This window comes from Peromyscus eremicus, chromosome 17 (genome assembly GCF_949786415.1).
Source record: "Peromyscus eremicus chromosome 17, PerEre_H2_v1, whole genome shotgun sequence".
Classification (NCBI taxonomy): domain Eukaryota; kingdom Metazoa; phylum Chordata; class Mammalia; order Rodentia; family Cricetidae; genus Peromyscus; species Peromyscus eremicus.
Genome location: NC_081433.1, coordinates 57,586,391 through 57,658,479, shown reverse-complemented (window position 1 = coordinate 57,658,479; position 72,089 = coordinate 57,586,391). Strand labels below are relative to the sequence as shown.

General features: G+C 40.6%; 2 protein-coding genes and 1 long non-coding RNA gene across 3 annotated transcripts in view; 1 reads left to right on the top strand and 2 right to left on the bottom strand.

The window, feature by feature from the left end:
* Positions 1–9,381, bottom strand: part of LOC131894414 (zinc finger protein 14-like) — a 9,649-nt gene extending 268 nt beyond the window's left edge. Inside the window, exons 1-4 of the mRNA XM_059244666.1 lie at positions 8,892–9,381; positions 3,362–3,488; positions 3,080–3,140; positions 1–2,154 (exon numbers count right to left, since the gene is read on the bottom strand). The exon at positions 1–2,154 is cut by the window's left edge and continues 268 nt beyond it. Of these exons, the coding sequence (XP_059100649.1) occupies positions 156–2,154; positions 3,080–3,140; positions 3,362–3,488; positions 8,892–8,894 (2,190 nt within the window). The 5' untranslated portion in view covers positions 8,895–9,381 and the 3' untranslated portion in view covers positions 1–155. The remainder of the gene's footprint in view (positions 2,155–3,079; positions 3,141–3,361; positions 3,489–8,891) is intronic.
* A 17,154-nt stretch (positions 9,382–26,535) lies between these two features.
* Positions 26,536–45,516, top strand: LOC131894252 (heterogeneous nuclear ribonucleoprotein A3-like). The gene is given in 5 exon segments (XM_059244477.1): positions 26,536–27,163; positions 27,165–27,229; positions 27,231–27,686; positions 45,048–45,178; positions 45,434–45,516. Coding segments are annotated over 5 exon segments (1,329 nt in total). The 5' UTR covers positions 26,536–26,569.
* A 183-nt stretch (positions 45,517–45,699) lies between these two features.
* LOC131894282 (uncharacterized) lies at positions 45,700–52,658 on the bottom strand. Its single transcript, XR_009374872.1, has 2 exons — positions 52,550–52,658; positions 45,700–45,969 (listed from the first exon to the last, which is right to left on the bottom strand). It is a non-coding gene; the product is annotated as an uncharacterized LOC131894282 (long non-coding RNA).
* Between the last annotated feature and the right edge of the window lie 19,431 nt (positions 52,659–72,089).

Genomic DNA, 72,089 nt, shown 5'->3' with positions numbered 1-72,089 from the left:
ATATCTGCACATCCATTTAGGATTTCTCACTATGGTATGTACTATCATGTCTGTGAATACAACCAAGATGACTAAAGGCATTCCTACAGACAACATGACACTGGTTCTCTGCTCTATGCATTGGCATGCTAAGAATACTTTTCCATGTTCTATACTTAGGAATTCCTTCTAGTGTGAGTCTTCTCATGCATTTTAAGGGAACTGGAACGATTAAAGGCTTTCCCACATTGCTTGCAAATGTAAGGTTTCTCACCAGTGTGAATTTGTTCATGTCTTTGACAATCACTTAAATTATAAAAGGATTTCCCACAATGTTTACATACAAAAGGTTTCTCTCCACTGTGAATCCTTTCATGCCGTCGAAGGGAACTGTGGCCAGTAAAGGCTTTCTCACATTGTTTACACTTATATGGTTTCTCTCCAGTGTGAGTTCGTTCATGTATTCTAAACTTACTAAAAGAAAGGAAACCCTTCCCACACTGCTCACATACATAGGGCTTTTCACCACTATGAATCCTTTCATGATTTCGAAGGGTACTGGGATTAGTGAAGGCTTTCCCACAATTCTTACAAACATAGGGTTTCTCACCGGTGTGAATTTGTTCATGTCTCTGACAACCACTCAAAGAAGAGAAACCTTTTCCACACTGCTTACATACATAGGGTTTTTCTCCACTGTGACTTCTTTCATGACGTCGAAGCGAACTATGATGAGTGAAGGCTTTCCCACATAGTTTACATACACAGAGTTTCTCTCCAGAATGAGTAAATTGATGTTTTCGAAAGTTACTGGAAGAAAAAAAACCTTTCCCACATTGCTTACATACATAGGGTTTCTCCCCACAGTGAATCCTTTCATGGCACCGAAGGGAGTTATGACGAGTGAAGGCTTTTCCACACTGCTTACATACATAGGGTTTCTCCCCACTGTGAATCCTTTCATGGCACCGAAGGGAACTGTCAACACTAAAGACTTTACCACATTGCTTACATTTATAGGGTTTCTCTCCAGTGTGAATCCTTTCATGTATTCGAAGGGTACTGGAAGAATTGAAACCTTTTCCACATTGCAAACATACATGGGGCTTCTCACCACTGTGAATTCTCTCATGATATCGAAGAGAACTGAGAGTAGTAAAGGCTTTATCACACAGCTTACATACATAGGGCTTTTCTCCAGTGTGACATCGTTTATGTGTTTGAATGGAATTGTAATAACTGAAGGCTTTCCCACACTGCTTACAGACATAGGGTTTCTCTCCAGTGTGACATCGTTTATGTGTTTGAAAGGAATAGTAGTAAGAGAAAGCCTTCCCACATTGTGTGCACACATAAGGTTTTTCTCCAGTGTGAGTTCTTTCATGGTCTTGAAAGTTAGTCAAATAACTGAAAGCCTTACCACATATATTACATCTGTATGGTTTCTCTCTAGTATGAGTACGTTCATGTCTTCGAATGTTACTCAGAAAAGAAAAGGATTTCCCACATTGTGTACATAAATAGGGTTTCTCTCCAGTGTGAGTTCTTTCATGTTCTTGAAAGTTAGTCAAACAAGTAAAGGTTTTATCACATATATTACATCTGTATGGTTTCTCTCCAGTATGAGTTCGTTCATGTCTTCTAATGTTACTCAAAAAAGAAAAGGTTTTCCCACATTGTTTACATACATAGGGTTTCTTTCCAGTGTGGATCTTTTCAACATACTGAAGAAAATCAGAATAAGTAAAAGCATTATAATGCTGCTCATCCATACATATTTCTTCTCTAGTTTCATTATTCACACATATTTGAATGTAACCATTACTTCTGAAGATTTTCTCATACTGGTTAAATTCATAGGATCTCTGTTCAGTGTCAGTGTCTTCATGCTTTAGAAAGCATTCTGGATAAATGAAGGCTTCCTCACATTCCCCAATCTTATAGAGTCTCTCTCCACACAGCTCATATTGATGAGGTTTATGTGTAGTTTGAAGAGGCATAGACACATTAAGAGATGAATGACCAATAAACATGTTGTCTTCATACACATGGCTTTCACAAATCATTGTTCTATGAGAAATTTTCCTGTTCACAATGGTGTTTGGAATCTGTCTCAAGATTTCTTCACATTCATTATCTTTGTTATGTTCCAACAGTCTTTTTACAACTTCATTTCTGTTAAAAAAAAAAAAAAAAAAAGGAAAGTACACCAATAAAGTTATAAATTTCCTACCAGCAAAATTCCTGAGAATTTCGGAATATGACTGAAGGTTCTACAGGATGTGGAGACAGGTAATATCAAGACACTGTATTCATATAGGGTTTCTTTTTGTGCTAACATTTATTTGTTTACTATTTGTGTGTGCACATGTTATGGTGTACCTATGCAAGTCAGAGAACAGCTTGTAGGCGTTGATTCTCTTCTACTATATGGGTCTCAGAGATTGAATTCAGGTCATCAAGCTTGGTCGTGAATACCTTTACCTGATGAATCATTTTCCTAACCCAATATGAGACTTTTAATACCTCTCATAGGTTAATTATTTTGGAAATGATGAATGTTTAAGTCTTATTTAGTTTTGAGGTCAATCTCTTGCTATGATGCATGGGCTACCTTCAAATTCAACATTCCTCCAGACTCCTAGTAGCTGGGAATGAGGACATGAGTGGTCACATTTGCCTTTATATCACAGATAAATGTACTTGATTATTCTTTATGCAAAATGCTTAAGCAAAAACTATTTTTCTAAGATTTATATATATATATATCTCTTGAAGATTGTTTCCAGAGTAAACATAAAATTTCTTTATATTTTCTATATACTGCATACTCATACTCAAAGCCTGAAGGAAGGCATACATTATTTTTTTATTAACTTAGTGCATGGACAAAAGTTTGTATATACAAAACCATTAGAACATATCACTTGCAACATCATGGCAATACTGTAAGTGTTTCCAATGCTATACCACTTTTGGAGATAAATGCTTTAGATTATATCACCTTGAAGCTGGGCTTATTTGGATAGGTATCTTGATTTTAAAAACTACTGGCCATTTTCACATTATGAGACACATTATCATGAGTTGGCAAAGTTACCTTTGATTTCTTCTAGAATATCTGTGGTCATTGTCTATGTGCTGGTCTTTTTGTGGTTTTCCTAGAATATAGATCCAGAAAAATCCGATTTACTAAGTTATAACAGAAAAACAAACAAACAAACAAAAAAACAGATTCTACATTGATTCATAATCTAACATGACCATGCCTGATATAATCACCAAATTTACCCTTTCCATATTCCAAATCATGGAGCAACATTTTCGAGCAAGACAGACTTATAATCTGATTGATTAAGTAGAAGTATGATCTCACTTATACCTATAGCAGCCAGGTTCCTGAAGGTTTCCTCCATCACATCTCTGTGCAGCTTCTTTTGGGAAGGATCTAGTAAAGCCCATTCCTCGACAGTGAAGTTTATAGCTACATCTTCAAAGGTCACAGAGTCCTAAAGTAGCCAAGATGTTTCCAGAAAAAAAGATGAAACACATAACACTGAACATCTGTGAGTGTTCTCTAAATGTTTAATATATATCCTGATCATTACATTCTTATTTTATATCCATAACTGTACTCTCTAACACAAGAATTTCCACATTAGCTTTGAACTCTTGGTAAAGCACAGCACAACAATAACAAACACCAAGTATGCTGATGGAACTTACAATTTCTACTGGTATACAAGTCTTTATCATTTCCCCTACAATACTACTACTAGTGCAGACGTGTTAATAACCAGCTGCCTTACAATCACATATTTTAAGAATAGATTATGAGGGTGAGTTTCCTCATCCAATACTAGTTCCCATGGCCATAATGTTCTGCCTCATTGTAGACCCCAAGCAATGGAACTAAGTGACAAGATTGCATCATCTGAACCTTGACATAAAATAAACCTTTCAACCTGTATAAGTTACTTTTCTTATCACTGTGACTAAAAGCAATTCGTGAAAGGAAAGATTTATTTGGAATTATGTCTTGAGAGGGTAAAGTCTATCATGGCGGGGGCAGACATGGCAGAATTCATGGGGATAGGATCATGCAGTAGAGAATCCACATCAGTGAAGATCAGGAAACAGAGCAGGGAATGCTGGTTTCTACTTGAATTCTTCCTTTTTCCTCTTTTATTCAGCTTGGCATCTCAGACTATGGTTATGTGTAATGGTTAGTAATGAATAACCTGGCAGATGGGCATCTGGGTACACCCATAGGGATTTATCTTGATTATGCTAACTGATTTGAGATAATCCATTTTAATTGTGGGTGAGACCATCCCCTAGACATGGGATTCTGGACTGTATAAAATGGAGAAAGTGAGATGAACACTAGCATGCATTCATTACTTTTTTCTTTTGCCTTTAGATGTAATATGACCAGCTGCTTCAAGTTCCTGCTCCCTTGACTTCCCCATCAGCATGAACTATATCTTGAACTATGAATTAAACCCTTTCTTTCTTAAACTGCATTCACTAGGGCACTTTATCATAACAACACAAAAAGAAAATAAGATAGGTACCACACAGATTCACAGTGGGTATTACCTCCTCAGTTACCTTTCTGCAAATACTCTCACAGACATATTCAGGGGTGTGTCGCCTAGGTGACTCCAAATTACCAACTTAATAAGAAGACTAATCATCAAAAAAACCTTCAGTTGCTTTTCCCAGGTATATTGTATAGAGATGCAAAGCTAATTAACATACCCCACTATTCAAGATAACATTAACAGACTGATTAAGAATAGATCATTGGTGCCTAGCCCAATCATCATCAGGCCTTCTCCAGCAGCTGATGGGAACAGATGCAGAGACCAACAGCCAAACATTAGGCGGAAATTGGGTAACCCCATGGAAGAGGAGGAGGAAAGACTCTAGGAGCCAGAGGGGTCAAGATCATGACCCACAGAATCAACTAAGCAGATCTCATAGGGGCTCACAGAGACTTAAAAGGCAATCACAGAGCATGCATGGGTTGTGCTAGGTCCTCCATATACATCTTAAAGTTGTTAGCTTGGTGTTTTTGTGGGACTCCTAACAGTGGGAGCAGGTGTATCTCTGACTCTTTTGCCTGCTCTTAGGATTCCTTTTCTCCTACTGGTTGCCTCACCCAGCCTTGATATGAAGGTTTGTGCCTCATCTACTTGCATCTTGTTATGCTGTGTTATACTGATACCCCAGGGAGGCCTACTCTTTTTTGAAGAGAAATGGAGGAGGAATGGATCTGAGGGAGAGGGGAGGTGGAAGGCCTGGGAGGAGTGGAGTGAGGGGAAACTGTGATAGGGATATAGTGTATGAAAGAAGAATTAAAAAAAAAACAAAGAATAGATAGTGGAGGGTCTAGATGATGGCTCAATATATAAAGCACTTGCCATGCAAGCCTGAGTTTGAACTCCCTAGAACTCAAGTAAAGCCAGACATGGTAAGGCATACTTACAATTTCAACTGTGGAATCCTGTAAAAATAAAAAATACGTTAAATATTTTCTTCCTGGAAACAGGAAGAATCAAGGCACAATTAAAATAAAATCAAAGCAAAAAACAAAAAACAAACAAACAAAAAAAAAAAACCCCAACATCCAGCAGTATAGATCAAATCTTGTAGTTCAGTATCAAAGGTCTAGGAACTCCTATGGCAAGATGGTATGTAGAGACAAGGGAATCCCTGGAAGCTGGTGGGCCAACTAGCCTGGCATATGCAGTATTGAACAACAGAGATTGTCATTTGACTTCTAAACACAATTGTATTTGCAAGCGTGCACCTGTGTGAGAGAAATGGATCACGTAAAAAGATAACAGTATTTAACTGGCCCAAATGAAAACAAAAAGTTGGTTTATCACATAGCAGGCATTTTACAACAATGTCATAAATCACAAATCTCTTTAATATAGAATAAAAGAAAAAACTGACTTTTTTTTTTTTTTAAGATTTATTTATTTATTTTGTATACAGCATGTATGACCAGAAGAGGGCACCAGATCGAACTATAGGTGGTTGTGAGCCACCATGTGGTTGCTGGGAATTGAACTCAGGACCTCTGGAAGAGCAGTCAGTGCTCTTAACCTCTGAGCCATCTCTCCAGCCCGAAAAAACTGACTTTTGGAAACATGCATTGTAGTTCCCCTCTCTACTACTAGCAGATATAAAGCTATCCATTGAAATAGGAAAAAACAACTTCAATATTTTCAGATCACAGTCAAATTTTGAACTTAAATCTGTAAGAAATGGATGGAGACATTAAAGCCTATGAATATTGGGTTAGGCTTTAAGATAGGAAGATAGGGATAGTCAGCCCTAGTTTGATTCTGTACAGGATGAAAACAAGGCAACAGATGAAAGTGAGTGGCTGTGGGTGATAGACCAGAAAAGCAAACTTGGTGGACTTAGGAGATTAGGGAGAAAAACAAAGCAGGAGAAGCAGAATTTCCCAACCTTTGACTTGTGGGAGGAGATGATCCTCTTTGTAGGGGTTAGGTGAAAGAGAAAACTACAGTCTGGTGAAGAAAGATGCAGGCTTGTGAAGAGCACAAATAGTGATTAACAGGGAACAATGAACCAAAATGACATTACAATCCTAAACATATGCAAAGGTTCTGATGCAACTCATTTTATAAAAAGCATACCAAAGGCTGGTTCTCAGAACCCACATGGTGGCTCATAATCATCCATAACTTCAGTTGCAAGGTACCTACAGTTTCAGGGAATGCCCTCTTCTGACCTCCACAGGCATCAGACATGCATGTGGTGCATACATAAACATGTAGGCAAGACATCCATACATATATAATAAATATATCCAAAAAAATCATACTATTGGAATTAAAGACAGATTAACACTAATCCAATACTATGGGGTGATTTAAATACCCCAGTGTCTCCAACAGACAGGTTATTTGGACAAGAAATAGAAAAATATCAGAATTAAGTGTTAGAGTCATACATCAAAGGAATGTAACATATCTATATATTCTATAGAATATTCCGCCCAAATATCAAAGAATATATATTCTACTCAGCAGCCCATGGAAGCTTCTCAAAAATAAACCATATCCTGGGTCACAAAAAAAAAACACTTAACAAATTGTGAAAGACTGAAATAACTCCATGTATCCTATCTGACCACAATGCAATAAAACTTAAAATCAACAGTGAACAAATTTTTAGTAAGTACACAAACTCAGAGACTGAACAACTCATTATTGAATGATGAATGGTCTAAAGAGGAAATCAAAAAAGAAATCAAAATTCTGGAACTAAATAATAATGAAAACACAAAACCTTTGGGACATATAAAAAACAAAACAACAAAACAAAATAGTCTGCAAAGGAAGTTTATAGCTTCAAGTGCTATAAACTTGCTGCTTAAAAAATCAGGAAGCGGAGCCAGGCGGTGGTGGCGCACGCCTTTAATCCCAGCACTCGGGAGGCAGAGGCAGGCGGATCTCTGTGAGTTTAAGGCCAGCCTGGGCTACCAAGTGAGTTCCAGGAAAGGCGCAAAGCTACACAGAGAAACCCTGTCTCGAAAAACCAAAAAAAAAAAAAAAAAATCAGGAAGCGGGGCTGGAGAGATGGCTCAGCAGTTAAAAGCACTGGCTGTTCTTCCAGAGCTCCTGAGTTCAATTCCCAGGAACCATTCATAATGAGATCTGGTGCCCTCTGCTGGCCTGCAAGCATGCATGTAGGCAGAACACTGTATACATAATAAAAAAAATAAATCTTAAAAAAAAAAAAAATCAGGAAGCACTTACAGTTCACAAAGGAACCCAAATTCAGGTTAAACCTGTCCCTGAGCGTTGAGACCATCTCACCACACAGGCACAGCTCATGATACATATGACTCCAGGAACTGAGTAGAGGAACTCGGAGTGGCCAAGAAATTTCATTTAGCCATCTCCACATACATTATTTTCTTTCCTTCAACTTCCCTTTTGGTAAACAGCACCGACTACAGGCCTTCCATCTCACAATGCCTTCTCTCTTCTTGAGGAGCCTTTCCTCTCTGTTCTTAGATGATGACATTTAAAATATCTATCCATTTTTTAAGCTATTACTCAGCGGGATACAAACTAGCCAGAGACCCATTTTTGCCTCAAAACAACGACTTCATCATTAATAAAAAAAAAAATACTTACGTGAAGTCTCCTTAAGTTTTTCTCCAATCTTGTCACTTTTCTTTTTTATTCACCCCCCCATCCTGGGCCAGAACAGGAAGGACCCTTTAACTTATCATCAACTTATCTGACCTGAGAGGAAACTTTCAGAGCTGAAGCTGCTACAGTCCCATCTTCCCAAAAATTGCCGTCCGTAGCTAAAAACCAAACGCCTTTTCTGCCCAGCCCTGGAGATGCTTGCACATACTGTAGCTGAGGCTCCCCCCCTCCCCCATTGCCAATACTCGCTTGAAATAAAAGTCATGCCCCACCTCCTCGCCTTTCATTCTGCTTTAAAATCAATGTCCACAAGCAGTTCTAAGACAAAAACATTCATGACTTCATGGAGGGCCTCAAATGCCTCTTCCACTCCGGCCGCAACTACCCCCTTTTAACGAGTTGGCCAAACAGTAAATACCAAGCAATGCAGGGACGTTCAGGACTAAGAAGCATCTGGATGGGGGACAAACTCACGGAGTTTTAGATGTTGCTTCTAGAGACCTTCAGAGACTCCCAGGACCCTGGGCATCCGCGGATCCCCTCCCCCGGAGCCTGGGGCCCCTCGGCTCTTCGCCGCTGCGCAGTCGGGAGGCCGCCGGGGTCCCGCCGGGGTCCCGTCACCCCGGAAGCAGAGGGACCGAGCCGCCCTCCTTCCCCCCGCCATCCTGCCCGCTCTCCCGCCCGCCTCGCTCGCTCGGAGCTCACCATGTCTGCGCTCGGGGCCTCGCCGGTCACACGTCCACCGAGGCTCAGTCACCCCGGGCTCCCACGGATGACGTGACAGCACGGCGACCGTGACGGTGCAGGCAGAGAGATGGCGGGAGAGGGACTTCCGCTCCGCTCGCGGGCGCTCCAGCCTGGGCCGGCGAATGCACTCACCGGACACTATGTCTGCACCCGCGCTTCCCTGGGACCCTCAAAACTGTCCCTGCCACTAGGTGTCACAGGGCTACGGAGGCCGAACCATCCCGACCCCCTCTTCTGTCAGTACACATCTGCGACTGTGGAGGCACCGGAAAGAAGGCTGGCGGGCGAGGGACTTCCGCCCCGCCCGCCGGTGCGCCTGTCCCGACAGCCCGCGGTCCGCCCCACGGCCTTCACCGTCGCTCCTGAGGTGGTCCGGCCCGCAGCGACACAGGCTGAGGAACGCCCGCTGCCTCAGCGGCCGGGATCACGCAAGCCTGCGACTACCCCGGCGCAGGGAAAAGGGATGGTGGCTGAGGAACTTCCGCCCCGCCCCCCGGCTGTCCTGATTGGACACCTCATATTGCTTTCAGCTTCTAATCTTTTTTTTTTTTTTTGTTTTGTTTTTTTGGTTTTTCGAGACAGGGTTTCTCTGTGTAGCTTTGCGCCTTTCCTGGAACTCACTTGGTAGCCCAGGCTGGCCTCGAACTCACAGAGATCCACCTGGCTCTGCCTCCCGAGTGCTGGGATTAAAGGCGTGCGCCACCACCACCCGGCCTCAGCTTCTAATCTTAAAGTAAAGCTGGTTTATCACCTTACCCAAATTAACTAAGAGACATTGAGGGAAGGTTCAAATGAATAAAATTAAAAATGAAAAAGGAGTCATGACAACAGACGACAGTGGATATTCTTTAAAAATCTGTATTTCAGAAAACTGGAAAAGCTAAAAAAGTATGCATTTTTGATACATGTATAATTTACCAATGTTAAATCTAGATGAGATTTAAATATTTAAATAGGCTCCAAGCCCCTAGTGAAATAGAAGCAGTAATGAAACATTTAACCAAAAAAAAGCCTAGGGCCAGATGGATTTAGGCCAGAATTACATCACACCTTAAAAGAACACCATTAATCTTCAAATTACCTCACAAAGTAGAAACAGAGTAACATTTCTTAACTTTTTTATGAAGTCACTATTACTCTGATTCCAAATCCACAAAAGACCCAACCAGAAGAAAAGAATAGATCATTATCTCCTATGAACATAGATAAAAAACTTTCAATGGAATATTTGCAAACCAAATCCAATAACACATCAAAAACATTATCCACCATATTCAAGGTGGCTTGATGCATTCCAGAGATGTAGGGATGGTTCAGCAAACTTAATCTACCACATAAACAGACTGAAAGACAAAAACCACACAGTCATTTCATTAGATGCAGAAAAAGCCTTTGACAAAATCTACACCCCCTCATGATAAAAGTCCTGGGGAGACTAGGGATATAAGGGACTTAATAAAGGTGATTTACGCCGGGCGGTGGTGGCGCACGCCTTTAATCCCAGCACTCGGGAGGCAGAGCCAGGCGGATCTCTGTGAGTTCGAGGCCAGCCTGGGCTACCAAGTGAGTTCCAGGAAAGGCGCAAAGCTACACAGAGAAACCCTGTCTCGAAAAACAAAAAAACAAAACAAACAAAAAAAAAAAAACAAAAAAAAAAAAGGTGATTTACCACAAGCCCACAACTGTCATCATCCTAACTGAAAGAAACTCAAAACATTTTCACTAAAATCATGAACCAGACAAGATTGTCTATTCCCTCCTACCTGTTCAACATAGTGCTTAAGGTCTTAGCTATAGCAGATGAGACAACTGAAGGACATCAAGGTGGTACAATAGGAAAAGAAAAATTCAAAGTATCATTATTTACAGATGGTATGATTTTATACATAAAGGACCCTAAAAACTTCAACAGGAAACTTCTACAGCTGACAAACACGTTCAACAAGTAGCAGGATTCAAAATTACATAAAAACCAACAGCCTTCTTATAAACAAACGACAAACAGGCTGAGAAAGAAATCAGGGAGAAACAATGTTTTTCACAACAGCTTCAGAAAGTATCTTGGGATCACATTCTCATGGATAAGCAGGATTAATATTGTGAAAATGGCCATTCTACCAAATTCTACAGATACAACACAATCCTAATCAAAATTCCAATTCTTAATATCAAGAAAACAAATAACCTTATTAAAAAATTGGCACAGAACTTCACAGAAATTAAAAAAAAAATTCAACTTCATATGGAAACACAAATCCCAGGATAGCTAACAATGGTTCTGAACAATAAAATAACTGCTGGAGTTATCACCCCAGATTTCAAGTTATATTACAGAGCTACAGTAATAAAAATAGTATGGAGGTGGAATAAAGGCATACATGTTAATCAGTGGAATCAAACTGAAGAACCAGACATAAACCCACACATCCACAGACACCTCATTTTTGATAAAGAAACCAGAAATGCACATGGGAAAAAGAAAACATCTTCAATAAATGGTGCTAGTTAAACTGGATGGCTAAATGTAGAAGAATGCAAATAGATCCATACTACTACCCTGCACAAAACTCAATTCCAAATGAATCAAGGGCTTCAACATAAGACTAGATACCCTGAATGTGACAGAAGAGAAAGTGATGAATAGGCTTGAAGTCATTGGCACAGGAAAGAATTTTCTGAACAGAACACCAATAGTACACACATTAACACCAACAATTAATACATGGAATCCATGAAGCTAAGAAGCTTCTGCATAACAAAGGATACCATCAATTTGAACAAAGCAACAGCCTATAGGATGGGAAAATATCTTTACCTGCCACGGACTGGCCCATCAGGGGTACCACGACCGTAGGAGAACCAGGGCTTGGGTAGTCAGGAAAGCAAGGATTCAGCGAATGACAGACAGACAACACACTCAGAAGTGGTTTGAATCTGCTGCAATTTTACTTCTGCAAATCAGTAGTTTATATACAGAAAAGAAAACTATCGAGTCATTCAAGGAACAACAAGAGCTTGGCAATAATTCAATTACATCATCTTTGAAAAACAGCAAGCACACGATTATTAATCAGCGCTAGACATATCCCTTCACCCACAAGAACTTTATGACCCAAAGAGCAGTTTGTGGTTTCTAAACTTAGTACAGTCCCTAGACTTGTGTAGACTTCTTGTGGTTGCAGCTGTGTCCCTTATCTTATCTCAGCAGCTTTCTAGTTTATTATACATTTTTACTTTTCTGGTTCCCATGACCCATTTAGCCAATTTGGATGCTGCAGATCCTCTCTAAGTCTTTTCTTAGTTCTTTCACCACATATCTCTTTTAATATAAACCTTTTTACCTGCTGGAATATGGACTCTTGTACTTTTACTCCTGTAAGGGGAAGGGATTCTGTTGTAGTCCTTAAGTTTCCCATGCTGAACTTCCTCAACAGAGGGGCCCATCATCTGCCTCCTATGAGATAACATTTTCTACCATAAATCACTTTAGTTGGGATTCTTTTTTTTTTTTTTTTTTTTTTTTTTTTTAAGGTTTATTTATTTATTATGTATACAGTGTTCTGCCTGCATGTGTCCTTGCAGGCCAGAAGAGGGCACCAGATCTAACTGCAAGTGGTTGTGAGCCACCATGTGGTTGCTGGGAATTGAACTCAGGACCTCTGGAAGAGCAGCCAGTGCTCTTAACCACTGAGCCATCTCTCCAGCCCTAGTTGGGATTCTTAAAGGATTCCTAATGGGTGAGTGTTCATTCCCTAGAAGTTCCTGAACCTTTATACTTTCTTTATCTAGCGGATTGGGGTCTTTAAGAAATAGCTCGTTCTGCTTTATCTGATTAAGATTCATGTCCAGCTTCCCCTTTCCTCCATACTTCACAACCTAAGCATTCATTAATTTTGGCTGTGCTTCATAGATTAATTAGAACATTGTCAGGAAAGCAGGTATACAGAACCCATAGCCCAGGGAGCTCATGATCTGTGAAGTACATCTTCTTTGAGAAGGAAGCATAACTCGGGCACTCTGCCAGGGACCTCCAGGGAGCTTAGTCCCGTGGGACACATATCTCCCATCTGCTATTATTGGACATAATTGTTCATGTCACACGGACGACACTGGAGTTGGTGTGGCATTTACCAATTATCTATCTGATAGAGGATTAGTATCTAGAATATATAAAGAACAAAAAACCCCTTATTATCAAGAAAACTAATAACCTTATTAAAAAGTGGAGTACCGAACTAAACAGTTCTCAAAAGATGAAACAAATATGGCTGAGAAACACTTAAATGTTCAACATCCTTAGCCATTAAGGATATGCAAGTGAAAACTACTTTGAGATTTTCCTGGGGAAGATCACCTCTCTCACTCCCAGCTTTACTCAGTTACCTGTAGTTCTTTGAGGCCTTGTAGGCTTTCCCCCATCCAGTTTGGCATGTCCATTGGTGTAACACTGTTCAGAATGGCCAAAATCAATTAAACAAATCACAGCAGACACTGGTGAAGTTGTGGGGAAAGGGGAACATGTATTCACTGGAAGATGCTGGTGAGTATGTGAGGAGAGGGGAACATGTATTCATTGGCAAACACTGGTGAGTATGTGAGGAAAGGGGAACATGTATTCATTAGAAGATGCTGGTGAGTGTGTGAGGAAAGGGGAACATGTATTCATTGGCAAACACTGGTGAGTATGTGAGGAGAGGGGAACATGTATTCATTGGCAAACACTGGTGAGTATGTGAGGAGAGGGGAACATGTATTCATTGCTTGTGGGAGTGCAAGCTGGAAGGCCCACTATGGAGGTTCCTCACGAATTTGAGAATTGATCTACCTCAAGATCCAGCTATACTACTCTTTGGCATACACCACAAGGGCTCTCATCTTACTACAGAGATACTTGCTCCTCTGTGTTCACTGGTGCTCTATTCATAATATCCAGAAATTGGAAACAGCCTAGATACCCATTGACTGATGAAAGGATAATGAAAATGTGGTACATTTGCACAGTGGAATATTATTTAGCTGTCAGAGAAATGAAATTATAGAATCTGAAGTTTGGAACTAGAAACATCATTTTAAGTGAAATAACTTAGCCTTTCAAAGACTAATATCTCATGTTTTCTCTTATATGTGGATGTCAGCTTTTAAGCTTTTGCTATTAGTGTTATAGTTCTTATAATCACAGAGGTTAGATAGTAAGGGGACAGGGAAGGAAGATATCTCCCAAGAAAGTAGAATATAGTGTTATGGAGAGATAAATGGGACACTAGGAGGATTAAACTGAGAAGCGATTGGGAGAGAGGGTAAAGGAGGGAATATGGGGAGCGGTAACCAACACTTAAGGCCTTATGAAAATCCATGTGGAAACCTACTACATAGAAGTTTCCTAAAGTATGTGCATTTGTGAAGGGAATTTAAATGGAGTCACTATATAATGGGGGAGATAATGCCACAACTATGTGTTATGCTGCCAAATAAAATTTCCAGTGCCAGGAATGGGTTACATCTTGTAACCCATTAGCCAAAGGAGTCACTTATCTTATCTCTGAGAGAAACTGAACATTTTGTTCATCATTTAATGTGACCATCCCCACCCAGGCCTGGCTGAAATGGAGCTTCAAGGAGACCATGGCAAAAGCAAGGTATGTATCTTTGGGAGCCACATGATGCAGATAAGGATATAGGTCATGGTTACTCAGGATAGAATGAAATAGTCTATAGATAAATTGAGGGATGCAGAACATAGGACGATACATAAGGAAGATGATAACCATGAATCTAAGTGCTGAATTGAGGTTAAGTACCAGCTTGAAGCAGTAGGAAGGACAATTTTCACCCCATCAATAAAGTCATATGTCATTTTCCCTCATTTAAAAAAAATCACTGATCAATCTGAAACCCATAAGATCTTAAGGAATCTTTCTTTTTTTTTTTTTTTTTTTAAAGATTTATTTATTATGTATACAGTGTTCTGTCTGCAGGCCAGAAGAGGGCACCAGATCTCATTACAGATGGTTGTGAGCCACCATGTGGTTGCTGGGAATTGAACTCAGGACCTCAGGAAGAGCAGGCAGTGCTCTTAACCGCTGAGCCAACTCTCCAGCCCCCAGGAATCTTTCTTATCTGGATAAAAACATATCCAAAAATGTTAGTGGAATTGAACAGCATCAATTGGAGGAAAATTTACCTTCTAGAAAATGAATTTTTTTTCTGGTTCATTATCAGTTGGTTGTTTACCAAATTGCTGAAGAAGCATCTCATGGAGGGAGTGGGCCAGGGCATATACAGATTGAGTATGTTGTAATGTGCATTATTTATGGTGAGGTTGAAACTGTGCTTTGTAGCCATTCCAATGAGGCAGTGGATAAACAATTAGTGTACAAGAAGGAGAATTTTAGATTTAACAAGTAAAATACAACTATCCTAATTTTCTAGAGTAATTATATTTTAAAAAGTAAATGCTGATATCTCAAATTATTTTCCATTTCAGAAATCCAGTATTCTCCTTTTCCTTTTCTCTAAACACTCAAGAATGATACTAATGAAGGCATGTTTTCAATTCTCCCATCCCATACAACTTCACCTGTGAATATTGGAAGACCTGGAGGAATGTTGAAATCTGGCATTTGTTGACCACATTGCACCAGTAAGTGCTATTTCAAATCTTCTGTTTCCACATATGTAATTAGGAACATTTTATTACATTTTGCATCCTAAATTATTCCATAGTAATTTGGGGTTTTTCCTGAGCTGGGGCTTGAACCCTGGGCCTTGTGCATGCTAGACAAGTGCTCTGATATTGAGCTACATCCCAAGCCCTTATTCCATAATAAAATACAACCATATCACAGGAGTTTATATCAAAGTCAATTTCCAGAAATGCATTGGGCAAAAGTTTGGATTCCTGCTGAACTCAATGGCAAAAACTAATGCCAGAACCAATTGATATTTTTGGCTAGAAATCTAAAAAGAGGGATGAGAGGATGTTAAAGATGTGCTGTAGTGGGTAGCCATTCCAGTTTTGATCTGGAAGTTCTAACCCCCATTGAGGCTTCAGTAACTGTCACGCCTACAAGGCGGGGCCGAGAGAGGACGCTGAAGACCTGAGATCTGGATGCGCTGGCTCTCTTGGTTCCTGGACCCTGGACGCTGGAGGTTGACTGAGCAGAGTTCTCCAGAGAACACTGCCGGACTGCGCTACACCTTTCCCAGACCCTGTAACCTATCCCTTCACTTGTAAGTTACCCCACAAAATAAACCTCCCTTTTAACTACGTGGGGTGGCCTTAATAATTTCACCAATAATGTGCCTCTAGAGGCTGAAGAGAAGATTTGCTATTCTTGCAGAGGACCTGAATTTAGTTTCTAGCAGCTTAAGGACAATCCCAAGGGATCTATCCCCTCTTCTGGTCTCTGACACCAAGCAACCACACAGTGCACATGCAGGGAAAAAGCCATATACATAAAACACAAACAATAAATCTCAAACAAAAAAATGTAGGTTTGTGCCTGATAACTTTCAAATCAGATACACTGAATAATATATACTAAATTATATTTCCTCAAAAATACCTATGGTAAAGTAATTCCCCCTAATTTGCTGATTGGAGACCATGAGACTTTTTTTTTGAACATTATAGTAGTTTAACAGTTAATGGATGTGGATCTTTTTGTGAATGAGAGTTTTAACATTGTGAAAATCTGCAGTGATTCTCCTTAATTTATGCCATAGGTGTAGCTAAAAGTTTGTGGACCATAAAGCAGATACTTACCAGAAAATGAATACGCTCATTCCTTTATCTTGAAATTCTCATTCTCAAGAAATGAAAAAAATGGTCAAGTCATCTACATAGTTTATGTTACTTTCTTAAATATCAGATTGCATTCACTGAGGGCATGACCTAATTTATGCTGAATGTGTAACCAAGCCATTTGTTGATGACCTTTAAATCCATAGGTAACTTTCATTCATAAATCACTTTATTGTTCCGTGTTTTACTTCCCTTTATGTACTTATTTTCAGTCTTTAATATCTAATTCAATATCTAATTTTTCAATTTGAGACTATCTAATGTTGAATGACATAAGATTTAAGTTAATAATTACTCTTTCTGTGTGATAAATTGAAAGATATGCCATGACAAATGTATGCTTTGACCGTTACCATGCCATTAGATTTTGTGCAGATAATTTTTTTTGAGACAGGATTTCTCTGTGTATCCCTGGCTGTCCTGTAACTTGCTCCATAGACCAGGCTATCCTTGAACTCAGAGATCTACCTGCCTTTGCCTATTGAGTTCTGGGATTAAAGATGTGTGCCACCACCACTCAGCTTTGTGTAGATAATTTTATGTCATTTTTACAATCCTGTATTTAAGTGGGTTGGTTTATAATACTGACTTTGAATTTTCCGTACATTTATCCACGTATTTCTTTTTCTTTTTCTTTTTTGAGACAGGGTTTCTCTGTGCAGCTTTGCACCTTTCCTGGAACTCACTCTGTAGCCCAGGCTGGCCTCAAACTCACAGAGATCCACCTGGGTCTGCCTCCCGAGTGCTGATTACTCAGGTTGTCAGGCTTGGCAGCAAGCACCTTGCACACTGAGCCATCTCACTAACCCCTATTTACTGAGCTTTGCTTTATGTGACCTCATTCTGAGCTCATTCGTGGAGGGAAGCTCTCTGTAGGATGTTTGTTTTTAGAGAAGAAGCACTGCATGTGAAAATAAGTAAGCTGGGTTGACAAGAGGCTGAAAAATGTATGAAGAATATTTTTAGGAGTGAATTATAAGTGAGGTTTTTGAAAACCTCAAACACATTCCTCCAAATGTAGGACACAAAATGAGTACAAGCCAATAAAAATGAAGAGAGGATCTGAACAGATGCTTCATTGCAGAAGATTGACAGGTGACAAATATGCACATCTGCAAAATATTCAACATTTTCACCCATTAGGGAAATGTCATTGAAAACCACAGTGAGACCCTGCTGCAAACCACCACCAGCACTGAGAATATGGAGAACTAATGGCAGCTTATTATGAATTAAATAAAATTTACTAATTAATAAAAATTAACCTCACAACTTAGTAATAACCTTCCTAGTGAAACTAGAGAAATAAAACCTATGTTTACACAAAAACTCATACATCTCATAACAGCATCATTCTTTAATTGTTAAATGCTAGAAACAACTCAGTGTTTTTTCAAGGGGTGAATAAATAAACTATCATACATCTAACTAATAGAAAACTTACCAGCAGTAAGATTGAACACACTGATATATAAAAACATAGATGAATCTCAAATGTATCATGCCCAGTGAAATAAACCAATATCAAATGCTATGAACTGTACGGCATGGTGATATTTTAATTGTACTGAAATGTGATTTTATTTGTATGTTAATAAATAAAGTTGCCTGGGGGTCAGAGCTAATAGTAAGCCATAGCAGAGCTGGGTGTTCATGGCGCATGCCTTTAATCCCAGCACTTGGTAGGCAGAGCTAGGTAGATCTCTGTGTGGTCAAGGATACAGCCAGCACTGGAGACACACGCCTTTAATCTCAATACCACAGAAGTTCTGGAGGGCTGTACAACAGACAGTGACGAGGCAGTCATGTGATTGGTTTTACAACTAATAAGAAGGCAGAACAGAAAGTCTATATAAGGACAAACAGACAGGAAGTAGCTCTCTTTTGGAGAGGTCTCTTGGCTTAAGAGGCTAGCTGCAGCAGGCGGGTAAGGCTCTTAGCTCTGATCTCTTGGCTTTCTTCTTTGCATTGGTTCTGTGTTTCTTATTTAATAAGACGGTTGGTTACATCTACAGTATGGTTCTGTTTATATAGTATATTGGTAAAGGTAAGCTAATGGAACAGGGAAGAGATAATCACTTGGCAGGGTTAAACATTAGGGAATTTGATGACAAAGAACAACACTAGAGAACTTTGGAGGGGGCCATAACTGTTGTACATCCAAATTCTGTTGTTGCTTATATCACACCATACTGTATTTCAAGTTCTAGAAACAGGCTGACTTGGTGGCATACATCTATATTTAATCTAAGCACTCGAGAAATGAGGCAGGAGGACTGCCATAGGTTTGAGGCTGTGCTGGCTTACAAAGTGATTAACAGGCCAGCCAGAGCTACTCAGCAAGACCCAAACACAAAAGAAAGTTCTATAAATGTGTAACACTATAAGTGCATTGGTTTATGTATCTTGTGATGGTAATTACACAGCTACACATGTGAAAACACTTACAGTGGGTGAATTTTAGTCTTTGTTAATTACATTACAAAAATATTTATGTAAACAGAGGCTTTTCTCTGTCTCACCCCATCCTGCAGCTGCCTTCAAATAATCACTCAGAGGCTTATATTAATTATAGAAGCTCAGCCATTAGCTCAGGCATATTACTAACTAGCACTTACACTTAAATTAACCTGTAATTTTTACCTATGTTTAGCCATGGGCTTGGTACATTTTCTCAGTATGGCGTTCTCATCTTGTTTCTTCTGCCTATGGTTGGCAACTCTCTGACTCCACTTTTCCTCTTCCCAGCATTCTTAGTTTGTTCACCCTGTCTATACTTCCTGCCTGGCTACTGGCCAATCAGCATTTTATTAAACCAATTCAAGTGACAAATCTTTACAGTGTACAAGAGGATTATTCCACAGCATTTCCCCCTTTTGCCTAATCCAAAAGGAAGGCTTTAACTTTAACATAGTAAAATTACATATAACAAAACAGTTATCAAACAAGAATTATAGCTACAATATCCAGTCTATTTGTATTTGACAAAATTAGAGAAAACACCTAATTATTCATCTTATCTTGGTGAGTCTAAAATTTTGTATCTAATATCTTTTATTGTTTTTTTTTTTTTTTTTTTTGGTTTTTTGAGACAGGGTTTCTCTGTGTAGCTTTGCGCCTTTTCCTGGAACTCACTTGGTAGCCCAGGCTGGCCTCGAACTCACAGAGATCCGCCTGGCTCTGCCTCCCGAGTGCTGGGATTAAAGGCGTGCGCCACCACCGCCCGGCTTAATATCTTTTATTGTAACTAAAGGAAACTATAACTGTCTAGTCTTCCATTCCATCAAAGACCTCAGAAGGGTGAAATGTTACCTAATGACAGGGACATCAGGCTGCCTGGACAGTCACCCAAAGTTTCTCTGTAATGTTGGAGCATCTATCTTTGGCCTACAGGCCTAGCATATCTGACACACCTATCTGTGGAGCAGGAATTTTGAAGGACTGTCCCACCTTATCTTTGCAAAGTTCTGCAGTCACTTTCTTTTGTGTCCTGCTGTTCCAGTTTGGACAGTAAATGTCAGTAGTTGAATCAAGGACGGTTTCTTGCCTAGTGGCTAACTTTTGCCACAAAGAAAGTAAACTCCATATGGAGTTTCTTTGATGCCCATTATCTTCTCTGAAATAGATTGGTGCTGCCAGGAGCAGACATGTCTCACTGTCATGAAAAGTCTAAGTTATTAAAACATTTTAAATACCATATTCTGTAGGTCTTTGAAGTGTTTGAAGATTACCTATCTGAAATATATCTTTGCATACCTAGATAACATAGCTAACATGACTATAAGTTTGACTATTAAAGATGACTATTAATCTGTATTTCTAAATTATGCATTATAATTTTAAAAGAGTTGCATAAACATAGCATCTTAAACAAGAGTAGAAATATACATATAACAAAATTAACTTTAAATTTGTATGAACAAACTAAAATTCATACCCATGTAAAATATTTTGAGATTAACAGTTGTTTTTTTGGATTAAAATAGATTCAATAATCTACCTTTTTTTTAGTATAATAATCTACCCTTTTTGCCATTACTTCTATATCATATTCTCCTTTCTTCTTTAGAAAGAGATTGACTATGACCATTAACAGTTTATAACCAACTCTCCCTAAATGAAAACAAACATTTATAAACAATATTTTGGGAATTTGGATATAGTTCTCTAGACTACTTCCTGTTGCTTGTGGGCACTGGTAATCTTATGGAGACCATGAGAAAATTTAGAATTATGGTCAAGTCATGGCTGGGGTATTTTGTGAGGCTGGATCATCTCAGTCTGCATCCTGTTCTGGATGCAGAACTCAGAGGAACTGCAACAGAGGTGCTTTGAAATTTTGGATCATCTGGGCCATCTGTTCCCATTGGAGATTTTTTGGGGGGGGGGTGTCTTCCTTGATCAAGCCTTATTTTTCTTAACCCAGAATGAATCTAGAGCCTCTCATTTCCTGTGCAAACAAAAGCAGAACCTTTTCTCAAAGTAACATATGTTGGCAGTAAGCAGGGGTATAGCTCCTTTAAGATGTGGCTTCCTGGTTCTTGTTAGCAGCATGGACAGCTTTTTTGGGAGGTACTGCTACTGAATACTTAAATAGGGTTTATGAGAAGCAAGCAGCTGTTCTACTTGGTGACAGTGTGGGCCCAAAAACTCCCCAGAATTGGGGCAGTAAACATGGCTCCCACCAGTACCTTTATTACATTTTGAAGTCAAGATATTTTTAGCCGGGCGGTGGTGGCACACGCCTTTAATCCCAGCACTCGGGAGGCAGAGCCAGGCGGATCTCTGTGAGTTCGAGGCCAGCCTGGACTACCAAGTGAGTTCCAGGAAAGGCGCAAAGCTACACAGAGAAACCCTGTCTCGAAAAACCAAAAAAAAAAAAAAAAAAAAAAAGATATTTTTAAAATATATAGGTTGCTTTAATCTAGCAGCTTTTATAATCAAATATTTCTCAGCAGTTGTCATTTGTCCATTAGACATAAAAATGTAGACAATACAACAACATACAGTATCCAGATTCTCTGTGTATTTTCCATCTTTACGTGGCTTATTATATTTTTTATTACTCTATTTCTTTTTTTTTTTTTTTTGGTTTTTTGAGACAGGGTTTCTCTGTGTAGCTTTATGCCTTTCCTGGAACTCACTTTGGAGACCAGGCTGGCCTCGAACTCACAGAAATCCGCCTGCCTCTGCCTCCCGAGTGCTGGGATTAAAGGCGTGCGCCACCACCGCCCGGCTCCTTTATTTCTTTTTTAAGGACTTTACCCCTTTTCTTTTCTCTCCCAAGTCTACATATATTTTTAAGCACAATGTAACTTGTTTAGAGTTTTTTTTTTTTTTCTGAATCTGTCTTTACTGCATATCTCTTTTTCTGACCACATGAGCATTTCAACTACTAAGCGGGTGTGGCTAGGACTAAAGCAGCGGCTTTGGCAGATGGCCCTGCCCAGCACCTTTCTGCATGACAGCTTAGCTTCATAGTAGAGGTACTGGTGGGAGCCATGTTTACTGCCTCAATTCTGCAGAGTTTTTGGACCCACACTGTCACCAAGTAGAACAGCCACTTTCTGCTCATAAACTCTATTTAAGTATTTAGTAGCAGTACCTCCCAAAAGAGCTGTCCATGCTGCTAACAAGAACCAGGAAGCCACATCTTAAAGGAGCTACACCCCTGCTTACTGCCAGCAAACAGAGCCCACCAAAGAAAATGATACTACCAAGAAGCCATGCTTGATTCTGTTCTTTTGTGTGTTTAGAATATTTTTTTAAAAGCTTTCTCAGGTTTTATGTGGAAATTTTGGCCACACATTAGAACACCCTATGTAAACAGAGGTAGAGCTTTCTGTCCCATATGCCCCATTATACCTAGAGGTTGCTTCCCAAATTACCACACAGAGGTTTATATTAATTATAAATGCTTGGCCAGTGGCTCAAACTTTTTACTAGTTAGCTCTTACATTTAAATTAATCCTTTTTTTTGTTTTTTGTTTTTGTTTTTTGAGACAGGGTTTCTCTGTGTAGCTTTGCGCCTCTCCTGGAACTTACTCTGTAGACCAGGCTGGCCTCGAACTCACAGAGATCCGCCTGGCTCTGCCTCCCGAGTTCATATTTCTTATCTATGCTTTGCTGCATGGTTTGTGGCTTATTACCTCATTTTCTACGTGTCTTGCTTCTTTGGCAGCTGGCTGGCATCTCCCCAATCTGCCATTCCTTCTCCCCGTATCTCCATTTGGCTTTACCACCCTCCTTATTCTACCTGGCTTTGGCCAAATCAGCTTTTATTATCAACCAATGAGAACAATACACATTCACAGCACATAGAAGGATCCTTCCACAGCATATTTATTTAGAAAATCCTTCAAATACCAGCACATCCTCACCAGGGCAAACTGTCAACTTGAGGCTTTGTAGAGGTTTGTAGAATGCAGGGCTAGAGAATTTGGTTTGGGGAAATATGGCTTACAAATAGCTTGCTGTCCTAAAGAACTGAAGAACCTTCAGTTGGGGATGAAAAAGTGATTTTGTTTCTTCTTGCTGATGACTTTAGGTAATGAACAGTGAAAAATACAGCTCTTTCATGAACCTCCCAAAAATATAAACTAAAAATTTCCTTAACCCCATCTCTACCTCTTCAAAACAGCTATGATTTATGCATTAGTATACACCTGCCTAGAATATGTAATCATGTCATTTTTTTTCCTGTTGAATATATGAGATCTTTGTACTCACTATACATTGCTTTTTTACACTCAAGGTCTTCAACAGATGCACACATTCACATATATTCCATTCATAAATGGCAATTGGGTCAACAATACCTTCTGTCCCAAAAGAGACCCTGGTGGGAGATGGGGGAGGCACAACTTGAGAAGCTTCACAGTGTTTGTGATTTACATTTTAAAGTTATATTCTATGAAACTCTGTTGTTGTGACAGCATTTATTTAAAGAGCATCCTACTATTGAATATTTGCGTTGTTCATAGTTGTTTTCTGTTGTTAGGTATAGTTCATTGAGGATCCCTGTGTGTGATCTTTCCACAATTCCTTCCCTCCACCCCTCCCTTCATTCTCCCCCACTCTTGTTTTATTTTTCTGTTCTAGGACTTGGACCGAGAGTCTCACACTCACTAAACACTCCAACACTGAGCCACATCCCTATCATTTTTTCTTATATTTGAGATAGAATCTTACTCTCAGGCAGATCTCAAATTCATGATCCTTCTGTCTCAGCTTCCTGAGTAGCTAGGTTTAGAGGCATGCAACACCATAACAATAAAATGTGTTTCTCAGACTGGATTGTCAGATTTAAGTATTTGCATTTATAAGGTATATGTAGTTGGAGTTTATATAGCTACTTCCAAGTTGGCCTCTCTAGAAGCAACTCCAGGCTTAAAATGAGACATACGTGTGTTTTCCAGTTTCTTCCCCCTCAAACCTTGCGCTTGTATCTTTCATAGGGTCATGTTGATATTGAGTGGAAATTTGGAAGAACAAAACTCTGGATGGGATACTTTGATGAAGGATGCACATGCCTCCACCTTTCAGCATTATCCAAGCCCCAGATCATTTCTCTATCTTGGCAACTAGTTCAACAACATCTTCTGTCCCAAAAGAGATCCTGATAGAAGACAGAGGAGGCACAGCTTGAGAAGCCTCCATGGTAAGACCAAAATAAAATCTGTTTTCCTGGACACAAACTCTTTTCCTCCTTTCCCTTCTGCATGACAGCTCCCACCTTAAAGATCGTAAACTCACTGTAACTTATGCTTTTGTTATTTCTCAGCCAGGAGCCGCTGTGTCATTCTACACTCCTAAGGTTTACCAAGTCACTGGGGCAGGGGAATGGTGAGGGTGCAGGCCAGCTGAAAGCCCCTGTCCATGCTGAGTCACAGGAACGCCAAGCTGATAGCCTGATACAAAATCAACATTACTAGGTGCCGAATCCACACTGGGACTAAACATAGTAGTTCTTGGCCAGTTTTGGGGAGTAGGAGCAAATTTTACTCTAGCTCTGTGTGGACTTGACTTGGGTAGGCTCCCTGTCACACAGAAGCCAGTATGTGGTATTTAGAAAGGGACTTAACTGCTTATCGGTTTTCTTTTCTTTGCAATAAAGCAGCATAATCTGGTGGCCTCCTAGGCATGACCAAACTGTTTTTCTGCTCTAGGTAAGGTGAGGCTGTCACGGTGAGGTGAGGTGAGATGTCATAGGACTAGTAAACTGAGGTGAGAGGACTGTGGAATGGCTGGTGTGCAGTGTTGGCAACAAGACCTTTCCCTGTCACTCATGTGCAGACCTGCGCCCGAGTGCCCTACTAGTCCTGTATAAACCCAGAGATCAGCGAAGTGCTGTCCCCCAGTTCTCTAGATTCTCCTCAATGTTTGTGCCCCTTGAGCCACTCCCGATCATTCCGACCAAAGCCACTTCCCATCTTAAAGTGCTAGCACCTCAAATAGAGCCTCAACCAACACATTCAATCATAAATGGGATAAGTGGCCTAAGCTCACCCCTGAGGCACTCTGGCCCAATGAGCAACCAGGGAGACTGTTAACCTACCCCACCACCCTGTGCCTCTTGCCTGGACCATTGAGCTGGCACAGGTTAGAGGAGGTTAAGGAACTGCTGAGGAGCTGCTGAGGTGATGGAGGAGGTCTGTGGAGTTCAACATGGTGAGAGCAGCCCCAGGCCAGGGTGACTGGGTTCAGGGCCTCTGAAGAGGGAGTACCATGGATGGGAGACGACCATCTCTTCAGAGTCTCATGAGAGAGCAGCAAAGCTGAACTGGCCCAGGAGGCCACAGTCTCCTTTTAGCTCAGGTCCAGTGAGGGCTAAGGGCTGCATGTTTTCTCAGAGCCTGGTGACTCTTTACAGCCCAAGTTCTCAAGAGGGCAAGATGTCCATTGTGAAGACCCGGGATGGCCAGGCCAGATGCAGTTCCTGCAGAGGCTGACAAATAGGTGCAAGAGTTCAAAGCCAGCCCACCCTCTTAGGACCCCAGTCTCAAAACAAAACAAAACAAACAAAAACAGCAAAAGAGGGTGGCAGATAGGTTTCTGAAGTGAGAGCTTTGGTTTTCTATTTTTCAGTACCAGTGGAATGGCTTTTGTTCCAGAAGATTCTACAAGCTACCAAGCTTTCTGGCCTAGTGTTCACCATAGTAAAGTGAAAGTAATTGAGTCTGAAGAGCCTTTGTTTGGAATTTTAAGATAGTCTCTCATAGCCCATGTTGGTCTCCACTTCACTGTGTAGGAGAAGAAGCCCTGGAACACCTGGTAGTCTCCCCCCCCCCCTCCTTGTAGGGATTACAGGCATTTCCCACAAGCTCCAACAGCTTCCCAAAGAACCTTTCTGTGGTTGTGACTGCTGCTGTTTCTCTTGTTATATCGTTCATAAGTGGGATTAATTGTTCACATTAGAAAGTAAATCTGAGATGTATGTTGTTGTGGGTCATAATCCTAAACACTAGGGAGGTAGAGGCAGGAAAATGGGATGCTCAAGACTAGTTGGAGTTATTGAATTTGAGTCCAACATAGTTCAGAAGGCCTTCTCTTAAGAGGAAAAGGTAAAATTGAGAATGTTTTTTAAAGCTTTTTTAAAATTTTGTTTTCTCCATTTATTTTAAATCATGTATATGTGCTGCAGAGAATTGTGTTCATGAGTGCAGTTCCCCACAGGGGCCAGAAGAGGGCACTAAAAACCCAAGTGCTGGGTTTATAGGCAGTTGTGAGCCTGGAAACCAAACTCCCTTAACCACGAAACCATCTCTCCAGCCCTAAGCAAAGAATCTTTGGATATTGAACTTGAGTTGGAAGAGGCGAGTACGGTCGTAAAATGGAGGTAAAACTGCCGCCCGGTCGCCCCCAGCCTGACTCCGGCCGTCGCCGCCGCCGCCGGGGGGAGGAGGGCCATGATTCAAAGACACCAGAACAGTTGAGGAAGCTGTTTATTGGTGGTCTGAGCTTTGAAACCACAGATGATAGCTTAAGAGAACATTCTGAGAAATGGGGCACACTTACAGACTGTGTGGTAATGAGAGATCCCCAAACAAAACATTCCAGGGGCTTTAGTTTTGTGACCTACTCTTGTGTTGAAGAGGTGGATGCTGTAATCTGTGCTCGTCCACACAAGGTTGATGGGCGTGTGGTGGAACCGAAGAGAGCTGTTTCTAGAGAGGATTCTGTAAAGCCTGGTGCCCATTTAACTGTGAAGAAAATTTTTGTTGGTGGTATTAAAGAAGATACAGAAGAATATAATCTGAGAGACTACTTTGAAAAGTATGGCAAAATCGAAACCATAGAAGTTATGGAAGACAGGCAGAGTGGAAAAAAGAGAGGATTTGCTTTTGTAACTTTTGATGATCATGACACAGTTGATAAAATTGTTGTTCAGAAATACCACACTATTAACTGGCGTCACTGTGAAGTGGAAAAAGGCCCTTTCTAAACAAGAGATGCAGTCTGCTGGATCACAGAGAGGTCGTGGAGGTGGGTCATGGAGGAGACTTTGGAGGTGGTGGAGGTAAGTTTAGTCGTGGTGGAAACTTTGGTGGAAGAGGAGGCTATGGTGGTGGAGGTGGTGGCAGCAGAGGTAGGTATGGAGGTGGTGATGGTGGATATAATGGATTTGGAGGTGATGGTGGCAACTATGGTGGTGGTCCTGGTTACAGTAGTAGAGGAGGCTATGGTGGTGGTGGACCAGGATATGGAAACCAAGGTGGTGGATATGGTGGTGGTGGAGGAGGATACGATGGTTACAACGAAGGAGGAAATTTTGGTGGAGGTAACTATGGTGGTGGTGGGGATTATAATGACTTTGGAAATTATAGTGGACAACAGCAATCAAATTATGGGCCCATGAAAGGGGGCAGTTTTGGTGGAAGAAGCTCAGGTGGTCCCTATGGTGGTGGCTATGGATCTGATGGTGGAAGTGGTGGATATGGTAGCAGAAAGTTTTTTTTTTTTTTTTTTTTTTTTTTTTTTTTTTAAAAGCAGGAAAGGGCTACAGTTCTTAGCAGGAGAGAGAGGGAGTAGTTGTCAGGGAAGCTGCAGGTTACCTTGAGACAGTTGTCCTAAATGCATCAGAGGAACTGTAAAAATCTGCCACAGAAGGAGCGACGATCCATAGTCAGAAAAGTTCCTGCAGCTTAAACAGGAACCCCTTCTTGTTCAGGACTGTCACAGCCACAGTTTGTAAACAGTGCAGCTATTGAGTCATGCAATGTCGTGTCAATTAGATGGACATTCCTGAGGTCTTAGGAAAGCAAGCATACTTTCTTTTTTTCATTACATTTACTTATTTGCCTGAATGTGCATGTGTCTGCCAGTGGAGAGCAGAAGACAGCTTGCAGGAGATGCTTCTTCCCCTGCAGAGGTCCTCACTTTGGCACTAAGTGCCTTTAGTCCCTGAGCCATCTTGCCAGCACTATAGTTACTTGTATTAAGAAAATAGGTGGCCGGGCATAGTGGTGTACGCCTTTAATCCCAGCGCTCAGGACGCAGAGGCAAACCTAACTTGTGAGTTCAAATCAGCCCAAGTTTTATAGCAAGATCCTGTCTCAAAACAAAGGAAGAAAGAAAGAAAAAGAAAACAGGAAAATAGAAAGCAAAGTTTGGGCCTTCCCAACTTCCTGTGCAGTACAAACCAGCCAATTGTAAAGCTCAGTGGTGATCCATGAGGCCTATCTAAGCTATAAAAATACGCTTGATCAAATAAAATAACTTCCTGTCTTCTAAATACCAATTAACATCTAGTGTTTGTAATGGTAGGATAAAAACAATTACTAGGTTTTATTTTTGAAGCTGACCACAAGCATATGTAACTGCTCATGCTACCAATTCAACAGTCTGCTCTTGAAAGACAGCATGCTAGAAGGTACATGTCACCAGTTTTGAAACTGAAGCCAAACATGAGGACAAACGGCAACAACATACATACACTTCGCTTAACATTGTATCACATTGTATTCATTCACAACATTATGTTCAAGAACCCATGGCTTACAAAAATAAAGATTATTTTTTTCAGTAAGTTTATAGTCATATCCATACGTACCCTGGGTCATGTTTGGCCCACAAGTAGGGCACCCCTGATCTAGAGTATGTAATGGGACATTCTGCAAATTTCATTTGATCTCTATGTATTTGTGGGGCCAATGTGTTTCAAATTGAACAAGTAGTTACTGAGTGTAGTTAGGTCTTGGCAATGAAATAGGTCCTCCATTTAAAATTTATGACTTGAGTAGAATCAAAAAAGTACAATTTATAAACATAGGATTAAAGAAACCAAAAGCCTATAATCCTAGCACTCTGTATGTTGAGGCAGAAAGATTACGGTTTTCAGGCCAGCCTGGGCTACCCTAGTATAGCGTCTCAGTACTTAACAATGTTTGGGAATGTTACATTCCTAGACCTGAAAGGTAGGAGAGTGATTACTCTAAGCAGGATGGCTTATGAAGAATATGAACTCAAAAGTATTAGGTCATAGTGATGGCAGCTCTGTTGTGTATGTGAGTCAGCTTCCTGGTACACAGAATGGGGTGGAGAGCAGCAAAGGGTTCATCTAGATGGGCAGACGGAAGACACAGTGACAGCCTGCAGAGCCGGGTGACCTGGGACCTATTCTGTCTTTCCTTACTCCATTAAGACTTACCTTTTTGTCAGGCCACAGTTAAAACCTGATAGACTTTTCAGAGAGTTACTGTGACTGTCCCTAATGAGCTGATTGTTGACACGGTGTGATTTCCAAGTCTCAAACATATTTTTATTATATTGTGCCAGAACATTTTCTGTTATAAACATAAGAATTAGTTCAATGATCCCATAAACAGAGATTCTGAATCTAACATTGCCTCTTTGTGAATAGAACCATTAGAAGCATATTTAATGACTTTACTGTGTACAAATATACAAAATTAAATAGAAAATTGATTTCATAACATTATTTACAACAAAATGTGCTATCTATTAGCAATTATTCCAATAGAGAAGTTAGCCATCCTCAACACTGATAAAAACATATACATAGTCCAGAGCCCAGAAATCATGTAACATTATCTCTATATGTGAACCAAACCTAAGACTAATATTTTAAATTGAAATTTGTTCAGCAAAAAAGTTTATAATTTTTCTGATAATTCAACAAAATCATATTTTAGTAATTAAGTAAATAATTTATTTTCTAAATCCTCTAACAAGATATTTTATTGATATTTTTCATACTATATATTTTGATGTTTTTTCCCATCCCAATTTCTTCCTGTTTCTCCCCACCTCCCTACCCACTCAACATTGTTTTGTTTTTTCTCTCTTTCAAAAAAGGTACAAAAAAACTCAGAGACAAACAAACAAACAAGCAAACCCAAGAAACAGAAAAAAACTTTCAAAAGCACAGAATTGAAAGTCAAAACTAACAAAGTGAAAGATCAGTAAGACAAAAAATGTCAATACAAAGTAAAATGAAGCAAAAACTTGATAAAAATACCATTAAGTTTGTTTTGTATTGGTCACTACTCTTGGGCATGGGACCTGACCTACAGCATGGTTAATAAATCCAGTGAGACTCCATTGGAGAAATTAGTTTTCCCTTTGCTAAAGGGTATCAACTGCAGACAGTTTTTTGGCTAAGGGTGGGACCCTGTGTCCACTTCGCCTCTGAGTACTGGGACTCCATCTGGCTCGACTGATAGAGGTCTCTTATGTGTGCTGCCACAGTTTCTGTGAGTTCATATGTTATGAACAGTCCTGCTATGTCTGGAATACACTGATGCCTTGGAGTCATCCATCATCTCTAGCTCTTACAATCTTTCTGCCTCCTCTTATGTACAGATTCCCGAACCTTGAGGAGTTTGATGGAGACATCTTATTTAGGGGTGAGTGGTCCAATGTCTCCCACTCTCTGCACATTATCTAGTTGTGGGTCTCTATGTTTCTTGTCATCCACTGGAAGAAGAAGCCTCCCTGATGTGGATCGAGCAAGCACTGATCTATGGGTATTGCAGTATGTCATTTTATTCCTGTGTTCCTTTAGAAGAATAATAGTAGTAGATTTTCCCCTAGGCTGGTGACTTACCTTGTCTCAGGTTCTTGGCCATGTTAGCAGTGTCAGGTATGGGTTACATCTCATGGAGTGGAGCATAAATCCAATTTAAAAAGAGTAGAGGCAGGCAGGGTGGCACATGCCTTTAATCCCAACATTCTGAAGGCAGAGACAGTTGGATCTCTGAGTTCAAAGATAACCTGGTCTATAGAGTGAGTTCCAGGACAGCCAGGGCTACACATTGAAACCTGTCTCAACAAGCAAGCAAGCAAGCAAGCAAGCAAGCAAGCAAGCAAGCAAACAAACAAACAAACAAGCAAAGTTGTTTACTCCCAGAACAAATGTGCCACCATCGCACCAGTATATCTTGTAGGCAGTATATTGCTCTTGTAGGCTTCAGGGTTTGTTGCTGGGAGATATTGATAATTGCCTTTATCCTCTAGTAGTGTGGATAGTACCTTCAAGTATCATCAATGCTAGTCAGTAGGGATGAAGCTTCTATCTGGGCATCAGCTCAACTTCTCCATGTTTGGTGACATAAGTAAGTGTTGTCTTACCTTTGTGAAGAGTAGTCAATAGATAACAAGTTATTTTTTATCAGCCTGTTTCCCCACAATTAATAGTTGAACGATAGATTTAAAACACTTCACCAAGAAAAAAAAAGCCCCAAATTAACATTTTACTTAGGTACCCATTTAGATGAACCCAACTGAGTAGAAGTTTTAGAAAACCAGTTTTCTTTCAGTCCCCAATTCTACAAACTTGTAACTGCCTGCATTTAGGTTAAATACTTGTGATGGTCTGAAGAAGAATGGCCCCCATAGGCTTATATATTTGAGGGCTTCGACACCGGGGAGTGGAACTCTTTGAAAAAATTAGAAAGATTAGGAGACATGGCCTTGTTGGAGGAAGTGTGTCATGGGGTGGGGGTGGGTGGGGAAGGTGGACTTGGAGGTGTCCAATGCCCATGCGGGGCCCAGTCTCTTTTTGTATCTCTTTCTGTCTCTGTGTATCTATCAGCTCTTAGCTATTTCTCCAGAACCATGCCTACCTGCCTGTGGCCATGTTCCCTGCCATAATGACAATGGACTAAGCTTTTGAAACTATAAGCAAGCCCTCAATTAAATGCTTTTATATATATGATTTGCCTTTGTCATGGTGTCTCTACACAGTGACAGTGACTAAGACACCACTTTGTCATAGTAAAAGAGAAAAATAGCTAATGCTAATATAATATATATTTTATTACATAATACACACACATATATAAATACATACATTACTAATGTAGTACAAAAATCATCCTGCAAGCACTTAAGAAAACAGACAATTGTGTTTAGAAACAGCTTACACTCACCTGTTTCCAGTATCGGTTGGCATCTTAATAAATGAGTTTACACAAGAGTTCTACCAGAGATGATTCTAAGTAATACAAACTCAATTCCACATGACTCTACCAGGACTACAGGACAGATTGAGATTGAGAGATCTAAGAAAAAATAATATTGATGTATAGATAGACAGATATGTATGTATGTATGTATGTATGTATGTATAGATAGATAGATAGACAGATAGATAGATGATAGATAGTTTAAGTACTACATTCAATACAACTCTGGTGTAGCATGTTAGGCCATGAGTAAAGTTGTTTTCCTTTTTTTTCTTTTTATTAAGAGATTTTCTATTCATTTTACATATCAACCATGGATTCCCCTGTCCTTCCTCCTCCCACCCCCAGCCTTCCAGCACCTCCATTCCCACTTCCTCCAAGGCAAGATCTCTCCTGGGGAGTCAGTAGAGCCTGGTACATTCAGTTGAGGCAGGTCCAATCCCCTCCTCCCTGCACCAAGGTTGAGCAAAGTGTCTCAGCATAGGCACTAGGTTCCAAAAAGCTGGCTCATGCACTAGGGATGGGTCCCCGTCTCACTGCCTGGGGGCCCCCTAAACAGCTCAAGCTAAACAACTCTCTCACTTATCCAGAGGGCCTAGTCCATTTCCATGGGGGTTCCTCAGCTATTGGTTCACAGTTCATGTGTTTCTACTAGTTTGGCTAGTTGTCTCTGTACATTTTTCAATCATGGTCTTGATATCTCTTGCTCATATGATCCCTCCTCTCTCTTGTCAATTGGACTCCTGGAGCTCCACCTGGGGTTTGGCTATGGATGTCTGCATCTGCTTCCATCAGCCGATGGATGAGGGTTCTATTATGACAGTTAGGGTGTTCCACCATCCGATCGCCAGGGTAGGTCAGCTAGGGCACCCTCTCGACCATTGCCAGTAGTCTATAGTGGAGTCATCTTTGTGGATTCCTGGGGACCTCTCTAGCACTCTGATTCTTCCTATTCCCATGGTGTCTTCATTTATCGTGGTATCTCTTTCCTTGTTCTCCTGCTCTGTTCCTGATCCAGCTAGGACCTCCTGCTCCCCTAAGCTCTCTTTCTCCCCACCTTTGCCCTCCATTACCCCCCTTCAGTCCCAGTTTGCTCATGTAGAGCATTTCTCATCCATTTCTCCATTGCTGGGTGATCCCTGTATCTTTCCTAGGGTTCTCTTTACTAGCTAGCCTCCCAGTTGCAGTCTGGTTATCCTTATCCAGTATCCACTTACGAGTGAGTACATACCATGTTTGTCTTTCTGAGTCTGGGTTACCTCACTCAGGATGATATTTTCTCGTTCCATCCATTTGCCTGCAAACCTCATGATATCATTGTTTTTCTCTGCTGAGTAGTACTCCATTGTGTATATGTACCACATTTTCTTTATCCATTCTTCAGTTGAAGGGCATCTAGGTTGTTTGCAGGTTCTGGCTATTACAAATAATGCTGCTGTGAACATAGTTGAGCATGTGTCCTTGTGGTATGATTGAGCATTCCTTGGGTATATGCCCAAGAGTGGTATAGCTGGGTCTTGAGGAAGATTGATTCCCAATTTTCTGAGAAAGCGCCATACTGATTTCCAAAGTGGCTGCTACATACCCAAATTTATGGGACACTATGAAAGCAGTGCTAAGAGGAAAATTCATAGCACTAAATGCCTACATAAAGAAGTTAGAGAAATCTCACACTAGTGACTTAACAACACACCTGAAAGCTCTAGAACAAGAAGAAGCAAAGTCACCCAGGAGGAATAGACGCCAGGAAATAATCAAATGCTTTACACACTGAAAAGTACAATTTCCAGAGAAACTTTGGACAAGAAGGGAGAGTTAAGCCAATGACATCATTCTGTATGTCAAAGAATTAGCTGCATCTCCACTGAGTCTAGAGAGACTCTCTTGACAGTGGAAGGAACACTGCAGAGTTTGTATTTCAACAACTGTCATCACAGTGTCTTTTATACCTAACTTGCCACTGTCAGCCACACTAGGTAGTAAATCCAAATGCCTTCTTCCCTTCAGAGGTAAGACAAAAAGTGTCAGTATTATGGTAATGCAGGTAAATTTCTAGTATCACGTTACTGTGAATTTTGTTGTTCTCTGCACTTATAGTGATGAGGGCTGACTGAGGGCTCCCACATGATAGGCGTAGGCTTTACCATTGAGCCACAGTCCCAGCCCATTTGATAGTGGGTCAGATGCCCTTCCTGAGTCATGGGGAATGCTAGGAAGGTATACTGAGTTTCCCTTACTTTAAATAAGGCAAACAAGGAATATTTTTATTTCTAAAAACTAACTAGTGGTGAAGGCTTGAGTGAGTTCATAGTTTATGTAAACACATACAATGATTCCATGTCAGAAGATGACCCATGAAATTTGCTATTCCAGTCCCACAGTAAATTCTCTACTGCTCTTTCACCTCAGATAGAGCTCAGGGTGCATTACTACCAAGGGAGGGATCTTTCCAATAATTCTTTTCATGAGAGATGACGGATGCTTTCCTGAGCATCCTTTAAGCTGCACATAAGGCTGGGAACATGGCTGGAACTGAGGAGCTCCTTCCCTCAAAGGGGACAAGGGAGTAAGCACGTCATCCTCCCTTGGGCTGTTTTGTAATGGTCCTTGTCCCTCTTCTGTTTCTTTCTGCAAGGTTTTATCATGATACAAAGGACAATAGCCATCATCTAGTCCCAGTGGTAGGAATTTGCACCATAAACTGAACAATTTCAACTAAAAAGCTGAACAAGGTTCTTTGTTTTCCTGAAGAAAAAAATGTGTATATACTTCTAGAATTTTTTTCTTTTTGGTTATTATTAATTAATTAATTAATTAGTTTGTTTGTTTGTTTGTTTTTGACATGCTTTCACTGTTATGTAGTTCTGGCTGTCCTGGAAATCACAGGGATCCACTTGCCTTTGCCTCCTAAGTACTGGGATTAAAATTGTGTGCCACCACACCCAATCTAGAATTTTTTTCTAGTATCATCAGCCCAAAGTCAAACAAGAACCACAAGAAGCTATTTTGTGACACAATCAATTGATGATACTTATTCTGGTAAGGATACTGCTCTCCATCAGTCTGAGAGAGTTCATTAGGATCATCACAATTGTGTGTGGCTGTTTATTTTAAGGTATATGATTGATAAATTTCTGTCTTCTTTGATTTGAAATATACAGAAAATGGAAGAATTCTACATGAAGTAATTGCCTACAAATAAATATTTCCTCTAGAGTATTCTCTAGATGGTCTCAGAGAAATTGATACTAACAATGTGTCTAATCATTTTTATGTTATATTTTTCTAGAGTTGTAATAAAATGCATTTTGTTTTTATTTTTAGGAGTACACTACAGTACTGACACGATGCCTTTCTCTAGGTAAGACTTAACAGCACATTAATACTAGGGAAATTAAAAGATAACAAGCTAATTCTTTTAGGTGTATTCTCAGATACCATTTTGTGTACTTAAGTTTTGCTTTGTCTTACAGTCTCCACAGTATTATCAGTACATTTTTAGATTGGAAAGCATTGGATTTTTCTTTGTGGTGAAGAGGGTTGATGGAGGCCTCCTACATGCTAAGCATAGGCTCTACTGTAGAGCCACATTCTCAGCCTATTTGTTGGTGGGACAAATGCTCTGCCTCGGCCATGGGCAATGTCAAGGAGGTTATGCTGCAGTTTTACTTACTGTAAATGAAGTAAACAAGAATTATTTTTTTTTCCTTTGTGGAGGGCAGGCTGTTAGCACACAGTGAAAGCTTGAGTCACTCTATGGTTTATATGTGGAAACAAAAAAAAATGTTTCTGCTGAGGTACTTGGATTGCTGCTCTGTCCCCATCTTTCTTCCATGCTTCTATCCCTGGAGATACAGTTCAGGGTGCATAACTACTACAGGGGTCTTTCCAATCGCTCTTACCATGGAAAGTGATAGCAGCTGATGCTCAACTTCTTTGCACTGCACATGAGCGAGGTACCAGAGCTAGAATGAGGCCTTCAGCACCTTCCTCAGGAGTAGCTGAGGAGAGTATACACACTGACCTCTCGGGAGCTTTGCCACACTGGCAGCTGAAAATTCTGTGCAAAGGTCTTTGTCCTTGGCCTGCTTGTGTTTCTTATGTTCTGCTATGCTGCAAAGGGCAGTCACTGTAGACTTAGCTTCCTTGTGTCTGGAATTTTCATCCTCAGTGGAACTCAATCCTTGGAGAAGCTCTTTTCACTTTTATACTAGATGAATATACTCACAGTTCTCCTAACACCACTAGTCCAGAGACAAAAGTGGAAATTCTTTAACACTTCAGTTTGTGATATTGATTCTGGTTAAGATGCTACTTTGTCTCTGTCTGATAGTGCTCAAAATCATAGGTATGTGCATAACAATTTATTGTAAGTAGTAACTTTTGATAAAATTATCTCCTTATATTTGAAATACACAAGGAAGTAGAAATTAAGAGTTTATTTTCTATTAAGAGTTTTATTTTCTATGAATCAATATTCATTTTAAAAGCTATCCAGAATTGGTGTCAAAGAATATGTGATAACAAAATATTAGTCTTGGCATTTAATAGTCATATTTTCTATAGTTGTTTATAACATATTTTGCCTTTCTCTTTAGTAGTTAGTGGAAGAATCAAACAAAAGACCTCAGTCTGGTAATAGTGTCTGGATTTTAAAATATACTGAATATGTAGATAAGAATATAAAGATCAGAAACTGACCCTGTGTTTTCCTTTGTGTAAGACAATTTTGGCTTATTTCTTCTTTAATCACAAGATGAACAATTATTTATAGAGCACATGACATTGAAATGACTGATTAAACCTCTGATACAGTAGGAATGCTGCTGAGAGTCCACGGCTGGGGAGATGATTCAGTGGATAAAGTACTTGCTGTGCATACGTGAGGTTGGATGCCCAGAATCTACATGAAGCCTGATGGTCTTATGTGCATCTATAATCCTGGAGAGCTTGTGCTGAGATGGGAGATGGAGACAGAGAATCCCTTGAAGTTTACTGGATAGCTAGCCTGGGGGTGGCATTCATGATCAAGAGACCCAGTCACAAAACTAAGGTTGAAGGTGAGAGTCGATGCCCAAGTCTGTACTCTAATCACAACTGCACACTGGCATGGATGTACCTCAAGTCATACATACATACAAATACAGTGCACATAACATCCCATGCACATGTTTTAAAAAATTAGTTTTCAGGTCATTCATTCAGGTCACTAATATGTTTAGGGCAAGTTGTCTGCTGGGAAGAGTGTGAGTTAAATGGCAAGGTTCAGGATTCTCCTAGCTTTCGCTGATCACCTCAGAATGGCCTTATAGACATGCTTCTGTACAGCAGGTTAGTAGCCCCCTCAATGAGTTCTACAACTGTGGTGAAATCCAAGGATGGTGAAAGTTGGGAAACAAAGTGCTTGGTCCAGAACTGACCAACCAGAAGCCCTAAAATTTGGAGCTCTTCATTGTAGTTTGGATGGAGTAGAGCTGAGGGGACAGTGTTGCTCTCCAGTGCCCTGTAAAGACTCAGCATTACACAGAAATGCCCATTCAGTATAAAAATAGTCATGTGACAGTTTCATTATATACTTGTGGACAGACTATCAAAAAGCAGCTTCAAAGCACCAAAAATGTGGTGGCTTCTGAGATTGTTGGCCCTTCAGTGCTTAGAGCTATGAATCAGTTTCATGTTCTACCCACCAACCTCTTGGGAGGGAGCATGAGACTCAGCGAAATACCTAAAAAGTTTGACAGAAAATGGACCATGGTGCTCTAGGTATATGGGAAAAATGAAATAAGAGCATTAAGTTATTTGTGCACATAACCACAAAGCCATCAGTTACTGCAGCCATCAGAACAAAGTGTGTGGAGGAACCACCATCCCCCCTCCTGTGTGTGCATGTGTGTGTGCATGTGTGTGCTGCATGCTTTGCCTATATCTGTGTGCAGACATGAAGGCAAGAGGAGGATATTGGTATCTTGTATCATTCTCTAACTTACCCACTTGACATAAGGTCTCTCACTGAGCCTGGAGCAGCTCGGGCAGCCACCAAGCCCAAATGATACCCTGTCAATCCCACCCACAGTACTGGGGTTACAAGTGCATGCATCCATGCCCATCTTTTCATGTGGATACTGAAGATTCAAATTCAGGCTGTTGTGTGTGGACAGCAAGTACTCTTATTGAATGAGCAATCTCCCAAGCCACTGTTTTAATTTCTATTTTTAAATAGAACTATGAGTCTTAACTGAATGTTTTATAGATTGAGGTAAGTTGAAGTTCACAAAGGCATCAAAAAACTTTAAAACAGGTCAACTTCGAATTACATAACTGCAAAAATATCACATAATATACAGGCAACAAATGTTTCAACAGAGTTGCTCAAAGGACCAAACTCACCCATTATTTCATATTTTTATTCTAAAGGCTCTCTGAAAAACCTGATGTTCCTGGGCCCACAACAGGACAATGAAAGTACCTCTGTTATTAAGGTAAAATGCTCCATTGTGAAATTCATTTTCTTATGAATTTTGTTAAAATGCAGGAGTAGTCCACCTATCACAATTTTATATGTAAAGTTGGTCAGAGGAAGCCATTTTGTAGATATGAAAATTTCTATATAAATTCCAAGTGAGCAGTAAGTCCTTGCAGGTAGTGGTGGCCCAATAAGAGAAAGAACTGGAAACAGTGAGTGGAAGATTGAGTGCAGTTCTCACAAAAGAGATGTTTGATGTTTGACCAAGGATGGTTTGCAGAAATAAATACACCGAGCGATTTTAAAACATGACTATGATAATACGCGTGAACACATTTTAATGGGTTATTTCAGTTATCCAGGAATCACCCATGTGCATAAATGCAGGTAGTTTTTATCTTCCCTTGGACATTCTTATTTCAGGATCACATATGAGAGCATCTTCTCTGTTTTTGTCTTTGCTTCATATTTACACTAGCAGGAAACTGGAAATTTAGCTACTTGTAATCTGTTCACCAAAGTTTTCATTATGAAGACATTACAATGTGTTTTCTATTTGATTCCCTGAGGTGTACGTTGAAAACTCTTCCTCTAGTTAAACAGTAAGTATCTTTTCCCCAATTAACCAGCAGTTCTAGAAGTGAAGATTCAATTACCATACAGTAACATTAACTTCTGGATTTTTTTGTTCTGTATTTTAAAATAATATACACTTACATTATTTGTGCTACTTTCAAACATTTAAAATATTGGGGGAGTTTTAAATAGATACTTATAGATTTATATTAAAGCAACTTCGTTACTGTGAGCTACTGGAGGTTAGGAAACTTGTTTGTAACCTGGAGCCCTAGAGTGAGGGTTTGTGTGAATCATAAGTTGCATTTTAATAATTTTTGAATGTAAATAAGTGGACAAATGGGTTTCTATAAAGCAGTTTCATAGGTACTAGTAATTAAATCAGTGTTTACTTATAAATGGAAAATATGCATTTTTGCCTCCCAACCACAGAAGAGAAACACTGATGAAAGGGATCTATTAATATTAATAATCATGTCACATAAGATCTAGAAATTTTAAAACACAGGGAATTTAGTTTAGTCTCAACTACAAGGGCAAGGCTAAGTTTCTCAGTTCATGGTTTTCTCTTAATCTAGGCTAGCACAAATATTTTTCACTTCTTGGTGATATTGTAGTAATTTGTAGATAGATAAGCATATTTGAAGATATTTTATTTTAAAGTAATAATTTCTACTTTTCATGTGTCAATACCCTGTGACTACTAAGGAATAAAGTAGTTTGGAAAGTGTGTACCCCAAAAGTTCCTTTCAGAACCAAACCAAGAAGGTTAATCCTCTACCTTTCCACTGCAGAAAACACCGACACAATATTTACATTGTAACAAGATCTACAGTATAAAGAAGAGGGACCAGACAGTTCTTAGAAAATCCAAAATGAACCTGTGTTCTCAGGGAGAGCCAATACCTGATAGCTCTGAAGAACAAACATGTTTAATGGTAATGCCCACTAATTTGAAAAGTAACATATTTGCTTGTGAGGGGAATGATGCCTCTGCGTGCCTATGCCTGAAGTATTGCAAATAGTGTCAGAGAACAGGAACCCAGCCTCGAACATGTCCTTCACCTCATTCATACCCTCACTCCTGGGCACACCCATGCCAGTCACCTTCTAAGTAAGTGGTCCTCAATCTTCCTAATGCTGTGACCCTTTAATATAGTTCCTCATTTGTGGTGACAACTCCCAACCATAAAATTATTTTAGATACTACTTCAAAACTGTAATTTTGCTAATGTTATGAATCATGATGTCATTATCTGTATTTTCAAAAGTCTTAGGTGACCCCTGTGAAAGATTCTACGATCCCCAAATGTGTCGTGACCCACAGGCTGAGAAGCACTGTTCTAAGGAGTGATAGTAAATTAGTCTATGGAAGCAAAAGTAAGAAAGTGAGCACATTTTTAACACAAGTGTGGAGAACTCATAAGAATACAGAGAATAAATAATAAAGACTTCTAGATTAGTTACAGTCAACAGGAAAGTAACCAACATACTTGTATGTTTTAAATTATATATATAAATGTTTTGTATTCATTCTCCCTGTGCACCTTGTGTGTCCTCTGCGAGAGCAACAATTGTTATAAACTGCTCACCATCTTTCCAGACCCCGGAATGAATATGTTTGATATGCAGATGATTAGAGTACAAGCCAAGATGTCATAAGTGGAAGTAAGCAGCATATCTTAGGATGTTTGCTAACTTCCTGGACCCTAGGCCTCATCAGCCTGCCAGTTTGACACATTGAAATCCAGAGAATCTATAGGCAGGAAGAACAGCAATAGGAGACTGGGCATGTTGGTGCACACCTTTAATCCCTGCACTCATGGAACAGAGGCACTCTGGTCTCTGTCAGTTCAAGGACACCCTGGTCTCCATTTATTTGGCAGATGGGGCAAGACCCATATGTAACATAGCAGAAATGTGGAGGTCAAAGGATAATTTATGAGTCAGTTCTCTTTAGTCTCAGGGATTAAATTCAAGTTGTCAGTCATTCTGGCAAGTGCCTTTATCCACTTAGCCACCTCACTGGCCCTCTGATTTATACTTTGAAAATATTCTAGCATTAACACGCACACAACCACAGAGCAAGAGAAAGAGAGAGACAGAGAGAGAAGGGGGCTCATGTTTGAACACTTGGTTACAGTTTGGGAGATTGCTTAACCTTTGGGATATGGTATAGCTAGCAGAAGGTTGCTGGTGGTGGGTCTTAATGGTCATCACCATTTCTGGTACCAGTTCTGAGTACCTGCTCTGCTTCCTGTCTGTACCTGTCTGCTTCCTGTTCTAACAGCATGTGAGAAGCAACAGATCACTGCCACAGACCAAGACCCCGTTAGCCTTCCCCACTGTAACTGATGGAAGTTCCCTGCAGCCACAAGCTTTCCTCCCTTGAATAATTTCTGTAGATACTCTGTCACAGCAAGTACAAAAGTAATAGCCCTCTTTTGTGTTTTAAACCCCACTCAGAAGATAATAAAGCAAGCAGAAGAGCTAGCTCTGTGTGCAGACCCTAGTTACACCAGCTGCTGATCTCCACTACAGATTGTTAACAACTAGCTAATTACCTTGAAGCATCTAAGTTCAACATTAGGAGAGAAAGAGACAGATTTTACATAATTATTACACCTAATGAAACCATTAGTAACTGTAATTTTAATATTGTCAGAAAGAAAACTATTTTTTCTTTTAAGTGTAATTGAATTTGGTTTCCAAATTAATAGTAGCTACTATATATAATCAAATTGAGAAATATTTAGTCAAGGGAGGACTTAGCAGAGAGATAGATCTCAAGTACTTTTAATAAGCAAAAACTCACTTGCTAGTCATAAGATTTCAGAGAAAATTCATTAGAATATAAATTAACATGCTTAGTACCAATAGAATTTTATACTAATACGGAATCTTTTTTTAATACGGAATTTTTATGATGATATGGAAAGTAAATAATAATGTGGTGAGTATGATGACCATGGAGTAGTTACAGCTGGCATGAAGGGAGCCAATATCTTTGATATGCAAATGATTAAAATACAAACCACAACATCATTAATAGCAATGAGATATTAGTGTATGCCCGAGTCAACTAAACCAAAAGAGTACTGTTTTCTATCTTTTAAAGAAATAAGTCATGAGTGAACTAAAAATAAGCATCACTTTTCTGATGTTAAACTTGCATAAAACCAAACTATCACAAGACTTTCCCAGAAGCCACTGCCTGGCAATTGCAGTGTAATTAGTACAAAATTACAGACCTGAGCTAGGTGTCAGTTCCACGTGCTAACAGAAGACTAAATAGAAGTCTTCATGAAGAGGTACAGTTAGCAATGACACAGGCATATTCCAAGGATGGTGCCTAGCTTTGCAGAAAGAAAAAGCTCACATGGCAATAAGTTCATGGTTTCCTCCATATCATTTTCACTCTGAACTGCTAACAACCAATCTCTCTCTCATCTTTTCATTAAAAAGGTAGAATACACACACACAGCACAGCACAAATAAGTACAAAACTGCATGCACACGTGTACACAACCCAATAATAATTTCTAGAATCCTATGAAATTGTGTATTCTGATAAATGATGTCTTTATATTCATTAGTATTCCTGTTGCATAACAGTTCAGGAAAATATCTTCAGGGTCTTCTCATTCATTTTCAGTGTTTCTGTTTTCCAAGTGGCATGTGTCTTTGTATCATGTGGCCTTTTCTTTCCTTTTTTATAACTGGCTTACACATGCTTAGTTAATGAGAAAGAAGCAATGAGTGAGGAAACATGGAATATAAAAATTTATCTAAGTATGACAAATATCACATGCTTTGATATGTTCAAGTTCATCATTCTCAGTGAAACCAATGAACTGAAAATTTCACATGATCCATTTAAACAGTTTGGACACACATGTAAGATGTATACTTCATCTTCTTTGATCAACAATGCTTCTTAAGCTATTTTAATCATCTCTGTTACATCGTTTGATGATGCTGGGTAAGTTTTGGAATGTGAGTGTTTTCACATAAGTAGCACATGACCACCTCAAACCTCGTACTAAAAGGTAAATGTAGACTGCTAAATTAGGAGTTTCACTGAGATATCATGAATGACAAAGACCTGGAGTCATTATTTGTTATGGAATAAATGTTGATGACTGTAGCTAGAGTTTTCCTGCCTGGCCCACAGTCAGGACAAATCTCTTTCACCTGCCAGTCCCACAGCCACTCAGACCCAACCAAGTAAACACAGAGACTTATATTGCTTACAAACTGTATGGCCGTGGCAGGCTTCTTGCTAACTGTTCTTATAGCTTAAATTAATCCATTTCTATAAATCTATATCTTGCCACGTGGCTCGCGGCTTAGCGGCATCTTCACATGCTGTTTGTCATCGTGGCGGCTGGCAGTGTCTCTGACTCAGCCTTCCACTTCCCAGCTTTATTCTCCTCCTTGTCCCACCTATACTTCCTGCCTGGCCACTGGCCAATCAGTGATTTATTTATTGACCAATCAGAGCAACACATTTGACATACAGACCATCCAACAGCAGATGACACTTCCCATCTTCCAGGCAGCATCAAATGCATTTCCAAAATTCACACTTCCTAAATGTATCTGATTAAATTAGTTGTTGTTCTATGTATCCCATCTAACCAGCATTATGGAACTGTCTCACCTGTTTTTTTTTTGGCATGATTCACTGGGTAATACCCCTTCAGAGCTTTGAATGAATCCTTCAGGCTTTGTTCATATCACTCTTACTGTAAGTAGATAATGGTTATATTAGTTACTTTCTATTACTGTAATAAAACATCATGACCAAGACAACTTTTAGAAGGAAGGGTTTATATGGAGTGGGGCTTATGGTTCCAATGTGATACATACAGATCTGTCACCATCATGGTTCAGGCAGGCATGGTGCTGGAGCAGCAACTGAGAACTGACAGCTGACCCACACAGGAAAGAGAGAGCTCACTGGAAATGGCACCAGTTTTCTGAAACCTCAAAGCCCACCCCCAATGGCACAACTCCTCCAACAAGGCCACGCCTCCTAAGCCTCCCCAAAATAGTTCCACTAACTGGAGACCAAGCATTCAAATATATGAGCCCATGGGGGCTGTTCTCATTCAAGCCACCACAGTGGTGCTGGAATAGGCCATTGCATCCATCCTCCAGGGATAACAGTCACGGTTAAGGAGTGAGAATTTAGAAGGCATCTCCCAGAATCCTTACTTGCAGCTCCATGGTTCTCCTCTGCTGTGGATAATGACACACTTTGTTCATGCATTTCAGAAGTCACCCTCACTGTTCTGCTATCCCAGGACCCCAATGGGCAATTGTGAAAGGCCATGGGGAATGCAGTGCAGAAGAGAGCGGTTCCTTTTGTTCCCAAAGCCCCTCATTGTCACATTCTCTTAATCTGGCTGGAATGTAAAATCCTGGTCATAAAGACAGGAGAGAACACATTTTCTTTTTTCTTTTTTTCTTTTTTTTTTTACATCTTCCCATAATACAGAGAATGACGAGGTCAGGTAGCCAAAAGCAGATGCAAGGAAGGCATAAAGATGAGCAGGTCCTTTTTAAGATTTCTAAAATTTCTGGGCCTTTTACTCAAGTAGAAAGGAAGCAGAAGTTACAGGCTGTCAGTGGCTTAGACTGAGCACACAACCATTTAGGGACTATAAATCAAGACTCTGACACTGATAGGTGCTAAAATGAATGAGTGAAATCTATGAAATGAAAACTAACATCTCAAAATTTCCTTAAAGTTTGAAGAAGGCAGAAGTTTTTCTTCATGTACCATATGAGCATAGTATTGCTGTGCTTTTTTTTTTTTTTAAACTGCTGACATTGAGCCAAATCCTTCTGCATGTGCTGGTGAGAGGTGACACTGGAGAGGTGGAGGTGGATGAGAAAGGTGACTTGGATGCGGCTCAGGATGCTACTGCCAACATTGAGCCAGCTCCTGCATGTGCTGATGACACTGGTGAGGCATCTGATAAAAATGATGTGGGTATAGCTCAGAACACTGCCGTAAATCCCACACTTCCTTTAGGTATTTGCACTGGGCATGCAAGGGGCAGACCACATGCTGACCCTGAGCCCACTCTTGGCCACCACATTGGGTGACATCATGCACCCTTTCAAAATGCTGACTCGGCTCTTGAAGCTTGTCTTAGAGCTGAACACAAGTGTGGTAGATTCACTACTGATTAGGAATCTGCTTCTGTTCATGTCCCAGGTGAAGCTCTGAATCCTATTCAGGATGCTGACATAATTTTTGATTCTGCAAATCCAACTGAAAACATTGGCCATATAATGTGAACACCGACACTCCACCTGCTCCTCTTCTGGCACCAGACATGCTACTGCTCCTCGTAACATCCTTGATGTGGTTTCTGGCCTTTCTGTTATCGGTGACGAAATGGGTGGTACACCGACTTCAACAAGTGCTACACAGAGAAAATTATTCAAGAGATACCAGAAACAAAAAAAGATAACCACAGCAATGTTTAAAAAGCTGAAGATTTTTGTACTAGAAAACTAATTTTCTTTGTCACTAGTACTTACAATAAATAAATTTCATGCTTTATATAGGGCTATTTAGGCATTACCTAGAACCAGAAAAATTGATTCATTTTTCCAATCATATTGAAAAAATACGTCACAAAAAAATAACAATGTCAGTTTTGACCAAGTAAAGTTGGTAGGTTCACGGTTGTCTCCTATTCTGGAATGAGGGAATTATTTTCATTCCTAATGAGAACCTTGTGGTTTCTGAAAGGCAAGCAGAGAAATATAACTGTTAAATATTAGTTTGTATTTTTCTGTGTCCATATACTGTGACTTATGAGGATAGCCTCATCTTGGAAACAAACACTCCAATAGAAACAACATCTGAGTAAAAACAACAAAATAAGACTCCACATTCTCATGCCTTCTCAAACAGTGATACTGATGATACTACATAAGATTCTATTTGATGATGCCACTGCTACTGCTGATCCTGACAATGTCACCGATGATGTTCTTGATGATGCAACTGACAATTCTTGCTTTTTTTTTTTTTTTTAGTTGCTGCTGAAGCTGATCATTAGGTTCTTTGAAAGAAGCACCTATCAGGACCTACTGACATATCAAGTTACGATCTGTCAGAAAGATTTTATAAAATATAGAAATTTTAAAGTTAAGTATTTCTCTGGAAGATGACACAGTATATATTGAATTCTGTATATGTTTGTAATATTTTCCCATTAAAATGTACTATGCAACAATTTTAAGCTGTTTCTTGGCATTGTATAAACTGACAACATGACTGCTCAGTGGTATGGTTAATGGGAAGGATTTTAGTATAGATACCAGAGATAGGACAGATAGTGGCATCTGGAATGTCCAGAGCAGAGGGAGAAGTTGGCTGAACATAGTCAGCCGACTGGACTTGACCATAATAGAAGAAGAAGAAACAGATCAGAGAGATAGAGAGAGGGAGTGAGGTAGAGGGGGAGAGGGGATGGGGGACATAGAGACAGGAGACGGGCAGAAAGATGGGTTTATAAAGAGACTGAGAAGCTGGGGAAGGATGCTTGTGAATTCGAGGGAGTTTAGGGTAGAGGAGGAGGGGAGGAGACCTAGGACACTAGCATGGGCTTTGAAATGTGTAACAGGTACTTGTGACACTGAAGGAGCCTGGAGGTGGCATGTGCCTTATTATGGTAATACACACCACAGGTAGCCATTTGTCTCTACTGCCAGTCATAAGAGAAACGACACCTTTGGGTAGAGGACAATCAGCTTCACAAGTTTCTGAGGAATGCTGGCTTTTGTCTACTCTCCAGAAATCCTCCAAAAGTCCAGGTTGAGCCCATTTCTGAATATCCGGGGCTGCCCTTGGAGTTTTGGGAATTGGAGTTTCCTTTGGACATAACAGGCATCAGTAAATTTTTGTGGATTGTATAGTCACACACCAGCTCTGTTGAAGTTTACATACTCTGTTAAAACACGAGTAAAAACACCCCCCAAACAGCCATATTGTCCTTAGCATCCACAGAGTTCAAGTATGGTTGCTTACCTGCATTTCCTTTTCTGTTAATTATATGACACCCCATCCGCCAGACACATTAACTGCATAAAGTCTGAGGGGTGTGGCCTTATGAGCCCCTTTCTGTGTGTGATGATCACTGTGTCCTGGACACCATTTCACAGAATCATCTATAACTTCTGCCTATCTCTTGCAAAGTAGTCCCTGAGCCTTGGAAGGTGTGATTCAGCTGTCCTGTTGAGGTCTGCACACTTCACAGTTATGCATTCTCTAAACTTTGGCCAGTTGTGAGTCTGTCTATTCACCACAGCCCACTGCTGCTGTGAAATAATTCTTCTGTACACTACATAAATTACACTGTGATAGGTTTAATAAAGAAGTTGACTGGCCAATAGCTGGACACTATAAAGTTAGGCAGGAAAACCAGACTAAGGACAGTGGGAAGAAGAAGGGAGGATTTAGAGGAGTCACCAGCGAGACGGGGAGAAAACAGAAGATGCAAGATGAAAGACAGGTAGTACCATGTGTCAGAATGTAGATTAACAGAAATGGGTTAATTTAAGTTGTGAGAGCTAGTTAGTAATAAGCCTGAGCAATTGGCTGAGAATTCATAATTAATATTAAGTCTTTGTCTAGATGTGTTGATTATTCTTGGTCTTTTTTGCTTCTATATAATTATTTGTAGATTCTTAAGTCTGTGAAAACTGCATTGGAAGTCTGAATAGAATTGCTTTTAATATATAGATTTAATTTCATAAAATGTCCATTTTCCCAAGATTTACTCTTGTAATCCTTAGGCACAAGCTCTAGTCCTACACAGAGAACTACAGGCAACAAAGGGATGCTGAGCCTGGGAGAGACTTCCCAGGGAATCACACAGTTGCTTATTCAATAGTCAGCCCTGGAGACACACAATCAAGTCATAGTATACAAAATGAGTGGTCATATTTAAAGAGTATATATGTATTACATAGACATACATGCATGTAATACCAATTATTAAAAAAAAGAGGACATGATTTAGAAAGAGATGAAGGAGTTGTATATATCAGGGTTTGGATGATGGAAAGGAAAGGGAGAAATGAAATAATTGTATGATAATCTCAATTAAAAAAAGGCATAGGTCTTCTCAACATCTATTGTCCTCCTGAAATTCTTCTTCAGTGTCTATAAAGTGTTCACTACAGATATTTTTCATGTCCTTGGTTATATTTACTCCTATGACTGTGTGTTCATGCATTTGTGCGTGCGTGCGTGTGCGTGTGCGTGTGTGTCTTAGATTTCTTTTTCAGTGTGTTTGTCATTGGTATGTAGAATGGCTACTGATTTGTTAATTTGTATTTTCTCACTTTATTGAAAATGGTATTAGCTCATTTGCAGTTTTACTACTCTTTACAGTGTCCTGTGTATAGAATTATATCATCTATAAGTTAGGATTCTTTGACTTTCTTTTTCTTTTGTATTTCTTTTATTTCATTTCCTATCTTATTTCCAATCACTATAGTGAACAGAAATATTTTAATGTGTCTGCTGTGTGTATGTGTGGTCAAGTAAGACAAAACTTCATTAAAAAAAAAAACAAACAAAAAAAAGCTATAAAGAATCCACTCAGCTGAAATTCCAGGGCCAACATTTCTTGAAATACAAATATGTGTACAACAGCTCCTCAGCGTAGTGGTTAGTGTCCCCCACCTGTCACAAATATGTGCGCAAAGTTGCAATAGGAACTCAAAAGTGCATTCTACTTATCAAGTGGGCCACTTTCAGATGACCAGCTGTGTAGTAACATGAGGTCAAGCTCTGAGCACTTAGAGTATGGCATGGCAACTATTTGCATTAGAATAAATTCTCAGCAGGACTTACAACTTAGCTCAAATACTGTGGATGATGTGGTGGTTTTTCTTGCATCCCCAGACCCATTTCTCACACTAATCAAATAAAGTGTAAATAAAAAGAAGAGAAATGATCCTTATGTTAGGTGATGAATAATATTAGGATTGCCCCATAATTTCAGATTTATGTGTCTTTTTAAGGATTGCATTTTTCACTACATGTAAAATTTTTTTAAATGCTGGAAAGGAAAAAAGGAACATATATATTGTTTACTGGACTGTAAAACATTCCCAGCACTATGAATTCTACAATGATGGTTCTGAGTGAAAATTTAATTAGACATACCAGTTGTATCACTCCAGGGCATGCATACTTATGAACGTGAACTCACTATATTGAATCATATGTGTGTGAGTGTGTTTATCACTGCACTACCTGAAATTGACAAGTTATGGAATGAGCCTAGATATCCACCAATCTATGAACAGATAAAGAAAATATAAATAAATAAAGAGTTCATTCATAAAGACAAATTATGTAGAGATTACATAATTCCCAAGAAAACTGTTACAACTATGTATCTTCAGGGTAAAGAAATAGATAATTCCCCCAAACACAAATAACACATACCTTATCTCATAAACGGAATTTATAAAAAATATGAAAGGAGGAGGAGCAATGCTAAGGAAATGTAAGGGGACATAGTTTAGATGGAAGGAGTGTAACAGGGAAATAAAGGGATGTAAATGAACAAATTGTTTTGCATGACAATGACGTGTTATTTCATTAATTAATTATATGTACAGAATAATAAGATTAATTTTGCCTAAGGGATTCTTTCTTTATATATAACTAAAGATAATGACCATATTTTTATTATCTTCTAAACTTCTTTAAAAATTTTTGAATGATGGGATAGAGGTGGCCTAGCCAAAAAAAAAAAAAACAAAAAACAAAAAACCCCACAATGTGCTCTTGCAGAGAACCTGAGTTCAGGTCCTATCACCCATCACAGTGACTCATAATCAAACACCAGTAACTCTAGTTCCAGAGAATCTGGAGCCTCTTCTTGTCTCTGTGGGAACTGTACTCATGTGTATATACCTCCCCTATATACATATATGTGGGATTTTAAAGGCATTATCTCATAATTTCTCTATTATAGTGCAGAGAGGCTTGCACCTATATTGTATGTGTTATATATGATATCAGTTCATTCTCACATGCTCAGTTGTGGGAATAAAGGATTGTGATCAAACAAATGATGAGTAAGTATTATAAGGTCATTACGGATCCCAGAATCATAAAAAGATAACAACAGGAAAACATAAAACAATTGGAAAATATAAGAAATCTGAGTTGTCCAGACTTGATGTAAATTAATCTGTAAAATTTAAACATTATAAGGGATTTCTTAGCATTTTGTTGGTTTTCGTCATTGAAAGGAACTGTGTGCCTGAATTCCATCACCATCTTGTCATTCATCATGTGTATTAAAGATTGTCATTCATCATATGTGTTTAATTAAAAGAGTTTTACAAAAGTTGAAGTTCACTATAACCAAAGACAGAAATTTTGGCACAAATAATCTGTAAAATATAAACTATATTTGGCTCGGCTGATACAACACACAATGAATGAGCCCCACAGGGCTGTCTGACATAAGCTGATTGGAAGGAGGTCTGTGTTTAGTAGCCTGTAAGCCCCCAGTGCCCCAAACACAACTATTAATTTTTTTAAAAAGATGTCTAAATAACAAGCTAGTTGAGGGGATAAATCAAATGATAAACCTAATCCCAAACCGGACACAGAAGCAAATAGTAAGATTCTAGGTAATTTTTCAGAGAATTTGCTCAAGTTTTCAAGGGTTAATTTGAAAAGGCATATGCAAAGCCATTGTGCTGGTTAGTTTTCCTCACCCTGACGGAAGCTAGTGTCACCTGGGAAGAGGGAATGTGAACGTGTCTGTGGGGCATTTCCCTGATAGATGACCAATGTGGCAGGGTCCAACCCAACGTGGGAAGTGCTATTCTTAGGCATTTAGACCTGGGCAGTATAAGAAAGCAGGCTGAGCAGGCGAGTAAGCAGTATTCCCCCATAGTCTCTTCAGTTCCTGCTTAGGTGTCTCCCGATGACAGACTATAGCCCGGAAGCCAAATAAACCCTTTCCTCCCCCAAATTGCTTTGGTCAGCATTTTTACCACAACAACAGAAAGCCAAGTAGAACATGTTACCAAATTCCATGCCTATCAGGATTGTGTCATAAGCACAAAACAAGATTGAAGTTGTTCAACAAAATTGAACAATTTCTTTCTTTCTAGTGAAAAATAATGATCAAGCCACAAGTGTTAGTACATGACAGTAACCAGCTCAATTAGGAGGCTGAGGCAAGAAGATGAGTTTGAGGCTAGCATGGTTTATAAGACCCTGTCACAAAAAACAAAGACAAATTCTGGCTGTGCAGACGTAGGTCTTGTCTGGTATTTGTAACATGTGTTCCTTTTAAGTGAATACAAGTATTTTCAATGAACACATGCTTCTCACAGACATATATTTAAAATAAACGAAGAAAAAAATCATTAAAAAACATTCTCAGTTTTACTTTTTTCTCTCTTAAGAGAAAGCCTCCTAGCCCATGCTGGCCTCAAATTCACTAACGCAGACTAGTCTTTAATATCCAATTTTCCTGCCTCAGCCTTCCTAGTGTTGGGATTAGAGCATGCCATAGCATATATCTCAGATTTGCTTTCTAATGTCAACAAGTGATCCTACCCACAAGCCATATAACATGAGAAAGAGCCACATCCACAAACCACAGAAAGGTTCTTTGGGCAGCTGGGGGAACTGGTGGCAAATGCCTGTAATCCCTGCAAGGAGGAGGCAGAGGGTGGGCCTACCAGGTGTTCCAGGGCATCTTCTCCTACATATTGAACTAGAGACCAACATGAGCTACGAGAGACTGTCTTAAAAGAAAGGCTCTTTGGGCTTAGTAACTTTCACTTTCCTATGGTGAGCACTAGACTAGAAAGCTTGGGAGCTTCCAGAAACTTCTGGAACCAACACTGCTGTTTGCTCACTCAGTCAAGGGCACTGGTATTGGCAGGCAGAAAACTAAAGCTCCCTCTCCAAAAACCTATCTGCCACCCTCTTTTGGTGTATTTTTTTTATTTTTTTTTATTTTTATTTTTTCAGACTGGGGTCCTAAGAGGGTGGGCTGGCCTCGAACTCTCGTACCTATTTGTCAGCCTCTGCAGGGCTGGGACTCCAGGCAGGAACTGCAGTCTGCCATCCTGAATCATCATAGAGGGCATGTTGGCCTTATGAGAACTTGGGCTGGGAGGAGTCACCAAGCTCTGGGAAGACATGTTGCCCTGGCCCTTACTGGTCCTGGGCTAAGAGGAGACAGCGGCCTTCTGGGACCTTGGGATGTGAGGAGACTCTGAGGTGGCGGTGTCCCACCCTCAGAGACCCTGGGGCCGCTCTCACCATGTTAAACTCCACAGATCTCCTCCACGCCTCCGCAGCTCCTTCCCCAGCGGTTTCTTAACAGTTTCTAATGCGCACGCATGCTCTAGGTTCTGGGCAAGAGGCAAGCTGAGGGGGAAGGGCAGGGGCAGGGGGAGGGGTGTTTAACTCTTCCCAGAATGCTCATTGGGCTAGAGAGCCTCAGGGGCGGGCTTAGGCCCCACATCCCATTACTTGATTGGATATGTTGGATGGGGCTCTAGATGGAGGCTGGCACTTTCTGGTGGGATGTGGCTTTGGTGGGAAGGGTCTGGCGTGCCTGAAGGAGAACAAACCAACCTCTAGAGAATGGAGGCCTGTGCATCTCAGACCTCTGACTTTGGGCAGGACAAATGGGGCGCGCAGGCCTAGCTGGTATATGCATGAGTGACAGAGGGAGGGCCTATGGCCAGGACTGTACACTTGCCATTCATAGTCGTTGGCAGGTCTCGCCTTACATGGAACAACAACAACAAAAAACCCTGCTTGGCCATAACCCAGAGGCCACCAGAGAGCGTTGCTTTATTGCAAAGAGGAGGAAATTAAAATGACAAGCAGGAAAGTCACTTTCTCAACATCACACAGCTGCTTGTATGAGACAGGGACCCTACCCGAGTCAGGTGCACACATACCTGAGTAGAGTTGATTTCTACTCCGCAGAACGGACCAAGAACTATTGTGTTTAGTCCCAGTGGTAAAGCGGTACCTGACAGTGTTGATTTTGTCTTAGGCTGGCGTTCCTGTGACTCAGCATGGACAGGGTTCTTGCATCAGCTGGCCTGCCCCCTCACCATTCCCCTGCCCCAGTGATTTGGTAAATCACTTAGGAGTGTAGAATGACGCAGTGGCTCCTGACTGACAATGAAAGCGTAAGTTACTGTGATTTCATGACATTGAAGACAGGCGCTGTCATGCAGAAGGGAAAGGAGGAAAACAGTTTGGTGTCAGAGAAAGAGGTTTTTTTTTAAGTCTTACTATGAAATTTCTCAATTTGTGCCTCTTCTGTCTTCCCTCAGGGTCTCTTTTGGGACAGAAGGTATTGTTGGCTCAAATACCCTTTATGTATAGATTATATGTGAACATGCGCATCTGTTGAAGACCTTGAATGTAAAAAAGCCATGTATATTGAATACAAAGATCTCATTTATTCAACAGAAAAAAGTACATATTTACATGTTCTAGGCAGGTAAACACTAAACTATAAACCATGGTTCTTTTCAAGAGAAGGAGTTAAGGAAGTTTTTGAGTTTGTATTTTTGAGAGACTCATGAGAGAACCGGGTATTTTTATTATTCACCATCTAAAGTCACCAGCAAACAACAACAACAACAAAACTTTTTTTTTTCATCTCCAACTGAAGGGCCTTCTGTAAGTTCTTTAGGGCACCAAGATATCTGTATGTGATTTTCCTCCAGAACATATTCTCTAGCCCCGCGTTCTCCAAACCAGCCTCCAGTTGACAGTCACCTGCAGGACGGTTGCCCGAGTGAGGCTGTGAAGGCATTTGAAGCATTTTCTGAATAAACGTTTTTGATGTGTAATTTACGAAGACTGAAATTCCACACGTAAACGTTTGTATAACTATCGTCACAAGATCCATAGATCATCACAGACAGATTGCTACACATTTCTAGAAATTTCTTGTAAGTTTGGGTCTTGCTGTGTAGCTCTGGCTGGCCTGGCATTCTCTTTGCAGACCAGCACGGCCTCAGACCCACAGAAGTGCTCTTGCCTCATCTCTTGAGTTCTTGGGTTATGGGTGTGTGCCACCAAGTCTGCCTGTTTCTTGAACTTAAAATACAGTATGGTGTGATGTACGCACCAACCAAATTAGGATGTACAGCAGTTCTGGCCCCCTGCAAAGCTCTCTAGTGTTGCTGATGTCATCAAACTCTAACATTTAACCCTGCCAATTGGTCCTCTCTTCCCTGCTTCTGGAGCTTACCTTTACCAATACACCATATAAACAGAACTACACAGTTGGCATCATTTGAGATTGGTTTAGTTTACTGACCATGGTACATTTGAGATTCATTTATGGTTCTGTATTTATCAGTGCATTCAGCCTTTCTCGGGGGGACTGGATCTGGAGGAGCAGAAGGAGAGGTGTGCATCCACCCTCAGCCTTCTTGTTGCCCTGGCAGGAACAGTGCTTTGGGTCAGAGAGTGCCTGCTGGGGTTGGGAGCTTCGACACAGCAAGGAGTTAGGGGAGGGAGGTTAGAATGGAAAGATCTTCATCCCCAAGATTACACATTAATAAAGATATTACAACATAAAACTTAAGTCCCACAGCCTTACAGATTCAAACATTTTACAAGGTGTCTCATAAATATCCAGTCTCTTTTAAAATCCAAATTCTCTGCAAAATTCCAAAATCTTTTTAAAAAGTTTAAAGTCTCTCAACTGTGGGCTCCTTTAAATTAAAAACAAATTAAGTACTTCCTTATTTCAAGAGGGAAGAACCCTCACACAGTCACAGTCTGAACAAAGCAAAACCAAACTGCAACAGTGTAGACGACACAATGTCCAATGTCTGGCATTCACTCATGGTCTTCTGGGCTTCTCCAGGGGCCGTGGGTCACTTCTCCAGCTGCACCCTCTGCAGCACACACAGCTTTTTTCTGGGCTCTGGCTGGCTCCACTCTTCCATTCTTGGTGGTCAGCCCATAGTACTGTCATCTCCAAAACTGCTGGGGACTTCTGTTGCAACTGGGCTATATTTTCACCAGTAGTCTCCCCTGGGCTGTCTTCTGGGACTCCAGTCCTACCACACAGTGTCAAGCTTCAGCTGTTCTCCATGACCACCAAATGCCTTCAAAACCAGTACCACTTGGGTAACTTTAAAAAAAAAAAAATATATATATATATATATATATATATATATATATTTATATAATTTTTTATTTTTATTATTTTCTATTAATTTTACAAACACACCAGCCACAGATCCCCCTCTCCTCCCTCCTCCTGCCCCCAGCCTTCCCCCCAACCCACTCCCCATTCCCACCTCCTCCAAGGCAAGGCCTCCCATGGGGAGTCTGCAGAGCCTGGTACATTCATTCAGTTGAGGCGGGTCTGCCTGGGTGACTCTTACACTACCAAGTTTGGCTGTTTTTCTTTGTTTTTTGTTTTTTTCGAGACAGGGTTTCTCTGTGTAGTTTTGGTGTCGGTCCTGGATCTCACTCTGTAGACCAGGCTGGCCTCGAACTCACAGAGATCTGCTTGGCTCTGCCTCCCGAGTGCTGGGATCAAAGGCATGCCACCACCGCCCGGCTCAATTTTGGCTGTTTAGAGGAGGTACAACATTGGCCACTTCTGGAACACAACTTCTGTGTCCTGACCCTGGGGAAACACTTCCCAGAAGATTTCACCTCAACGATGCCACTTTCTTCTTAATCATAGCTGGTTCTTCAGGCCCAGCTGAGCAGCGTCTATTGACCTAACAAAACAATGCTTTTTCTTATTGGTTGTGGTCTCTTGTTAATCAGCTGATTCTTCAGCTCCAGTTGGCCAGACACAGCAGCTTGTTCACACAAAAAGCCTGGTAGAGTCTTCACTTCCCTCTGAAACTTTGCCAGCCCCACACCCATCGTCTGTACTGTTCTCAACATTCTTACATTCCAAGCTCCTGCAGAACAGCTCAGTGAGCTCTCAACACCCAATGGCTTCTCTGGCCCAAAGTCCCAAAGTCCTTCCACAATATGACTCCAAAACAACATGGCCAGTCTTTCACAGGAATACCCTACTTATGTTGCCAATTTGTCTTTGTTAGGGTTACTGTTGCTGTGATGAAACACCATGACCAAAGCAACTTGGGGAGGAAAGGGTTTATTTGGATTTTGCTTCCACAGCGTAGTCCACCACTGAAGGGTACCAGGACAGGATCTGATACAGAGGCCATGGAGGTGTGCCTCTTACTGGCTTGTTCCCCATGGCTTGTAACCAGGGCTCCTTGCCCATAGATGGCTCCACCCACATCAATCACTAGTTAAGAAAATGCCTACAGTCTTTCCTATAGCCTGATCTTATGGAGGCATTTTCTCATCTGAGGCTCCCTCCTCTCTGATGACTTTAGTTTGCGTCAAGTTGACATAAAACAGCTAGGACAGTATGTCGGTGTACTGCCTTCATGGATGGTGGCCAAGAAGGCCAGAAGAGCAAGTCATATTCCTCCCAATTAGAGTTACAGATGGTCATAGGCTAACAAAGAATGACTCCAATGGCCCAAACAGCTGGGGTGAGGGAGTCCTGCATACATGTTGTCATTTTTTTTGCATGTTTGTTTTTGAGAAGTTATCTTGCTTATAACCCGGGTTTGCCTAACATCACAGTGATACTCCTTTGTCTGTGTGCTCAGTATAGAGATTACAGTTGGCTTCCACCCCTAGATACTTTTTAAAAAAGTGAATATGCAGAGTTATTAGCTTTCTGCTGACTCTGCCCCATGTCCCCCCTGAAAATAGTCTATTAGATGCTGTACTTCTAAAACTTGCTCGGTACGAGGCATCAGCTTATACCAGACCTACTGATTCTCAGGGTTCAAGTACATTTCAATCAACATAGGAGACCTTCACCCAAAACCACTTTTCAAAAAGGCTAGAGATTCAGCTGTTCTAGAATTAATATGCCTTCCCAGGGAGAAATCACACCACCCACTTGGAGATTAATAGAGAAAAATCTCTTTAATAGTAATGTACATTCAGGTCTGACTAGTGTTCAAAGAGGAGCTGCTCTGGAATAGATTTTACTAACTCATGTACACCTTAGGCTTATGCATTCCACACACCCTGTCATCCTTAAATCTCTCTCAGGTCTGGGTACCAGGTTACACTTTGAACAATTTAAATAGGGAGAGGAGACTGCAAATCCTGGCCTTAGAGGGGAGATGTACACCCCAAATATATTGTCAGAATAAGGTTTTAAGCTCAATGTCAGCTGCTGTGGTCCCGTGTGGTCCTGCATTGCCCTTGCTTAGCGGCACGGTCAACAGTATCTTGTTAATAGCACTCCCTCAACTGGGAAGTGTCTACCCACTTTTCAAAGTCAGTAGAGCTTAGACTTCTTCCACCATTTTTACCTTTTTAAAAAGTCAAATATTGATATCACTTTTAAATTTCATTTTCTGTGCAAGGATCACTGCTCCAATCACTATTTGTTTCTGTTCTCCAATGTTTCCCGGTCATTAAGAACTTCATTCTATTTTCTCTCATGGTTATTATCCATTTATTTCTGTTTGGGGCCATGTCTCCTGTAACCCATGCTATGAATCTCATGCTATGAAATCGAGAATGACTTTGAACACCAATCCTGTCTCTGCCATCCAGTGCTGTGAAGACACGTGTGTCAGTCATTCCAGGCTTGGCCCTGACTGGTCAGTGTGGAGGAAAAAGAGACAGAGGAATGAGTGTCCTAATGCAGCCCAGGCTTTTATAGGGGGTGGTGATGCAGAGGTGCTTGTGTAAGAATGGGAATTCATTGTCCACACAATTACAAGCTGTTATAGTCACAGTACAGAAAGGGAGTGGGGCATGAAGGAGCTTGAAAGTTTTCTGGTTTTGACCTCAGTTGGGATTACCAATGTGCATTCAGTTAATCAATTATTGGTAATCCATAAATATCCTGAGTGGCCATTTCTTGGGCTCCACAGACCAAGTCCCTTGGCCAGGAGGTTGACCTGTCCCCATTGAAATGTTAGGTCTGCACCCAGGACAGAGATTCTATTCTCTTGACCAAGGGCCTTTTTCTCTTAACAGGCCTTCATTACTACTTTTAACTTTCCTCCTTCCTAGGGCCCCCAGAATCACTTAGCATCAGATATCATAGTTCCCAAAACACTTTTGGCATCTTTGGCCTCTGGCAAGGATGAAACTGCTAAGAGTTCCAGTGATACTTCTGGCTTCTAGTCAAGAAAGCAACTGGTTACTTTTCTTTTCTTTTCTTTTAATCCTAAACTGCCTAGTTGATTTCTACCTCCAGTTCTTATCTCACCTCCCTATGACGAGGCAACCCTAACTGCTATTATGGGATTGAAACAATGACTGATCTGTCTCCTTCCAGTTGAATTTGGGGTATCACGTGGCAGCACTGGAATACTCTTCCAGAGGACCTCTTGTAAAGTCCAAACTCAGATACAGAACAGGAAAGGAATTACTTTATTGGTGCCTGGAAAGGACTAAAATGTCCAAAGTCCAAAAGATATTCTTGATGGATTCACAATAGACCCCATCTATTAGATGTTTCTTTTTGACCTCTATGGTTGGTCTCCAGAGTGTTGAACCCACAATCAGCTTTCACACTCATCATTAGCCAAAAGTCAGCATGAAACCTTTCCCATGTGGCTCTGGCTAGGGAGAGAAGAGGCATTTAGCATCATTTAATTTGGGGCTTAAAACAATCATGGGCCTATCTTCCTTGGCTGTGGGCAGGTGCTCAGGGGGCCAAGGTCTGACATCTCACATCTGGGCAAAATCCTTTTACCAAGAAGAAAATATCAGTGAGACTGGTTGTTTAAATAAACCCTCATATAGACTTACATCTAATGTCTGTGGAGTGCGATCCCTTGGGGTGTTACCAATTCTCTTAGTCTTTGGTTAAACTTTCCTGCTGGGTGCTGAAGACCATGTAGGTGGCCAAAATTAATACTTCTTACTGTGCTGTCAAGGCCAGTGGAGCAACTAGTCCTCAGGGGTCACTTGGGCTTTAGAGGAACCTCAGACTCTTCTAGTTTTTCTTTTACCAGTTGTCCATCAATGTGAGGATTAGTTAAAGGCTTTGCTTTAGGTACTGTGGCTTCCTTTGAAGCTTTGAGAAAATCTTCCCCACAATGACCCTCCTTTTGTAGAATGGACAGTATTTCAAATTTATTGAGTGGGGCCTCCATGATCTCCATGAACAAGACAACAAGTGATCAATGGCCTTAGTTCCTGGGACCTCATTGACTTTGTAGGGTAAGGGAAGAAATATTCTCCCTTTTAGTCCCTCTAACCACATTAGAATTGCCTCAAAGAATGATTATGAAACACCCAGAAGATCAATTTTACACCAGTTTGGTATTTTAACTACTGTATATTTCAATAGCCAGACATAACTCAATAAACTTAATGTTTATTATGACATATATTTTAGCCAGTCCTTGAAAGAGTTGATATCTGACCTTGCCAAATATAATACAATATATGATCTCTAAATCTCATCCTGTATGTACCTTAAACAACTTACTCAGACCTTCATAACTTGCCAAAGCTTTCTAGTCTTTTTTATTCTGGAGCCATCCAGTCATTATCATCTTCATATATCTAAGTCCTTCTTTACTAAGGCAATTTCAATATTTACATTCTTCTATTATGTCCTTTTATGTACTGGTTCCTTTTCCTAATACTGTGAGACATAGGAACATTAACAAATATATTTATGATCTGTTGTGTGAATTTACTCCCCATTTGAGGGGTACAAAGCAATGTATATCTCATCCTTGTAAGTCCCAATGCCAACGCAAAATGCAATTTTACCAAAGTCCACCATGGAAAACCAATGAGTTTATTGATTTTACTTATTGAACATGGTTGAGGGGATACAGGAGTTTGGATACTGTGGTGGTTTGAATCAAAATAGCCCCCATAGTCCCACAGGGAGTGGCATTATTAGGAGGTGTGGCCTTATTGGAGTAGTTGTGTCCTTGTTAGAGAAAGTGTGTCACAGACACTTTCTGCTGCCTGCTGATCTGGATATAGAACTCTCAGCTCTCCAGTACCACATCTGCCTACACACCGGCATGTTTCCAGCTATGACAATAATGGACTAAACCCTCTGAAACTGTAAGACAGGCCCAATGAAATGTTTTCCTTTATAAGAGCTGCTGTAGTCATGGTGTCTCTTCATAGCAATAGAAACTCTAACAAGACAGATACCTGAAAGCAGCCACACAGGAATGTCTCTACTCAGGGTGTACAATGGATCTGCCATAGCTGTATATGTGGAGTTCACCTTCTCTCTACTCTTCCACTGCCGTATACTCTAGCATTACATTACATTTCTCAGTGTACATAGGTGGTAAGCCTGATAGCACTCAAGGTAAATTCTCATCTTTAAGATGGCTTTCTCATAGGTGCAGATGCAGAATCCACCTCCTCCTGAGTCTTTCCCAGGCTATGTGCTCTAGCTCCTCCCACAAACCACAAGGTCACATGTCATTAGGGCTGAATTGCATACAGTTGCCTGGGAAAGAAGCTGTATACTCAGACGAAAGGAATACCTCCTTCTGTGAAGGAATATCAACAGTCAGCAAACCTGGTGGTGGTCATCCTTTGTAAGCAGGCACAGCTGATCAAAGGAAGGTGCCAATTGTTTGTCTTAAAATGCTGAGCGCTGGGTGGTGGTGGTGCATACCTTTAATCCCAGCACTCGGGAGGCAGAGCCAGGTGGATCTCTGTGAGTTCGAGGCCAACCTGGTCTACAGAGCGAGTTCCAGGACAAGCACCAAAACTACACTGTGGGAGCCCGTTCTCGGGTTCCTCGTGGCTTTACCCAGCAGGTCTGAATAGAGGATGATTAGACCACGGGCCTAAGTGCAGGTGTCTGGGATGGTCTGCACTTGGCTGTGCTGGGGGAGGAGGCCTCTTGCTCCACCCCTTGGCGTCTCTATAAAAACCCTGGGGCAGAGACAGTCGGGGCCCGTTGGAATAGGTTCCAGGCCCTCTCGAGGCTATCCTTTATTTTCTATCTGTTTATCTTCGCGATATTCTCCGCAATAAATCCTTCTATCTAATATTTCCTGCTGCTCGCACTCAAGAAAACTCTGGGGAACTGTGGGGGTGGTTGGGTAAATGCCCCGCAGAATGGCGCCATGAACAGGGACTAAAGAAAAAAAAAGGGACTAAAGAAAAAAAGGGGGGACTAAAAAAGAAGGGGGGACTAAAGACAAATGAACAGGGACTAAAGACAAAGTAATAGGGACTAAAGATAAAGGAAAATAATAGTTTCATTACAGAGTTTTTGGCGAAAGTGCTGAGTTCAGCCCTGCCAGTGGATGAGGCATGCCGGTGTTATGGAAAAAAAAAAAAAAATATATATATATATATATATTTTTGAGAGGCAGGGGTTTTATCCTCGAGAGAAAAGGAAAGCGGACTGGAAGGATGTCCGATGCTGCAGCGAAATTCTCTTCTGTCAAAATTTTCTATCTTCTATCCCTTAATTTCTATCTGTGAAAAATAAGGCATAGGGTAGTAATATAGTGTAGGAAAAACTTAGAAGTGTAAGATTGTGTAGGAAAAAATAAGTAAGGCAACTAGACAGAAAAACTCTTCAATTTTCTAACTTGGGGGCTCTGAATGCAAACTGGGGGAAAAAATCTTTCTTTGGGCTTTATGGGTAGTAAAAAAGCTCTTCTTTGAGCTTATGGGGAAGAAAAAGTTTCCTATGGAAGCTTTTGACCTGGGGACAGCTGAAATGCTAAGTCCAAGCGGCAGGAGAAAGTAATTTCTCCCTGAGGCAAAAATGGGGGTGTAAGAAGTCAAAGTTTAAAGTTGGGAAGTTTTGGGAAAAGTTGGTCTTTCTCCTGGGGAAAAAAATCTTTCTCTTAAACTAAAAGCTTTTCTTGGAAAATTTGGGGGAAAAAACTCTAAAAAGCCTTCATCTTTCTCAAAAGCTCTCAAACTTAAAGACTAAAGCCTTTAACTTTCTCTCAGAAGGACAAAAATTAGAATCACCTGAAGATATTAGTATGGGGACCACCTGTGATTAGCTCAAAGGGAAAACAAACCTCTTAAGACAGCAAAACCTAAGTTCTGACTTTCAAGCTTTAAAAATCATCCCTGCAATGCAGGAGGCAGGGACAAGTTCCTAAAAACCTCTTCTAAGCTCTGTCTCTTCAAACTAGTAAAAGACAGTGGGTCAGAGTACCCTAAGGGAAACGCTTGGGAGAGTGTGGGTAAAGAGCTACAGAGAGCCCAAAAGGGCAGGAAACTTTACCTGAGAAAAGCAAAAAAGCCAAGCTTTTCAGTTACAGCCGAGCTGAGGCATCAAGGGTTTTGTTTCTGAGTGAGCGTTTCAGAATGAAAAGGTGCTCCTAATCGTCCTAACGCAAAGATCCCCTGAAGCATTGTATCCTCGATTCTGACCAAAAACCCAGAGGTGACTGGCCAGCATCTCTGAGTTGGGGTGCATTTCGGGGATACTAGGGTTCCTGCAGTGGTAAACTTCCTGGAGCACAGCTGAGGCAGGAAGGTGCAGGACCCAGGGAAAAACTGCTAATGAACAAAAAAAGCTAAAGCCAGTGGGTACGGCACAGTTGTCTGCTTTCATACAAGTCCCGGGTTGGTAGGTCCACAGCTGCAAAAAGAAATCTGAGAAAAGCTTTCCTATCAGTAAGGACCTTTCTGGGAAAACAGTAAAGCTGAACTGTGTCTGAAGCAGTTGTGCTGCTGAGTCAGAACACTGTCTGGGGAAAGAGCCCAGCCAGGGCAGAACAGAACTATCCAGGAGTAAAGCTTTCTTTTCTGTCAGAGAAAACACCTCTTTGAGAAAAGCTTTGTTTCAACTGAATCCCCTGAGATGAGGGAGTGTAGCCCTGAGGGGTGATTGCCTCTGGAATAAGCTCTGTCCTTGAGCACCCAGACAAGCAAATGCAACCCACTGGGGGACTGGGCCAGGTGAAGGCCTGATGAGGCAAAAAAACCTGTCCTAATGGGAGTTTAGAAATGGCAAAAACCTCCCTTGTTAGATTTTCAGTCTGTACGCAAACCACACAGACCGGGAAACGGACAAAAAGCCCCTACCTTCAGTAGCAGGGAAAGCCGCCACTGTAGTGTCGGAAACTGTTTCTGGGGTAGAGGGGATAAACTGAGACCAAACTGGGAACTGTCTGGTAGAAAGACTCTAAAACAGAAGGGACCGATTCCTCCCCAGAAAAATATGACCTGAAAAAGCTGCTAGAATTTGAGGCAGATTCGGGGGGGGGGAGAAAAAAAAGCCCCTACTTCCAAGGGCAGCTAGCAGAGGTACAGAGCCACAGATACTTGAAGCTTTGCATCTGGGGAAGGAAGGAACAAGCAAAATGAGATAGATCAGTGGGAGAAAATCTCTCTGAAAGAGCTATGAAAAAACTCTGTTGTGAATGTTTTTCACTGACTGGCTAAGACAAACACAAGCCCCGAGGAAAGTTGCTATCAGAAATTGCCCACCTCAATGCGCGCTAACGAGGCAGGTGCAGTTCTGATTTGGGGGCCAGTGTCAATTAAAGGAGAGACACCTGTTAAAGCCAGCTGAGGAGAGACCAGAAACCTCCCAATGTCCCATAATTGAAAATGTAAAATGCCTGTTCAAATCTCCCGTTGCAAAAGCAAAAAACTTTGTTCAAACCTCCCGGGCAAGAATTTGTAAGCAAGTCTGGTAAAAAAGAACTTAAAAGTTGACTCTCAGACCCAAAAAGAACTATGGGAAATGACTGATATAAGGGAAATGATATAAAGGACTGATTTAAGGGACTGATACTATTATGGACTGATATAAGGGAAATGCATTCTGGGAAAGGTAGTTTTTCTGCTAAAGATGGCGACATTGCCCTGAAACACTTTTGTCAGCTCGAAAATACGTTCATGGTAAACTTTAAAATACAGCTTTTAAAAGAATAAGGAGGAAAATCATCTAAGAGTTTTAAGTGTCAGTTCCAATGAAACATTGAAAGGATATGGAACTAGGCACTTCACGGTTTGGGGGTTGGTAAAGTGCCTTATTTACCCTAATAGCTGTGCAAAGTTTTTATAGTAGTTAGATGACAAAAAGCTACCTTTAAGAGCAAACAAGCCACTTTAAAATCCTTAAAGCAAGAGAGAGCAGTTTATACACTGAACGTTGTTTTAGATATGAAGGAAACTTATGCTATCTACAAAAGAAAGCTGCCATGCTTTGTGGGCCATATTAGAGTTCACTCCAATCTTCCTGGTCCTTTAGCTGAGGGTAATGCGAAATGGAAAGATCCCTGCTCGGGATTGTGGAAGGGTACTAGTCCTGTGTTAATATGGGGTCTAGGACATGTTTGTGTTTTTTCACAAGAGGAGAATGAAGCTCGGTGTTTACCGGAGCGTCTGGTAAGAAGCGTGGAACTAAGGAAAAGTCAGCTCCAATGACGTTCCTATAAAGGAACCAGAATGAAAGTGGCTCGATTAGTGTTTCTGAGGTTTTGTCACTGGTTGATGCAAACAGTGAGGAAATAGAGTTCGGAGCTGTGCCACTTTTGGCTTTACTAGCTCCTTTGGAAAAATACTTTATATCACCTAATAGCTGTGCGGTATTTGGCAAAGACCTTACAGCAGCTAAATATGGTAATTTCACCCTCAGTATGAAATGAAGTTTTTTCGGTAGAGCAAACCAAGAGTACTGCTATAATAGAAATGTTTGTCTGAATTGAAGTACTTAGGGGAACTATTATGAATTTGGGTGAAGGGACAGCCTCTAGTTAAACACCGTCTACCGCTGACAGTGCATCTCTGCTGGGTCCGGAACGGCTGAGAGAACTGGCAACTTTGGAGTGTGGCATCATCCTGGGAAGGTTACAGTCCCCTAGCAACAACTATCACAATTCTATAACAACACTCACTAAATCCCAGTGTTTTATAACAAAGCTGACTATAAACTCTAAACATTAGCAATGATGTATGTACTTCCTGTCTAGTTAAGAATCTTTTTAATAGAGATAGTGATAATAATTAAGAGTAAGAAATAGAAGATGAAAATAAGATATGTAAGTTTATAAAAATTCTCTTGTTAGATCTGTGTTAAAAAATCTTTAGGTGTTTGCTAAGTTAAATATATGCTAATGGTAGCCCTATATAAGTTTGTAAAATAGATCTATAGAGTTCCTTTAAGAATATAAGCTTGCAAGAAGTATCTAAGGTAGTCTTAAGACATGTAGTGATAAGCTTGTAAGAAGTAAAGATGTTAGCTGTAAATGTAAGTTTAAATAAGAATAAGATGGAATGAATATAAGAAATATATAAGTAATAAGAAATATATTTGCTAAAGTAGTTCTATAGTTTCCTTAAGGAGTATAAATAAGTAGATGTTAATACGTTATGTGAGTTTGTAAAATGTAGATGTTGAATGTGAGTCTAAATGCTTTGCAAGGCAAAAGGTTATATGTGAGTTTGTGAAAAAGTGTAAATGCTAAGTGAGTCTATGCTTAATGTATATGATGAAAAAACCTGAGATACAGAGTTAGTGTCCTAGGAGACTGCAAAGCAGGCAGTCTGAGTGGTTTTTCAAAAGCTCCAGAAGCCACTAAGAAGCTAAGAACGGCGGACGCCAGAACTAGCACAAGGCATCCGCAGCTGAGATTCATGGAAAATCAACGCAACACAGAAAAACCTGAGCTAACATCAAAAACGGTGCGGTTTAGACTACTACTGTACCTAAAAAGGTCTGTCTGTGAGAACAAAAGTTGCAGAGACGCTTGTTTGAAATAAAATTGTTAACGACAAAAAGTTTTGGTTGAAAACCATCTCTTCATATTTGGAAGTGAAAGCCTGATACTAGAATTTATTTGTTTGAACTTTTTGAACTTAAAATGAGATAAAACTACAAAAAGATTTTGGTTATGGATTTCTTCATATTTGGAAGGCTCGTACCAGAATTTATCATTTGAATTTTGGGACTTAAGAAATGAAATGAATAGTAGAGATTTCATTACAATGGAACAATTTTGAGTTTACTTATAGTAATGACCTAGAACTGTTTTCTGGAATTGGGTTAAAAATGGAACTGTTTAAATGAAGAAATTTATTATTTCTACCTAGAATCAAGATGCAGTTTTGTGTATGCATATATGCTTTATTAATTGGTGATTCATGAATTGTTTTGTGGAACTGTTTATGTAAAAATGAAATTACTTACAGAACTGGTTTTGTGTTACAAATAGAACTGTTTAAATGGAAAAGTTTGGGTTTTCTAACCAGGCTTGAGATTTTGCTTAAATTATAAAGAAAAGGTGGAGAGTTAATATTCCTTAGTCTAATTTCAAAAGTTGTTTGAGTGGATTAATGTCATGTTTTTGTTAGTAAGAAATGCAAATAGGGTATACTAAAAGACTACTTTTAAAGTATAAAGAGTTTTATTAAGAAACTGCTTTTGGATGTTTTGCTAAGTTTTCAAAGTGTTAATGGTTAGATTGAGAAGACTGCTTTTCAATATGGGTTTGTAGGAATTGTATGAGTTTCTTCTAACTAGGTTTGAGGTTTTCTTTAAAAAATTATAAAGAAAAGGAGGAGTTATGAGGTTGAATTATGTTTGCAGAACCCTATTGATATTAATGCACCCTGGTTTTGTGGAGTTAAGGAAATATTTAAGTTTGATGTGAATACATCGAAGTTTTCCTATGTTCTGTTAACAAGAAAATTCAAATGATTGAGTTAAAGTTGTAAGACGGAGAAAATTGTTAACTATATATAGCACCATATATGCTAATTCAAATGGTTCTGTTAAGAGTTTGCTTTGAGTTGTAAGACAGAGAATTGTGGCTATGTATAGCAATGTTTATGTTAACCTGTTAATGGTAATGATGAAGCTAAGGGATTCTTTAAGTTTGTAGTTGCCTTAAGAGTTTTTGGCTTAGAAAGGGCTTGAGGCAGCTAAGACTGCTGTAGTCACCTTGGACCTAATTCAAAAGAGAAATGCCATCTATATCATCCTCTACTCCCATACTGGGAGGTGTAACAGCTATGGAGATTGCTGTAAGCCATTATTAGTTATTTTTTTTATATATTAAGAAAGGGGGACCTGTGGGAGCCCGTTCTCGGGTTCCTCGTGGCTTTACCCAGCAGGTCTGAATAGAGGATGATTAGACCACTGGCCTAAGTGCAGGTGTCTGGGATGGTCTGCACTTGGCTGTGCTGGGGGAGGAGGTCTCTTGCTCCACCCCTTGGCGTCTCTATAAAAACCCTGGGGCAGAGACAGTCGGGGCCGTTGGAATAGGTTCCAGGCCCTCTCGAGGCTATCCTTTATTTTCTATTTGTTTATCTCCGCGATATTCTCCGCAATAAATCCTTCTATCTAATATTTCCTGCTGCTCGCACTCAAGAAAACTCTGGGGAACTGTGGGGGTGGTTGGGTAAACGCCCCACACTACACAGAGAAACCCTGTCTCGAAAAACCAAAGAGAGAGAGAGAGAGAGAGAGAGAGAGAGAGAGAGAGAGAGAGAGAAGAAAAGGAAAATGCTGAGCAACAACAACTAACTAAAAACAGATGAATAGAAACTATGTATAAGATAATGTAATAAATTACTGTTTCCTAGGTACAGTCTGTTAAACTAAACCTTAGAGAAAATACAAGACAGTCTTTATATAATACATGGCACCACTATAACCATACTTTTGGTTTTTAATGGGTGTATGTAGTCAATACAAAGAAGCAGCAAGTAAATAACAAAACATTATCAAATTGATATGTACAGTTTCCAGTACAACACAATTAAGAAATCCTTCTTGCCAGGCGGTGGTGGCGCATGCCTTTAATCCCAGCACTCAGGAGGCAGAGCCAGGTGGATCTCTGTGAGTTCGAGGACAGCCTGGTCTACAGAGAGAGTTCCAGGAAAGGCGCAAAGCTACACAGAGAAACCTTGTCTTGAAAAAAAAAATGTGAATTTCAAAGAAATTCCTCTTAAAACTATGATTCTCCAGCTTACTACAGAGAGACCCTTTGCACAGAGGGTCTCTCTATCCTCTCTGTGGATGAGCATCCCATTAGCTGTTTTAACTACAGGCATGTGACCAGTAACAGTATACATAAAAGGTGAATAAATATTTACATCCTAACATCCTAATCTCTAACAGGCCTGGTTAACATACTACTTATCTTTGAGGTATTTTAGAGGCAGCCCTCCTTTAGCTAAATTCTCCTTTGTGTGATTTACTATCTCCTAAGCATTGGTAAATCCTTAATATCACCAGTTCTACCTTTCTACATCACAGCTTAGCAGTGGAGCTACCCAACACATGAGATGCCTTTTAAAACCTCCAAAAAATTAACGATGAATGGATCTTACATGTAAACGTAAGTGCAAAGTGCTGAACTTCTAGAAGATACTTGAGAAACTAGGCCTCTCTGAGTTTGGCAACCTGCTTGGGCCATGAGAGGTTTCTTTAAGGTCCCGATGTATAAAGCAAAAACAGCTCCTTCTCTAAAACGGGGAATATGCTTGGGAGAGCTGGTCATGTTCTGGGGGCAGAGCCTTTGGGAAGGGGTTGCTTCAGACCCTGAGAACGCAACTCTTTCCACACAACGGGTTATGGTTATCAGTCCCAGGGCCCCTGCAAACTTTGTTCATAATGTTCTTGAGTTACCCTGTGTTCTTCTTGGGCAATATTGCCTGATTAGCCTCCTCCTGAATTTGTACACTTCCTTTTAAAATTGACCCCACTGGTTTACAGTAACAAGAGACTTGCCGTTGAATTTGGCACAAATCTGTGTCCAATCTGGGATAGGTCTCTGCTTCAGGTGGAAGCCAGGGCTGGAAAATACTGTGCTGTGTCTCTTCAGCTCACCTAGTCCTGTCACTCAGTCCACACTAACTAATCAGGCCCTCCAGTGGACCCGCCAGTCAGATGGGAGGGTTCTTCCGGGTGCCAGGCTTCTGGCTCAGCTCCTCTGCCGAGGAAGTCGGAAGTTGGATTGTGTACTGCGCCGTGGGCTTCACTGCAGGGAGCTTTGGGGAGAGCATGGGCGAGCTCTGCAGCCGAACCGTGGTGAGCGAAGGGCTGCCGTCCCCAGGCGGGGAGGAGTGGCCGGCCATGGTGAGCAACGGGTCGCTGTCCCCAGACTAAAAGGAGCGGCGGGCTGAGCCGCGGGAGCCGGTGTGATGGGTCCTATCCCGCTCCGTGGGAGCCAGCGGCCAGATGCAGAGCTCAGCATGTTTCTGCCTGGACCTGCATGGTCTTGCATGGTCCTGCTTGTCCAGTGTGGTCCCTGCAACTCCCTGGGCTGGGGCAGCAGCCTCTGAATAACTTCACTCCACTGGCTGTGTCTGTGCAGAGCATTGGGAGCTGGACTGTGCTTTGAAGTGCCCTTGTTGACGTCACTGTGAAATGCTGATTCCTGTAGTGCTTGTATTGTCCCGATGGAAGGCAGATTTGCCAAACTCAGAAAGCCCTGGTCTCTCTAGTATCTTCCAGAAGTTCTGCACTTCTAACATTGAACATTTAGGTGTAGGATCCATCTAGAGTTAATTTTGTGGAGCTTGTAAACAGTATTTCCTGTGTAGAGTAGCTCTCCACTGCTAAACTGTGATGTAGTGGTATAAGAATTTACTAATTCTTAGGAGACATTAAGTCACACAACGTAGAATTTAGCTAAGGAAGGGCTGCTTTCCAAATAACCCAAAGACAAGTGGTATGTTAACCATGCCTGTTAGAGATTAGTATGATAAGATGTAAATGTTTGTTCACCAGGACTAACCAGCCATTAAGCTACATTCCCATAACAAAGGAGATAACCCTGATTTATAACCAGCCTAAATGCCCACCTCCCCATCACAGAATAGGCCTCTAACTTGCTGCTCAAGGAACCATTACAGGGTCACAACCAGCCTTAAGTCCTGGTGTGCCATGAAGGTATATTAATTCTAGAACAGCTGCATCTCCAGCCTTTTTGAAAAGTGGTTTTCAGTTAAGGTCTCCTATGTTGACTGAAGTGGACTTGAACCATGTCTGTAGCCCCATAGGGTATTGCCCTTGCTATCCTCCTGACTAACCACCCTAAATCCTTGGATTACAGGTCTGTAGCACCACAGAGAAATTACCAGTTTGAGTCACATAGTGGACTGTCCATTGCAGTAACAGGAAAAGGATTTGTGTGTGGAGCTTGGCTTCTCCCTTCAGAACAGAAGAGGAGGAACAGTGTACTGTGCACACTGCAGGGGAAACAGACTAGACAACAGCCAGATCACAGACTGAAGTTTAAGGCAGTGAGCTGTAGGGGTCTCCATCATCAAGAAGGGGCATGGTGAGTGACTTTCTGTGCAGTTTCCCGCAATGAATTGATTCCTTCCATGTGAATGAACACAGACAGCAATGGTGGGTGTACAATTTAGGGAGGGTAGCTACTGAGTATTCAGTTTCCAGTTAGGGAACTCTCCTATGCAGATATGTGCAATCCTGATTGCAGTTGAGTCAGCTCAGAGGTTTGAGATGCAGGCCATTGGCTATAAATCTAGGTCAGCTTTCAGCACTCAGCAGCTAACATTTTACATGGACAAAGTCATACAATGTCTTATTAATGACATTCTCTCTACCAGGGAAGTGCCTACTCTGTTTCAAAGTCAGTATAACCTAGTATTCTTCCTATTATTATTATTATTATTTTAAATCACCTGACTGTACTTAATTTGTTTATTATGTATACAAATGTTCTGCCTGCATGTGTCCTTGCCGGCCAGAAGAGGGCACCAGATCTCATTACAGATGGTTGTAAGCCACCATGTGGTTGCGGGGAATTGAACTCGGGACCTCTGGAAGAGCAGCCAGTGCTCTTAACCTCTGAGCCATCTCTCCAGCCCCTCTTCCAATTATTTTTATCATTTTCAAAAGTTAATTATTGGTATCATTTTAAAATTTCATTTTCTTTAAATGAATTACTGCTTTAATCTTTATGTGTTTCTGTTCTCCAGTGTTTCTAGGTCATTGATAGTTTCATTCCCTTTTCTCAAGTGCTGTTGATTATTTATTTCTATTTAGAGCAATGTCTCCTATAGCCCAGGCTTGCTTCATGCTACGTAATTGAGAATTGCTTTGAACACCCAATCCTGCCTCTGCTACCCAGTGCTGGGAAGTCAGTCGTCAGTCAGTCAGTCATTCCTGCATCTCCTTCTGGGCTGGGCCTTGACTGGTCAGTGAGAAGGAAAAGAGACCAGTGAATGAGTGTCCTCCAATATCTGGCTGTTATTGGGAACTTAAAATGCTGCAGGACCTGTGTGAGAACTGAGTTCATTGATCAACTGTAAAGCCGGTGTAGTCACAGCACAGAGAAGGATGGGCAGGAAGGAGGGTGAAACCTTGCCTGCTTTGTCAGTAGTTGACATTAGTGATGAGTAGTGAGGTAATCAGTTTTAGATGATTGACATATGTCCTGGCTGGCCATTTCTTGGGTCCACAGACTAGGCAATCAAGAATCTGAATACAGAACTGGAGTTCTTGTGAAACAAAATTACACTAGTTCAAGCAAAATAGAAGATCTGGGTAAAATAGTGTGGCCCTGCCTAGCATGACTGTATTTTCGAGTTTGAGATGTTAAGTCTGAGAGAAAAGGTATGAGTAGTACTTGGTATGCTCCAAATCTTGAGTCTCTGGAGCACATGGCCATAAAGCCTGTTTCAACTTCTTAACATAACTTTATGAATATAATTACACCATTTCCACCATATCTTTCCTGCCTCCAAGCCCCCCCATAGACTCTTTATTATTTTCTAATTTATGGCCTCTTTTTGCTTAAGCAACAGCAACTATTTGAATTTGAGCTATGTTTGGCTGCAGGACTTC